Source organism: Chroicocephalus ridibundus, chromosome 2 (genome assembly GCF_963924245.1).
Source record: "Chroicocephalus ridibundus chromosome 2, bChrRid1.1, whole genome shotgun sequence".
Lineage (NCBI taxonomy): Eukaryota > Metazoa > Chordata > Aves > Charadriiformes > Laridae > Chroicocephalus > Chroicocephalus ridibundus.
The window spans coordinates 106,618,405-106,690,493 of NC_086285.1; positions in this window are offsets into that span (position 1 = coordinate 106,618,405).

A 72,089-nucleotide genomic window follows, 5' to 3' on the forward strand; every position below is an offset into this window, starting at 1 on the left:
AGCTGATTAGGTGAATCTACCAGCCTGATAAATTCACTTATGAGATTTGGCTTATAGAAAATATATGAGTGCTAATGATAGGGAAGGTATCTTCCTAGCTTTGGCTACAAACAATTGATAGAAAAATTTTTCATGCTTTCTTAGAAGTCTGTTACCTGAATTTTGGCAAATAGCTTCCATCCTCTCTGTCTCTTCTTGCCAGCCGTTTTGCTGGCTCATGTGGTCAAACCTATCAGCTCAGGCAGGGGATGCTCTCTCTCCCTTTTAATCGTTCTGCTTTGAAACTCTCTGTCTAAAGAATTATTGTTATGCTTGTTCTTGTGCCATGAGGAAAATAAGTGTGAAGCTGTGAACGTGCTGTCCTTGGATGTTGTCCAATAACTTCCTTAAAATAGGTCTAGCCCTTGCAAAATGGATTTTTTTCACCTTGTCACACATGCTTTTGCTGTTGTGTTACTTAGGCTAAACAGATGCTATGTCTACATGGCTTTGGCGTGCAGCTTTCAGACTTGCTTGTTGTTTTTTGAATCGCTAAATGAATATCGATCCTATTCAGCTTTTCAATGTTTATCACTCTACAAAAGGCAGTTTTTTCTAGCTAGTGATAATTAGATACCTGGTTAATGTGCTCTGTGTATTTGCGCATTATTAGGATTTAATCCCAAAGCAACAATACTGTCTCCGCTGATAAACAGGATGAAATCCCCATACATATTCTACTCCATTAGCTTTCCTAATCATTTTAAGCCAATTGCTCTGAAGACATCTGGGTGTAATTCCCATAAAATGCACTATTCCCTGCCCTCTTCCCCACTTTGAAATGTGTGGCCGTTTTCTTTCTTTTGCAATCTTGGGCATTGCTGACTTGTCCACTCTGTATCTAGCTTCCACTGTGGGAGGCTAGCTGGAAAGTTTCCAGTTTCCTTGGTCAACCACAGGGGATACGCATGCCAGAGTAAAGAGAGTGAACATGCTGCTGGTCCCCAGAGACAGTGTAGCACCATCTGTGAAGAAATGTTATGGAAGAGGCTAGAGTTTGCATTTTCAAGTTCTGCTTTGGTTGGATGGATATGAGGAAAAAACCCTGTCAATATCTATAAAGCTAGAGAAGACCAAAGACAATCATCAGGCCTCTGGAAATACTTTAGAAGCAAAGGTAAGAGTCTGGGTTAGTTTCAGGTCAGAGAAAGTACCCAAAGAATTCTGGAAATAATTTGTTAATGTATACGTGGCTTCACCATTGACTAGCATGTGAATACAACATGATCAGGAGACGCTTTTATTCACATCTTTAGTTATCACTTTTAAATATCTATCTGTGTGCTAGTAAATGGTGTGCCAAGACACTGATGTTTTGAATTGGCTCGGTATTTGTAGAGAGTTCAAAAAAGGACTTAGAGACATTTCAGTGGGAAACTAGAATATTTCTGAGTAAGCTTCGGAGAAGATGACACATTAGTCATATAGACATTGTCCAAATTGCTTTGATGTCCTTGTAAGGTTTACACTTTAAATACTTACAAAATGCACGCTCTTGGGATGCTAATATGCTTGTTCCTTTCAAAACTTTATTCCACTTTATTTCTAGCCACATGCAGTTGTTGGTTTCACCTCTAAATGGTGGATTTTTACTAAATGGATTTTTACTAAATGGATTTTTACTAAAAAGTTTAAAGTTAAGTTTGAAGTAAATTAAATTGAAATTAAATAAAACGTATTAAAAGTAAAATAAAAAAGTTAAAGCTGCAATCTGCCAACTGGCAAATCTATTTCAAATTTGCTACACAGATGTTTTCAGGCCTTAAAGAAGCAATAAGCACTTATTCATCAGAGTCCCTTATATGTGAAAGCTTTCACTCCATTCATTATTTTGCCTTCTGAATGAGGCCTGTTAGCCTTCTGTAAACACAGCCTTGTGATGAGATGTTTGCCCTCTATTGTTAGCATCTCATATCCTGAATTTGGTTCAGTTTTGTGATAAAAAGTAATAACATGAAGTGACAATTTTTGGGACAAAGCCAGTCTGGAAATGAGTGCTTAGTTTAGAAATACCTCTAACTTCATAAAATGCTGTGAGATGTATTTTATATTCTGCATTGCTTATGCTCAAGAGCCTTTTGTAAAAAGGGTTTATCAGAAAATTGTTGCTCCATAGAGGAAGTACGCTGTGTGAATGCATTTTTACTATGAAGTTTACGAAAGTCCCATTAGGTGCCGTAAATGTAGCTTTTTTTTCTTTTTTTATGATTCATGACAAATATACCAAGCATTTTAGTGTGAAAAATTCTGTGGTATTTCTAGTGAAAGTGAGGCATTTTTTACCCAAAGCACCTCAACATTAACTAACTGATGTACGTCATTAACATGGTGGTGGTTGTATGTAAGAGCTTTTTCTTCCTCTTTTTTAGCTTTGATTGAGTACCCTGAGGGAGACATACAAGCAGAATTGTCTCATTAAAATATGAATTTTGCAGTTATGAAGAGTGTAATAATTTTTAAACCTTTTATCACAAATGTTAAAATAGTGCAAAGGCTTGTACTCACGGGCAGAATATTAGCCATCTGGAAAGAACATTTGATGTAGAGAAATTTACAATTACAAAGTATCAAGGTTTAAGAAACTTTAACAGACATTTTCTCTAAATGTTTTTAAGCTCTTAAACAAGGTTCATCACAGCAAAAACTTGTTAGAAAGGAAAAACTGAAAATTTGAGAGAGTCACCAGTAAAAAATGACTTTTTTAGTTAATGTATTGATTTAAGTAAAAAGGTATAATAGTGCAGAGAAAGACTTTCCTTCATCCAAGAATCAAGTCTGATTCTGTCCCTAGTACTGTCAGAAAGAAAGATTTTTTTAATAGATTTTTTTCTATAGCAATGCTTTCTCTTGCCTTATTTTTTTTACAGTTAATGTTCGGCCAGTGCAGAATCCTCAGCACTTCTGAGAGGTAATTGCACAGGAAAGGGAGATGATAAAAGTAATCTGGGATAGTAAAGCCACACTCTCTCAGGAATTTTCCAATAGGTCTTCCTAGGCAAAATGGCTGTTTTCAAGTTGGCTCATTGAGCATTAGAGCCTTTAGACTTGAGTTTGTAGTGTATAAGCTAGGAAATTTACTGCTTAGTTTATTTGATATCAATTATTCCTCCGTCTAATGTAGATAAACACTTTTTGAATGAAAGAATGAACCAATAGAAGCGTATAATACAGAGAATGTAATTCACTGGGAAATTGTTCTTCCTGACAGAATGTTGTTTATGGCAGGTTTCTTCTGCCTGAAAGCTGGAGTTCTTCGGTTTGACCTGTTTTCTTCAAATGTTTGAAAAGCTAATGGCCAAGCCTATTTAAAACATTTTCTCATTATTGGCAGTAAACCAACACTGAACCAATGGTTGCAAGCTGGAATGCTCTTCTGTTTTACTTTGTGGTTTTAATTTTTTTTCTTTTTTAAATATTACAATTTAATTTTTTTTTTGTTTGCCAGGATAGCAGAAGAGGTAGCAAATATGTGAAATTCAGCCCCTAATTCACACTCTGAGGTTACTCAAAGAATGATAAACAACCATCTGCCTTCTTGTCTTGCAATGCAGTTCAAGTTCATGGTCAAGATGTGCTGATATTACACTTTCTAGGGAACTTTGAGAACTAGAAAGTCATGAGCAATTAATGACTTTGAGAAGATGGAAGAACTGCAGATATGGCTGGAAATTCTTCCAACAGAAGCTCTTACTAGGATATTTAGAGTGACATGTAATATATCATTTTTAGTAAAAGAACATTCTGGCCTGGCTGTTTGAGGAAGCCATGAGAAAGAAGTTCTGAAAAGAAACATGCTGATGAGACAGAAGTCAACCACTAATCTATGATCTGAGGATCTGCATAGTTTTCAACCCCAAAACATTTAGTTTGAGTCCCAAATAACAAATCTATCCCTCATCTCATTTCTAGTGTTTCTAAGGTTGCATAGAGTTTCATGTAGTTTCTCCAGATGAAAACGTCAAAGTAAAATTGTCCCTACAGATTAACTCTTTTGGTGATAGATGGTTCTGCAGAAGGTGACTATTGCCATGATTTTCAAATATTCTGTGTTAAATTACAGGAATGACAGATCAAATATCTTGCTCTATAAGAACCTTGTGCTACTGATAAAAAGCAATATTTTGGCAAGGTAGTTGAGCTTCCTGTGACATTGTTTTGGAGAAAGTGAAGGGTTTGTTGGTATGGGTGTTGTCACTATGTCTGGCTGAACTCTGACCATGGTCTTTTGTTGTCTATTCAGTCAGTAAAATGGTTTCTCTGCAATATTCGAGAACAGAGTATCTTCCAACTGTGCAGCAAAAATATACAATGCATAGTCTTGAAAAAAGTTATGGAAAATCTGATTTTTATTTTTTTTTTTAGATGGCTTCGTTGTTATGTATTTCCTGTTAAAAATTGGCTGGGTATCTTTAACTTGTGCAAAAAGCTTGCTTCTGTTCTTGGAGATTCACTGGTAGATTAATAGTGTTTATTTTCTTCTTTCATGACTTTCTCCAATTTACAACGAGTAAAGGAAAAAAGTGAAGAAGAGAGGAGAAGTTAAAAAGAGGCACTCAGCAGAAAGAAATAATTTCTTCCCTCAGACATTCACTTAATTGTTTGCTAAGCAACAATGAGCAAAGATTAATACTGTCAGTGTTTAGTTCCAAAATATTGACCATTTTGAAATAGGATATGTGCTGTCTCTCAGTGAAACTATGAACCTTTGGGCTGGTGGACAGCCAAAACCTCTATTTTCACTTCTACTTGTGGTTTGGATCCATTTGCGGGTTTTAAGCTCAGCAAAGCAGCATGTGCTTGTGTTCAATTTCCAGAAATAGTGTTGCGCTTCAGAGATCTTGCTGAACTGGGCCTGGGTTAGAGATGACGGTGCAAGTTCTAAGATGACTGTACAGGTAGTGAAATACAACGTGGAGCCTCGCAGGCTGTCATAAATTTATTGGTAAACTGAAGATGCTTCTTTCTTCTAAGACCTGTATTTAAATATAATACAGATAGGATATTTAAGGTGTAGTCTAAAAAGAGAGAGGGAGTTAAAAGTTCCTACTGCTTTAATACAGGAACAGGTAGGTTTCGATCAACATTGCCTATTGCAAGGCCAATGAATTTCAAGGGTAAGGCACTTTGAATTTCAGCAGTAATGCTTACCCTGACTCATATCCCATGAGAAGACACAAAACTTGTGACAAAAATATTCTACTGAGAACTAAGGTAAAAACTTTAAAATACTTTTTCTCAGTTTTGAAACCACAATAACTTTGATTCTAGTCAAATGATTTTTCTTTTTCAGTTATTTCCAAACATTTATTTTTCATTTCTTTACTTCTTTAACTTTACTTTTTTTACTTCTGCCCTTCTGCCAGTGCTCTGATATAATCATTAGAAATCAGACTTTTCAAGTAATTTGAAACATACCTTGTACACTATAGTTCTGTTACATTTCCTGTATGGTCAAGGAATAATTTTTTACTTTTTTTACTTCTTTAACTCCTTTCCTTTGAGTGTGGCAGAGCACTGGAACAGGCTGCCCAGAGAGGTAGTGGAGTCTCCAACTCTGGAGACATTCAAAACCCGCCTGGATGTGTTCCTGTGCAACCTGCTCTGGATGAACCTGCTCTGGCAGGGGAGTTGGACTAGGTGATCTCCAGAGGTCCCTTCCAACCCTATGATTCTGTGATTCTGTGATTTTGTCCTCTTTTAAGCCATTATATAACTGAAAACACCTGACAATGTTGCTTTTTAATATATCTAGCAGATTAAGTGATGTAGTTTTAGTTTTATCTTCCTCTTTATTCTCCAAGCCCAGTTCTAAAAAGACTTTCAAAGTCTCATGAAACTGAAAGTAACTGTTCTGTGGAGGAGTGACACTGAAGGAAGGAACGAACAAAGCAGGATTGCTAACTGCCACTTAAATTGTTTTTTGTTCTGTTTGTCTGTCTGTGGCTTTTCTGTTTAGACCTCAGATACTTTAGGAATTCAACTGTTTCCATTGTAGCACCCAACATTTCTTCCAAGCATCTGGAAATTGTGCTTTTCTGGTGTCTTGTGTTTTAAAAAGCATAAATTTCAGAAAATCAAGTCCATTTAAACCATTTCAAGTTTGAAAAGACTCAACTAAGGCTAGGTATTTTCTTCATATTATGCCTTTTTTGTTTACTAGCTACAGATTTAATAGATCAGGCAATGTAGGAAGCTCAGAAAAATGGTAAACGTTCATGCAGATGTTGCCTCTGTTAGAGAGCTGAAAATAAGAAATTACTGGAGGTAGGAAAACCTATCAAAAACACTACCTGCAACTGCTACAGCCAATGGCCTAATTGCAAACTGTTAATGAACCACTTTTTTTTTGTTGTTGTAATCTTCCTCTGCTTTTTTTGTTTTGTTTTCATTCACTTTTTGCATACACTTGTCTTCTGCTAAAATGTTCTTCATCCCTAAATCTTCTGGGGAAAATTTGGAATGCAAAGAAATCAATGGCACAGCCCCACCTGACCTTCTGTCCAGTCTTGCTTGCAATTTCCTAGTACTTTTTTTGATTCAGCCTATTTGTATCTATATCAAAAAAACTTTTTTCTCGTGCTGTCTATATCATGATGATCATCTTATGTTTGGGCTTGCATTCCAGTCTCGCGGTCACTTACCGTATAATGGAAACTGTTCCATCTTATTTAATAGCTCTTCAAAGTAACTGTGCATATTTATTTATCAACCACTGAGATACTTCCTGTAATTTTATGAAAAATCAGATGTATATAAATATTTATTTAAAGTGATTCTGAGATTTTATTGGTAGCATCCTTACACAAATCTGATACTGAGAACTTCAGGAAGATCATATGGGACATTGTTGGTTTTCCCTCCACATTGCAATGTTGCAATCCTTTTTCTGCACCAAAGCTCTGGTATTGGGGATTTACTGGGTGGAAGGGTAGTCGAGAGAGGCTGGTGTTTTCAAATATCACTTACCTGACTTTAGCTGAAAATAAAGGTCATAACTGAGAAATAGTTTTTCTGATGTTTGAGTGACCTGGCTATTGTCTAACTGTGCCTAGTGTCTTACGGGTCTAGAGAGAGGTGTATTTGCCCTTGAAAAAGTCTTTAATGTTGAAAGCCCTTCTGCCAGTGCTCTGATATAATCATTAGAAATTAGACTTTTCAAGTCATTTGAAACATACCTTGTACACTAGAGTTCTGTTACATTTCCTGTATGGTCAAGGAATCGTTTTTAGTAGTCAATGATACTACAGTGTTCGTAAGTGATCTGATAAACATATTTTGTGTAACAGGTTTACAAACTAATGGTGAGAATATACAGCAGCCAAAGGCAGGGGTACATAATCTTGCTTTTAAACTAGATAACCCAAGCCCAAGTGGGTGAGCATAGCTGCGCAGCTACCAAACTCAAGTGCTGAAATACTCTATCTCCTGGCCTAAGTGCATGAAACTTCATCAGACCATCAGACTATTTATATCAAAGCTTCACGTGCATATATAACATGGGCACACACCCTTTATTGGTCCCTTCTAATCCAGCTGCAGCATATTGTCATATTAAGTATGAGGTGGTGTAGGTCATATTACGTCCTGCAGAGGAAGGAGCAAAACCGATGACAGCAACAGCAGTGACTGACTGTCCTTCACATTTCTGTCACTCTGCAGAAGTGGACTGCTGACCACAGCAGCTGAGTCATGAGGACTCGCTGTATGCAGAGCACTGTGTCATGCTGGAGCTTGTAGCATCCCAATGCATGAGATGTCTCAGTGGGTATGAGGGTTGGAGATGTTCATCAGACCACGGGGTCGAAACTTCCCTCCTTTTCTGTTTGCATAGAAGATGATCTCTATATCCACTTTTCTCTGTTTAAAGCAGCCACCCAAGGTTTTACTCTACCCTGGGGCACTAGTAGGAAGAGAAAGGGGAAACTGATGCAGGAGAAGGTTATCTGTATAAAATATTTGGCTTCCAATCAGCTGTCACCTTTATACCTAGAATGTTGCTCATGACTCCTGACTATATTCAGGATCACAAAAATGAAAGCAAAGATGATTAGCCTTCTGGGCTTTTGTGCCCCCACGCTACTTACAAGCCAGTCACGATTTGGCCCATAAGTTGCTCAGTGCTTTGCACTTTTAGAGGAATGATTAAGGACACTCTGTCAACGAATAAGCTATTTGTACTCCACAGTCATCAGCAAAACATTGTTAATAGATGCTGTAGTGTTTGGCTTTGACTTGCCCTTTGCAAAGTTCATATAGACTGCCATCTGAATCATAGACAGCAGATGCACTGAGATCTGATCTCCCTGCTATTTGCCAAAACTGAAAAGATATTAAACATAGGGCGACAGCATAGACATACCTGACACTGCTGAGGGTGGGCCATGTCGTTTAGATTGGCCTCTCAAAGATTATCTTTTTGCACATGACATTGTGAGGGTGAGATATATATGACTATGTTTTTAAGAACAAAACATATCAAGCCATGAGTGTTCATGAGCTGCCTCTGCACACTCTATCAAATGCTTTTTGTCAAACTGATAAATATCAAATATTGATTTGTGTTGTTTCCTTGGCACTCCTCTTGAATTTGTCAAGTTTAATGGATCTTCCCCACGATGTTTCATTTATCATGGAATCCATAGTCATTTTCAAGTGAAATGACAGCTCTTATGATTGAATCGCAACTTCAGCATTAGTCTGGATAAAATTTGCCTGCTATTGATTAAAGTCAGGTGTCTCTATAATTATGGAAGAGTCATCTATCATCCTTCATTTTTAAATGATGTGTCAATAGTAATCTCAAAGAATAGTTTGTTCATCCTGTATATAAGAAAAGGCTTTATAACTAAGCACTGGGAATTGAATGTGCCCAGCTTGATATTGGTGTATGTAACCACTTACCTCTTGAATACTGGTACCTCTTGGCACAAGGTTAATAAATACTTTTAAGGAAATTATGTGAAAGGATTTTGTAGTTTCATTCAATGGAAGTCCTTAAGGAGAAAGACTGCGTCTGGCACTGCTTAACACCCAGATCACAGCCTTCACGGTTAGACTGAATGTGCAGGAGGAGCTCCTTGACATACTGAGAAGTCAACCCCAGTCACTGTCAGCTTATAATTTCTGGTATCAGGAGTGAAATATTTCTCTAAAGATTCACTTTTTTAAATGAAGGTCTGTTTTTCTGACAGTCTTCAGTGCAGTACACTTAATGAACTCCAACTTCAAGGCAAACACCTTAAGCGTACTTATCTAGTCGCATTCCAAAATGAAACAGAAATGTCAGAATAGTGATATTTTTTACCAGACTTGCAAGGAATGATCTGTTTCTTGTAAGGAAATGTTATGTATTTTAGGAGTGCGTGCTGGAAAATGCTTCCCCCTCCCCAGTGCCCCCACCACCCCCGGCTTTCTTTAATCGTCAGGAATATTTAGCATAACTTAGTGTGTTTGAATTCTGAGGGTCTGTATTTGTAGAGGTTTTCTTTTTAGAGTGAGCTCTATCGCTGTTCCTTACACTGAAATAGATACCTGAAGTAAACAATGGGGTTATATAAAATCTCAGTAATTTTTTATTTTGAGTATTTCATATACTTTGATAACTCTGAAAGAGCCAACATTAATGCAGCTCTGTTAAGGTAATGGAGTGTAATGATAAATGTGTTATGTAAATGCTTATGAGGAGCCGATTAACTTTCAGAATTGTTTATTATCTTTTTTATTCTAGTCATCACTACAATGCACTTACATTTCTTGTTTTGAGTCTTCAGCTGGTGATTTAGGGTTTTGTTTTCTTGGTTGTTTTGTTGGTTTGGATCAAAACAGGGAGGATGTTTATTGGTTTTAGAGTTTGTTTTTCAGGGGTTTAAAAACGCTGTGTTAGGATCTGCCCAAGGATACCCTGGCTTTGACGAGTTTTATCTTTGCTAAAATGTGGCTTCTCTCCTTTAGACTTACTCAAGTCCTGTCACGGAGGTGTGACAGTCATTTTATTGTCAGACAGAATATTACGGCAGAGTGGGTGGAACTAAAAGAGAACTGAATTCTGTGCTTTCATGTGAATAAAGTGTTTGCAGTTCAATCTTTCAAAGTTCTTACAAAGTTAACTTCTTTTCTCTCCCCTTATGTGTCTTTCCACCATGCTACTTCTCGCTTGCCTTCCTGACTGCCCTCTTCCCCTCCACCCTCTTGCTGCCCTCCCGTTCTATCCAAAGTGGCACAGGATTAATCTCTCTGTTAAACGGTGTGTCTCCTGGGAGGTTCCCACTTCAGGCTCCAGCAGCGGTCAAACTGATTACTACAGCACTTAGCCCTAAAAGTGTCTTTAACAGTGGTTTGTCCAAAAGCAAGCACCATAAAGTGGCAACCAACCACTTGATGCAAGGCTGCTGAGAGCAAGAAGTGGCTGTCACATTAAGCCCAACTGTTTATCTTTGTGATTCCGGTCTCTCTGTATGGATGGCTTTTAGTGGTACAGAAACCAATCTTTCTAAAAGAGGTGAGAATATTTAGATTCGCCTCTGCTGCATTTAAGTTTTAATTGAAGATGAAGTTAGTTCTGCCCTATGATTAAGTTATATGCTATAACCGTAAAACCAACCAATTTAGAATTTGACACATATGTTCCATTCATATAAAAACTTCTGAAAAATATCCATGATTGTAATGAAGAAAAAAACCAAAATGAATTATGTAACCATATGGACTTTCAGTCTTTTATTTCGCTGTCACTAAGATGACTGCTAGATGGGTTAAAATGGAAGCTTTCAGTTACTGCCAGAAACATACTAGTCAATTTAATAGAAAATGGTTTCACAGAGGAACTAAGGTCCTTGTGAAAAAGGCTGAAAACTAAATGCAGTCAGGCACCATCCTTCCAGATGCCACAGGTCTTCACAAGATACCCTCGGAAAAGCTTGCTCAGGTACATATTACCCTAAAATGACACACTTTTTTGATTGCTCCGTGGTTGAAAATGCCCTTTTAAAACATCCATGTTGTAGTTGTCTTGTGAGCACTCAGAACCATCACCTGATTCTTTGCGGCAGCCAGTGGAAAAGTAAATTTCCAGCAAAGCATTTTCAGTTAAAAGGTTCATTTCAGCGACTTGCACTGACTTCACAATAGCAATGACAATTGAGCACCAGAGACAGGAAGGTTTTTGATACACATTGACTAGTTCAGTGCTTTCTTCTTGCTATGTGAAATGCTGACAGCAGAATGATTTATGATCTCCGATAAATGAGAGTCAGTATTGCTATATTTCTTTTTTTTTTAAAATTTATTTTTATTTTTTAAATAAATAAATCTTGTGGGTAAGAAACCTGCCCTGTCTAGAAACATGAGAGAAGCACACAATTCAGGAACTACTGACATTTCATTTTACAGTCACGCTTCCTCTTTGGTCTTTGAATGCCTTTTGCATGCACTCAGACCATGACTGGGTACAGAGTTGTTAAAATGTGGGCTCATTAACGTTGGCTAATGTGCTGATAAATCTGGCTTAAGATTTGAGCTAGTAATGAAGCTTGAATTGAGGTATTGCTTGGTGCAGCAGTGAGAACCATGCCTTCCTGTTTCACATGGAGGTACAAGGTCAATAGAGGAATGAGAATGATATTAAGTAATCCTCTAGTGAGAGAGATGAAGGGAAAGAAAATGGGAATATGGAGAGAATAGCAGTGGGAATCCATGGAGGAAACCTTAACAGCTCATCCCCGTAAGTGTCTTTTCTAGTCTCTGAGGAAACCTATTGATTCCTGTCTTCTTGTTAAACTTTCCCAATATTTGAAGTGTTTTACTATAGGGTTGAGACTGCTTGCTAAATGTGTATTTAACTCTTTCACAGACTTTACCTGTGCTGCGCTCTCAGCTTACTTGTATGTTATAAATATGTTATAAAATAAAAATTGTTTTGGTTTCCTGCTCTCTCAGGTAGTCTAATATTCATTTCTGTTTTGGGGTTTATTTTTTTTTTTTTTGGTGGGGGGAAGAAAAAATGTGACTGTGTATCTGTGTATATCAATGTATACACAGTGATTTACAGAAACAATAGATTAGGTGTCCTCTACCTAGTTATGGATGTTCAGAGCAGGAAAAAAAATGAGTTATATGTGTGTGTTTTGGTTTTTTTTTTTGCCAGACGCATCATTCTTTATAGCTATATCTTGGGATCTCATAAACCTGTATATTATGCTGCAGCGATCTTACAGAGATTTCAGCCTAATTTTAAACCAGGGTTTACAGTTTCCTTTCCAGTGGACTTTTTGGAGTATAAAATATATTTCTGCATGACAAACTGTGGCTGCTTTCCCCTTGTAAGTTACAAGAAACACCTCAAAGTATCTTAAAAAATATTTTTCTAGGCTTTTTGTTTGGTGCTGAATATGCCCTAAAACCAAAATTGGTCAGTTGCAGCCTAAACATTAATGACTTCTTAAAAACAGTAGTGATGTCCTTACGCATATCAACAGCACAGAAACATTCAGACGCATACACATTTTCAGTGCCTTTTTGAGCCTTTCTAATAAGCCATGAATGCTGCAGGGGCCACAATGCCAGACTTGGTGGACAAGATTCAAAAGTTAATAACTAGAAGTACTGGAAAATAAGGAAACTCTTAAGGGATACCAAAGGATGCATATTTAGCTAAAAGATTAATCTTTTCTGAAGAGGGTAAAAGATTCTTTGAAAACTTTCATCTAGGTAATAAAGTAATAGAGGGTTTATCATACTGAGAGAGCAGTCTTAACTCCTTGTAAGTGGAAGAGTGGCACAGAAACAATTCTCCATCCAGTTCCACTCTTTATTCGAACAAGTGTGGGAAGAAACAGTTTAGGGACACAGACACTGATGAACGGCTTCACTATTAAACTTCTGGTAACTTTTGCCAGTATTTAGACACTGTCGAGCTTTATTTCTAGAAATGTCTTTTACACTAACATTTTAAAAACTTAAGTCAGAATGTTATTATAATATTTCATATTTCAATTAATATTCAGCATATTTACATTAATATTTCCTATTTCGTTTGAATGATATTCTATTTCAGCAGGAAGCGCAAAATGTTAAATGTATTTGTATCCATTAGAGATGATTTAACTGAGCAGTTTATCTTTCAAATATCTTCATTGGCACTTTGGGAGAGGAGGGCAGATTACTGAAAATCTCGTCTTGCTATCACTAAATGATTGTTCTGGGATAATTTAGGTTAATGGGGATGGGGACAGATCTTGAACACGGAATGAAGACATGAAGGAGGTAGAGTCACAAAAGGTAGGAATATACACTTTGGTATCTAAAAATTTCTGTCTAAAAGACAATCTAAGCAAGCTAGCTGAGAAGTCTCCAGGGAGACCTTATAGTGGTCTTCCAGTACCTAAAGGGGGCCTACAGAAAAGGCGAGGAGGGACTCTTTATCAGGGAGTGTAGAGATAGGATGAGGGATAGTGGTTTTAAACTGAAAGAGAGTAGATTTAGATTAGATATTAGGAAGAAACTCTTTACTGTGAGGGTGGTGAGGCACTGGAACAGGTTGCCCAGGGAAGTTGTGGATGCCCCATCCCTGGAAGGAAGTGTTCAAGGCCAGGCTGGATGGGGCTTTGAGCAGCCTGGTCTAGTGGGAGGTGTCCCTGCCCACGGCAGGGGGTTGGAACTAGAAGATCTGTATGGTCCCTTCCAACCCAAACCATTCTATGAATCTGTGAAAAGAAGGGCACTGCTGTGGGTTCTATCCATCATCTTTTAGACACAGAATTACCTCTGGAGATACCCGTCTCTCTCCACTGGGAAAGGGAACACAACCAACTAGCTTTGCCTAGATAGCTTAGCTTTTTCCTCCCAAGGGTGTTAAATAGACTTTCGTCATACACTTATGGCCAGTCTTTCCATTGTGAAAGTTTTTTTGATGTAGTATTATGCCAGGAAAGGATTTATAAAATACAACATGAGCTATTTGAAATGAGTAAAGTTTTTGCCCTATTCAGTTTTTCTCATGCCTTGGAATTTTGTGGAGAGAAAAGGATGGATGGGGAAAGGAGTATTTTGTGATGGATAGAGCAGTGTGTGAGACAAGTGGTTTCCTACAGAGAAGTACTGAAAAGTGACAGTGCCGCTGATAAAGACTTGATGAGCTTAAAGGCCTACTTTTTACCCTTTTTACCCTGTTGTTTTTAGTTGGTTAATGAATACATTGTGACAAATATTATCAAGGCACAGGGTAAGAATACTTGTTGATACACTGGATAAAACAAAAGTGTTATAAGTGTTTTGTTCTAGTGGTATTTTGAAAAATTTGTCATTTGTGAAAACTGTTGTGCTGCGTTCTGTACAAATCTAGGTTAAAAATAGATCATATACGAAAGTACAGTTTAAGACTAATAGAAGGGTGGGTGGTTTTGATCCTATGGGAGTATTATGCTTGGAAACCATGGCCCTAAGGCAGTATGGTACATGGTTATTGGTGTGGCTGATAGGTTATTGATATAGAAATAACAAGTAATATTGCATATTTTATTTAAGTAATTCACCAAACATGTTCCAAGCTAATAGTTATTTTATTATTATTTACTTAGGTTTGTTTAGTGTGCAAATGTCTCCCTTGCTTTTTCCTGTTATTAACATGTAATATACAAACTGGCCTATTCATGTTTAATACATTAAACTGCTGTTATATTTCTGGAACACATGCAAACTGCTCCAAAAGATACACAAACACATACGTTAGATTTGAATCAGAGTATTGTCCACAACTTCCTTGTGTCTTGGCAAATTTTGTATCAGGAACCTGGTGACAAAGTTGGTCCATGTTTTATCAAGTTTCATGGAACCATGCCATTTTCTGCCATTTGATGGTGTGAATTCAGCTGTGAATTTGTCGGAGAGAAATGAATTGCTTTCAGAACAGGAACAAAACAAAATGTATTTCCGTTGTTGCTTTGTGCCAGTGGGCAAAAATAAGTACTATTGCTACCGTGATTGTCTCTCTAGAATGCCAGGCAATTTATGAAGAGTGGATCACAGGTGAAGAAAACAAACAAACTGTATTACCACATTTCAAAGCTTGTTGTAGATTTTGTAACATCTAAGGCTTTTAACTGCAACTAAGGCTTTGAAGTACGTTTTTTCTTAGGGAAGTGTGCAGTCTGCTCAAAACTCAGAAAGTTTATTAATGTTGTTTGGTAGGTAGCCATTTTGCTAGTGAATATATACCCCCATTAAACTCTGACATGCCCAGCAGCAAAGGACAATACTGGAGGATGCCATGTAAGCAATTTGATGGATGAATGTTTTCATAAAGAGCAAACTAGGAAAAATATAAACCTTTGTGTTGACTTATATCCTGCCATCCAAAATCTGGTTTAAGAATAGCGTGGTCTGTGTGTGAGCATTCAAAGGCACCAAACATTTGTAGGTAAAAGGGGAATGATGACTGTTTTCTGCACAGAGGCTGGTAGTTTCATACGCACTGGTGGAAACGTTAAAAGGGCAGGGACACAGAGAATCACTGACCCCAATAGGGCCATTACCTAAGTCACTGTAGTATCCTGATCTAGAGCGTTGAAGTGATGTTTCAGAGGCAACTGAAAGCATATAGAGCTTGTCTTCATTTGGCTATTGAAGTAGCGTAAGCACCAACGTGTGCATTTCAGCTTCCTTGTACTTGCTGCCAAGCCTCAAAAAAGTTTCAAAAGACCTTGTGGGGAGTAGGAGAAAAAATTTAATGGAGGTTAACATGGAGGTTATCTGTGGTTCACCTATCTTGCTTCTTGCCCTTAGGTAGGAGGCATATCTAGGTAAGGCAGACAAAGAAAATAAGCAGGGTGGAAGATCAGGCAAGTAGCTTTCCATTAGAAATAACCACACAACCCCCCCAAATAAATACCTGTTCTTCTGTCATTCCTCACCATTCTACCTATTTAGCTTTGCAAATTGGCATCCAGAACTTGTAAGTGTCCTCTGCTGTCTTCTCCTTAAATCCTTAAGACCTACCTTATTTCTGAAGTGTTAGAACCTGATGATGCAGCAGCTGGTAATGCCAGCTGTTGGGTTTGCTCATTCAGTCTTGTTAGGAAGACTGATGATAATGAAAAAAAGATTCAATATGCTGTTATGTGTGGGTTTTAGGAGGTCTTTATGACATTTTCTCGTAGCAACATGCATCTATTCAGATGATGATCTGTTGAACTGCATTCCAACCAAACTTTAAGGATGAAACTTGAGTCAAATAATTTTATTTATTGATGAGCTTCCCTGCACTCATCTACCTGCAGGCGAGAGGGACAGGAGAATGGAAAGAAAGGAAACAATACAGCTTTTGGGCTGTATTATATTCTCTGGCCACTGGGTGCCTTTGAAAGAAGCTGGATGTAGTTGACTTTGTTCTAAACCTAGCAATAGAGGCCCATGCTTCTAACCACAGAAACAGAAAAAATGGAAGAGGCTGGATCATTTATAAAATACGCCAACTCATGCTCATCTCTGGATCAGTATGGTAGAACCACGTATCTCTTGTGGGAGAAAAGCTATGGAGAGCAATCAGTTTTCAGAATTTGAGACTTGGGCAAAGGCCAACAATTAGGATGTTAACTATTACCAGAATATAGAAACACAGAATAGTTTGGGTTGGAAGGGACTTTTAAAGGTCATCTAGTCCAATCCCCCTGCAATGATCAGGGACATCTTCAACTAGATCGGGTTGCTCAGAGCCCTGTCCGACCTGACCTTGAATGTTTCCAGGGATGGGGCATCTCCTACCTCTGTGGGCAACCTGTTCCAGTGTTTCACCTCCCTCACTGTAAAAAAATTTCCTCCTTATATCTAGTCTAAATCTACCCTCTTCTAGTTTAAAACAATTACCCCTGGTCTCATTGCAACAGGTCCTGCTAAAAAGTTTGTCCCAGTCTTTCTTATAAGCCCCCTTTAGGTATTGAAACTCCACTATAAGGTCTCCACAGAGCCTGCTCTTCTCCAGGATGAACAATAGCATCTCTCTCAGCCTGTTCTCATGGAAGAGGTGCTCCATCCCTCTGATCAATTTTGTTGCCCTTCTCTGGACTTGCTCCAACAGGTCCATGTCTTTCCTGTGCTGAGGGCTCCAGAGCTGGACACAGTACTCCAGGTGGGGTCTCACCAGAACAGAGCAGAGGGGCAGAATCACCTCCCTCGACCTGCTGGCCATGCTTCTTTTGATGCAGCCCAGGATATGGCTGGCCTTATGGGCTGCAATCGCACATTGCCAGCTCGTGCTCTTTTTTTCATCCGTCAGTACCCTCAAGTCATTCTCAGCAGGGCTGCTCTCAATCCCTTCATCCTCTAGCCTGTATTGATACCAGGGGTTGCCCCAGCCTGGGTTTGCTTATTCAATAATTTCCTTATTTTTTAGTAAATTTGAAAGAGTGCATTTATGTGTGCTCAATGTGTATGCAAGAGTACTACAGTAATGTCCGTTATGTGATCTTGTTATCCTTTTTTCTTCTTACTCTGAACAACCTGTCAGCAATTTGAATTTGTAGGATTCTACATTTCTACTATTTAAATTCACTTGAAAGTGGAGTGTTTTATTCTGGCAAGTCTCTTAATATACCTCTTACTATAAGGTGGAATTTATCTGAGGCTGAAAAAGCAGTCTGCACTTGAAGCATGCTTTGAATTTAGCAGAAAGTAGCAGGCAAAAGGTGCTTAAGCTTCTTGTTTTCTGTGAATCTTCTAATATTGCCCATTCAAGTCTTCCATGTCATGGGTGTTGAGGATGCTTGGTTCCAGGTTTACTCCAAAGCAGGTTGCAGAAATATGCACCCTAGAATCTAAAGAGTCACAAGTGCTATTGCCTCTTAAAGGGATACTTAACTTGAGTACAAGTTGTTATAAATGTCTCTCTCAATCACTAATATCACAGTGCTGTTGACTCTCCGCTAAGTCAGGGATCTCTGCACTATACTGGATCATGCAGTATAAATATGATGCCATAACGTAATATGAGCTAAGTTATTTTTCTTATGTTGAAATCCATTTTTAACTGTTTGATTGTATCAGTGAAAGTTGATGGTTGTCATAAATATCAGTCTATCAGATTAGTTCATGAATGTGTTCTTCCTTCATGTATTATGCACAACTCAAAGTCTGTGTATATGAATCTGAGGGAAACATTTACTTAAATAGACCTATTATTGTTCAAACGACTGTGAATGTTAATGTTCTCTACTTCTAAGACCTTAAAAAAGAAAAAGGGTTTGCCTTGGCCTTTGTTTCTGCTATATGCAACAAGTTTCAATAGCTTCATTAACCTATGGAAGATGTTTATAAATTCCCATGCAATTGCTTTGCTCCCTTGCCCTTCATTTGAGTGTACTCTTAATGAGGATTAGCTCACTACTTTGTGCTCTGAATGTCATCTGTTCTAAGTTCTGCTGCCCAGGACTGAAAATAAGAAAAGATTATTTACTTTTGATAGATAGTTCAAACAGTCCCCTACCCAACATTTACTCAATGCTGCTAAAGGTTCCTCTGAACTACTATTGAATATAATCCTGTTTGACCTTGCTGGGCTCTCAGGGATTTTTTCTTCTCCCCTCACCCCAGCTCTTAGAAAAAGGTAATCTATGCTATTCTTGTCCTGCGCAGTAGCTTTTTCCAAGTCCCAAGTGCTATATAGCCCAGTGAAGTTTTCGTCACACTTGGCTCTCTGTGGTGTTGTTGATGTATTTTCTTTTTTTTTTTTTTTTTTAAATATATATATATGTATATGTTCTGACTTTGATCTCCATTTAGTTTATGTCACTGCTTTCTTTTCTTATAGTAGTTTGGAAACTATGTCATGTCTGTCATGTCAGACAATTGTTACTCTTCCGTAATCATCTACCCGGTCTATCTGACACTGGCCATACAGTGGCTTTTTCATTGACTAATTTATGGTCTTTTAGTAGCCTATATCTAATCTTGATGGTTTAGTTGTTTTTATCCTAGACCCCAATAACAGTCATATCTTGCTAAGGTTGTGATTATTTCCTTTTTCCCCTTCGAAATTGGGGGACCGGGTCATCAACCTTGCATTGATCATGGATTTATTTTTTTTATTCTGTGATCTTGTGTTTCGTATGCTTTACTGAAAAAACATAGGATCTATTTGTTACATTTTATGTAAAATTCAGCACTCCTCCAATTATTGAGATAAAATAGGTTCAGAGACAGCTTCTTGTTCTGAATATACCAGGAACTGCTAAGAAGACACAAAGTACAAAAGAAATAACTATCCCATTCTGCAAGCCCTCTCTATTTCTAGTGCCATATGCAAGTGTAGTTTAAGCCTCTGAAGTTATCCCTTACTATATTTGGCAATTTTGACTCTGATAGGGCTTTTCTTAACTTCTTGCTTTCGCTTGGGCTACTTCCTTGACTGTGGATGCAACAGCTATTACAGTTGATCAGAACTGAGGATTTTGACAGAAGTATGATTATTCAGTTACCATTTACTTCCCTATATCTGCTTGACTCTGAGTAATAATCTCTGATATTAGCAAATCTGCACATATTATATATATAAGGCAGCCCAATTTCAGGTTCTGATCTACTAAATCTATTGACATGGTTGTTTTCTGTCTGAATCAACCACCTTTCATTTTTTGTGGTCAGACTGACAAGGCAGTGGAAAATCCATCCTAGGTATTTAGCAGGTGATTTATAAGCACTCAGTAAATGATGTAGGGCCTGGCTCTGAAGTATATGTGTTTGCCAAACCTGTTGTTCACAAAGAAATTTAAAAGTTTACAGAAAAGAGGAGGCACACAGAAAACTAGGAAGCTTCAAGAAAGTAAGTATCGTTGGATGGGAAAAAAACAGGCATATGTTGCTTGACTTGGCATTACATTAATTTTTAAATGATTATGGAGAACCCTCTGTTCAGTGTTCTCAGCCTGTTTTATTATCTATTAGTAAAACATCAATTTGCGTTCTCCATAGCTTAACCAGGTTCACAAAAAGGTAGAAGTCCTCAGAGACTTTGTAGTGTTCTTTCCTTTAACATTTACACTAACTCCTGGAAAGTGCCCTTGTGAATTACTCTGTAATTATAGTTTGAAGGAGCCGAAATATCAGACTGAGGTTACTTTTGTTAAGCTGTTAGCTGCATATAAGAACTAGGAATCTAAATGTTGTGGGTTTGGGGTTTTTCTTTTGGTGGTTTTTTTTTTGTTTGTTTGTTTAAAGTTCTCCATTTCAGTGCTTAATGAAGAAAACAGCTAAAACCATCTCAACAAGGTGACAAGAATTGAAGATGAACTTGAGGAGTCACCAAAATGCTGTTGCTGATTAATTAGATTTGCCATAAAAGCATCCTGATATTATTCTCTGCCCTAGCTAAAAGCACTAATAAAATATGAAGACTGACAATTTCCAAGATAATATGTTTGAAATGCAATCACAAGGCCTTCATTCTCTGATCTGTTCATGTACAGAATTTCTCTCTGCTGACATGTCTGTTTAATCCTTTATTCACATAGCTTTGACCCTACTAATCTCTGGGATCCAATTAACATCTTGTAGTAGGTGTTTGCTATGTGTCGGGGATACCTTGAAGAGATAGCTCATTAAAGTTGCTTTAAGATGTTACTGCATAGAGAGAACAGGGAGGACCAGCCATCAGCCCATGGGCTATTTCTATCCCAAAATGTTTGACTCTGCTTGCTTCTGCTGCTTTTCCATGTTCCTTCAGATAAGCCTCCGGAGCAGGCTGTCAAGATAGCTACCAACTTCCCCAGTGTACCTGTGGTTGCTCTTGATGATAAGATGCATGCATTTATTGCCTTGGGACTAGGGGTTTTGCCCTGCCAATGGTGCCGTACAGAGGTGAGTTGTCATTGCCGGCACTGTTCACCAGGATGCATCCTAACCTTTTCCTGTGTCATCTGGGCTCTCAGACAAGCGGACAACTGGGAGGTGACTGTTGTCATGTCCTGACAGCAGAGAAGATCTGCTGTCTGCGAGAAAAAGCTTCAGATGCAAGCATGGTGCAGTTGGATCCTCACACATGCAGTTTGGTGATATACTGAATTTACACTGTATGGAGATTGAATTGTCCTATTGTCGTGGTTTAGGCTGGGCTGGCCACTTATTTATGCACTTAAATGTCTCTTTGTGGCAGAAACCTTGGCTTCGTAGCCACTGTATCAGAGGCTGGGGCCCAGTGGTGCATTCTAACAGTGAGGGTACTGTAACGGAGTTCTTGGCGTCTCTGTTACAGGGTGACACTTGCTGATGTGGAGTCTAGGGTGATTACCGTGAAATGTAGAATAGGAAAAAGGACACAGGCTGAAGGTGTATCATCTTTGTACCCTGAAGGGTGGCACAGCCTCTTTGGTTGTGGTAACAAACACTGCAGTAAACTGCAGGCTGTCCTAGTTAGACTTGATGCATAGGTATGGCTTCACAGCATGTGCTCTTTGCATGAATCTCTGTTCATGTTCCCTGCGTGGATAACCTTCTTCCTGTTCTTTTCTCTTGCTCAACCAGTTGCCATTATTGATACCTCCAGCTCAGCATTTCACTTCAGATGTCAGTGCTGCTTACCCGCAGGGAGTCTTTATCCTCTAGGATTACACAGATTTCTACTTAATCAGGTGTTGTTTTATGTCAAGTCTTCAATTGAATTTATTCTTTTGCAGTGAAATGATTATCCCAGTTATGTATGAGCTTTGAGGAGGGCACCCATAGAGCCGGTACTTTGTAGAGGGTTAATTTCATCATAATTTAGAGGACTTTCATGTAGATGTCTGCACTAAAACAAGTTTAGATTTCTTTTATAGTGAGTGGGGGGAAATGAGCGCTTCAAAATTCATTTGCTATTTTAGATGAACATTCTTGAGAATGTTCTATTTCTTGTCTATTTGGTATAAAAAAAATCTGGTAGGAGTTGGATAGTGAAGTACATAAATGTCTGCAATATATCTGATTATATATGTCACTTCTGCCCTTGGCTGCTCTCTGTTATCTTACATTTTAAATTTATGAGAGTCATCACACTGAAGAAAAACCTACCTTTGAATTTTCTAGTTTACGTTGGTATTCCCAATTAAATTGTCAATTAAACATTGTATGTTCACATGTTTATTAAGTGTGTTGCTGCATACTTTTATGTAAACAGTAGTAGTTATCCAACTTAGTTTGCTTTATCTGCTTGTGTTTGCATCCTATATCTGTATTTTATTAAAAATACTTAATCTAACCAGTTTAAATTTCTTATTGGGCATGAGTAAATCATTAACATGGTTTTCCAGTCTTTAACTGTAAGTTGTAGCTAGTGAGAGAACTGTTTGCTTAAGATATGTGAAGTCAAGTGCCATGTCACTGTTTCCCCCTGTGCCAGCGTCCCCCTCCCCCCCCCCCCCCCCCATTATTTCAGCCAAAGTTTTCTTTCCGGCATTATTTATACTTAAACCTGGAGTAATGAACTAAATCAACGTAATTACTTATGGAGTAAAGTACTATCAACATGAGTAAAGATGGACAAATCCATCTATTCTGGAACTGCAAGTTTCTCCACTTGATGTATTCAATGGCTCATCAAGATCTTGCCCTGCTTTTCCAGCTTTTTCAAATACACGATGTCACTGATTATGCATGAGAAGAACAAGAAGTTCACCTATTTGTCATATGTCTCTTTCTGAGAAATTTAAATAGCTATCCAAAGAACAGAAGTTCATGATAATGGTAGACTTCAGTTGTTGAGGAATAACAGCGTGACAGGTCATAGCAAGCCTGAATGGCATTGCAAAGCCACACTGACAGCTTTGCTTTTGTTTCAGAAGGTGGAGGAGGTACAGAATGTCACTATTTTAGGTTATATTCTCACTCCATAGGTAAAATGCATGGAGACGTTTAAGTGACCTATTAACGTGCTGGAAGTGTTTCTGAAACGATAGTGCTCACAAACCCACAGAAAGGAATAGAGTAGCAGAGTAAAGTTAATAAACTTTGGAAAAATCCATCTTTTCGAAATGACAGACAGAGTCTCTTGGGAAAATCATCTAAGTAATAGACCTCTCTCTTCATATCTTCCCTAAATATGTTATGAGAAAATGGAATATGTTAAAGAACCAGTAGCCAGCTATCCTAGTGCAGAAGAAGGGATATGAAGCATATGGAGAGAGGTTGGGTTTTTTTTTTTTTTGTTGTTTTGGGTTGGGTTTGTTTTTGTGTTTTTTTTTGGTTGGGTGGGTTTTTTTTGCGATTTGAGTTTTTTCAATATTTCCACAGTGCTGCCTGTGGAATAAATTTTGCCTCAATATATTTTGTGTGCTCTTTTTGAGTTCCTGGCAGTTCACCTTTCCTCCATCATTTCTCAAGTGTAATCACTAATGATTGAGAAGGTACTTCCATTACTTCTTATGTGCTTAAGAAAAATTTTTCTGCATCAAGAGTGTATTTGAGGGGCAGAAGAAGGGCTAAGGGCAACAATAAACGGATAGATGAACAAACAAACAAACAATATAGGAAGGCTAACTATCATGTAAAATGCCTAATTGGCAAGGAAGATGAAAAGATTCTAATACATTAATGGAAAACAGGGAGAAATAAAGGAAACTATCCATCACTTCAAACTGGAAGAGCAAATGATAGCAAACCTTTGGTTTGGCTTTCAGAATAAAGACACATTGTAATTAGATTTCTAAAGTTTTAATTTTTAATACAGGCAGAGAAAGAATACATTTAAGAAGCTTTAAAGAAAGAATAATTTTAAGAGTCTTTCATTAACTTGGATGTTTTTAATTGGCAAACTCTATAAAGTATTTTTTTTCTCAAGGGCTTGAAAAAGTGAGAGGCACTTTTTGAATCATTAATTACTTTTGAGAAATGATGGAGGACAGGTTAGATCCTAGGGGACTGAAGAACAAACAGTATATAGCAAATGTAGTTCAAGGGTGAGGAAAAAATGAGCACAATATGCAGTACTAGGGAAGAAAAAAACCTCCAAATGAATTATGAATCAATTTATTGTACCTAGAGGATAATTAAATAAAAAGAAATCAACCAGATGAATTTGACAAGAACAAATTGCGTCAAAGAAATCTGTTTACTTTCTTCAACAGAAAATCATCATCTAATGGATAAAGAAAGGAAGAGCAGTCTGTGATAGTTTACCCAGGTAAGAATTTTGATGTCATATTAGGTGACGTGAGCAAACAAACTAATGATATATTGACCAGGTGAAACTGTTATGCACTATATGTGCAACTGGCTGATCCCCTGCCCACCACCCCACTATCTGTGAGGTTTTTTTCAAACGGAAACGGCATTCAGTAGGATCCTGCAAAGCGTTCTTTGGTGCAGCTCTTGCTAACGTTTTCAAGTTCAGTTTTGTTGATAGAATAGAGCATATACTTAAAACGTCTCTGAATTTCACTGTGTTAAGAATATTTTAAATGTTATAGGAAAATACCAGAATAAGCTTTGAGAAATAATGAGCTGACAAATCACGGCTACTGCAGTGGAAGATCCCAGGACTTGCAGCAGATAGCTAGCCACATGTCTAGAACAACAAAAAAAGTCAAATAAACTTCTCTTGTTGTAGGAGGGAAATCACAGATCTTAAACTGAAATGAAGTAGCAGGAGTTTTGCTTGTAACACATGGGAATTATTATTCTCTGATGTGGGTGAAACCCTCAACTTGAATAGTATTTTAAGTTTTAAGCATCACCCTTGAAGGGCTGTATAGGCAAAGTGAAGGATGTCCAGAAGAAAAGAAATGCAGCAGGTTTGGAAAACATTGAAACCCTGAAGGAATTCAGCTCTGGTAAATTTAAAAAGAGGAGTATGATCTCTTTTGCAAGATACACAAACCCCTAATAAAAAGATGAGAATTACTTCCCCACACCCCAGTAGTACCAGAAGTAAACAGGAATAATTTGTAGGTGTTGTTAACAAATAAGGAAACCGCTTTTAAACGGTGAGGCTCATCAAACACTGGAATAGCCTACCAAGAAAGATTGTGGAACCTCCTTCAGTTCATGCTGGATGGAGTTAAATTTAATATTGGTCAGAGATGGTCTATGTGAGCTTCCTTTCCTGCTGGAGGGCAGACTCATGGATCTTGAGACTTCTTCTAGCCCTACCTTACTGTGTTCTTTCTTATTCATAGCTCTAAATGTGCGTCTTCCCTTTCAGGAAAAGCTCAGTTTAGTTGAAACTACTGACAGGACTTTTGTAATGAGAACAGTATGTTCAATAATTCAGAACACAGAATGAGATGTGTGGGATGACTGCAGGTACATTGCCATTGCAGTCAGCATTTATGCAGGAAAATAACTCATGTTATCAAAGACTCCATGGAGATTTAGTAAGAAGTTGATAACCAACTATGTAATTTTACCTAAATATTAAAGATAGGTAAATTTCAATGGAACAGACAATGGAAAAATATTTATTAGATTTGGATTTGACCTTTTCCCTCTGTTATTTTTTCCATGCAAAAGAATAGCATGAAAACTTGGTAAAATTTTTTAACCTATATTTTGCTATCTATTGCTGATATTGAATATTTCTACCTGAATTTAGGTCAGGTAAGTATACAGAAAGAAATAGAACTTAAGCTTATTAAACAATGTTACTAGTATGTTTTGCATAATTTGTTTTGGGTTTACATTTCAGCTATAGCAGTCTTTAATGAAAATGAAAATTTCAGGGATATCTTAATCTGTTATACTAGCCAGCTAGAAATAAATCCTGAAATATTGGTCTAAATGCATTAATCTTTCTTTTCCCCTTGATATTTCAATTGATTTGGAGTGTGTTGACTTCAAACAGAAAAAAACCAAACCAAAATAAAAAAGTGCCTTTGTGAAGATTCTAATGATATTTCTGACAGCTACTGGTTTTAAAAAAAAGCTAGGGAAATACCAGAGAACTACACAGAGGATAAAAAATGTACATAAGTACATATTAAAATTTCAAACACATCTACAATTCCTGAAATAAATTGAAGAAATGCCTTTTCTGTCAATCTGGTGGTTTTATACTGGAGATAATGTTCCAGGCACCTATTGGAAATGCTAATACTAAGTATTTCTCTTACAGGAAGAAACTATAAGGTACTGAGCAGTTTTCATACTAATGATACAGGCTCTGTCTGCTTACATATTTGGATTTTATATTACTTCACCATCTGGACTTGTAAATAATGTCTGTGTCTCTGCGGAAACAGAGAATAAGAAAACTCCCTTTGAAGGTGATTTCGTGTTAACCAATATTTTTCAAAACGCTCCTTCCAAATTAATTCAGTCAGTTCATACCACTTCACCCCAAGGCTGCGAAATCCACCTGGAGATATCCACATTTTAGGGTCAGTTGTGAGGTATAAATCAATAAGGACTCGGTCCAGTTCATTTATCTTCTACTTCCCTTTGACTCATCAGCTTCAGGAGGAAAAAGAAAAAAAAAAGAAAAAAATTCACTACTTCTATGCAATCTCCACAAGCAGTACCCTCTTCAAATTACCACAAGTGCCTAAAATTTGGCCCACCAGTCTATCGTTACTTCAACGATAAAATGTCTTTTGGGAACGCTTTATTGCAAATGGGATTAAGGACATTTTTCTCTTTAAAAATGTATACCTAGTGAGCCAGAGTATATATTTCAGTTTCAGAAAAGTCTGAAGAACCCATGTATGCAATTCCGTGGCTGCAACTTGCTCACCAGTAGATTGATGTAAGGAGATTAACGGTGTAACTATACTCCTGTGTAAAATAGCTAATGGAATCCCTTTTCCAATTGTGTTCTAAATGTTGTCTTCAGAAGTGCCAGGCTCTGTTATTATAGAAAGGGAGAGAACCCAATGGGATGTAACACTTACTAGTACTGAATGTTGGGAGGGAGTGGATCCCATTTAGCAACTTTTCTTTGTGCTATGCAGCACTCTCCTCTCCCAGCATCTCAACAGATTGTCAAGGTGCTGTCAAAAGTGCAGAGTAGCAGGCTTCTTACACTTGGACAATACATATGTAAGGAAATTTTCTCTACAGACTTGTTGCATTGGTACTAACACCACTGGAAACTGAGGATTGTGTGTGTAGGGTTTTTTTTTAATAGGTGTTTCTAAGTGACAAAAACTTCCGAAAAGGCAAATGAGTTTTAACCTGGAGAGACGCAAGGTGCACCGTCTTCTCAATCTTTCTATTTTGGGGGGAGTCGTATTGTTACTGTACATATATAAGTGGACTGCTTGACTGCTAGTCTGTTTCATCTCTTTCGTGATTTTTTTTTTAAACTTGTCTCAGAGAATAGTTTAAGAAGATTAATTCTTGTCTCCCAAATCCAATTATAAGACCACAATACTTTGAAATTTTCCTTCACTTTAGATAGTTCTGTTACTGTTGTCTGTATGTCCATTTCAGACTTAATTTCTCTATAACCGCATCTTTAGAGGATTGATAAATACTAAACTCTTTAAGATCTTCTTCATCTGTTACTGTTCTGCATATTGGGACCTACAGGAAAGATGGGGAGGGACTCTTGTATCAGGGAGTGTAGAGATAGGATAAGGGGTAACAGTTTTAAATTGAAAGAGGGTAGATTTAGATTAGATATTAGGAAGAAACTCTTTACTGTGAGGGTGGTGAGGCACTGGAACGGGTTGCCCGGAGAAGTTGTGGATGCCCCATCCCTGGAAGTGTTCAAGGCCAGGCTGGATGGGACTTGGAGCAGCCTGGTCTAGTGGGAGGTGTCCCTGCCCAGGGCAGGGGGGCTGGAACTAGAAGATCTGTATGGTCCCTTCCAACCTAAACCGTTCTATGATTTCACTACAATGCTATCTTTATATTTTATTTTATACTTTATACTTTTAATTTATTTTTGATTGGTTACAAGCTTCTGGTGTTAATTTTTGGTCTTGATTCTAATCCCGAAAGCAGCTAGTGACTCAGCTAATGTATATGAGAGAATTAATTTTGATTCTGTAGTTGCAGAATAGTTGGTCTTTTGGGGGATGTAAGCTTACAGGCATTTTTCAAGAGGCTACTCTGGTTCCCAGGCATTCTCACAGTACTTGTGAGACAATTTTCTTTTAGTCCCATCAACACTTTGCACTGTACTAGCAATTATGTGCCAACTGAGCAGTTTACATAATTGCATATTCAAAAAGACACCCACCCCCCTACTTCCCCACACCCCCCCCACCCCGTCTCTCCAACTTCACGTAGGAATTGGTGTTATTTGCAACCCAGTCCCATTCAGAACCCTGCCACCAGGCATCCACTTAACATCAGTTCATCACATAACAAACAGGTTTTTCCTAAAGTGAAATGAAGAGGAGTTAATTACTAAACAGATTTGACATTTGATAGGTTGACCATTAGTTTAAAACACTCGCTGTAAAGTTTTTAAAAATATTGCATTCAAGCCTTTTCTGGAGACACTTTGAACCTGTCTTTCAGTCTAATATAAATAGTTGAGATCAGCCACAGAGGCTAATTGGAAAAAAAGCTTCTGGAAAATCTTTGCATGGCGGGGTGATATCTACCATGTAAATAACTGTTTGAAAAAGTTTTTCATTGCAGGATAAGAGCTGTTCCAGAAGTTAGTGGCCAACCATATTTGTTTTGGCTGACATGGTGGCATATTGGTGTAAATGACTGCATGCTGACTTCTACGAAAACTCTATGCATGCATTACAGGAGTCTCTTCAAATTGTCTAAGATTTCATAATTGAGACTGTTTCTTTTAGTTATGTTCAGAGTTGGACTTAATTTCTCATTGTGCTCTTCCAATTAATGTTAAAACCTTATGATTTGAAACACACAGTTTTAGTTAATTTTCTTTTCAGATAGTGATATTCAAAAGAAGCATGGCCAGCTGGTCAAGGGAGGTGATTCTGCCCCTCTACCCTGCTCTGGTGAGACCCCACCTGGAGTACTGCATCCAGCTCTGGAGCCCTCAGCACAGGAAAGATGTGGACCTGTTGGAGCGGGTCCAGAGGAGGGTCACGAAGCTGATCAGAGGGATGGAACACATCTCCTATGAGGACAGTGTGAGTTGGGGTTGTTCAGCCTGGAGAGGAGAAGGCTCTGGGGAGACTTTATAGCAGCCTTCCAGTACTTAAAGGGGGCTTATAAGAAAGATGGGGACAAATTTTTTTAGCATGCCTGTTGTGATAAGACCAGGGGTAATGTTTTTAAATGAAATGAGGGTAGATTTAGACCAGGTACAAGGAAGACATTTTTTATGATGAAGGTGGTGAAACACAGGAACAGGTTGCCCAGAGAGGTGGTAGATGCCCCATCCCTGCAAACATTCAAGGTCAGGTTGGACGGGGCTCTGAACAACCTGATCTAGTTGAAGATGTCCCTGCTTATTGCAGAGGGGTTGGACTAGATGACCTTTAAAGGTTCCTTCCAACCCAAACCATTCTATGATTCTGTCTTTGGTATTTGCTACAAGGGGACTAAGATTTGGTAAGTAGCAGTTATAGATCTGGACATGCTTTGGTTTAAATTACTGTCTCTGGATTTGTGCCTTGATAGATTGTTTTCCTTAAAATACCTTTTTAATGTCTTTAAGATGGCTGAACACTGTGGACCATATAGTGTCTACAGAGGATGACTGCCCTCCTTGTATGTGAAGTGGGTTGGAGAAAGAGGAAGAGAGGAAGAAACATTTGCTTAGCATGGTTGGCAGTCATGGGCTGGTTTCTGGATGTCCATTGTGATCTGATGGTGGTTGTGTTCTTGTGCATCTCCATCCTGCTTAACCTCTGAGAGCCTTTATGCAGCACTGCTGACTTACTGCTTTTTCTTCCTGTGTTGGGATGACTGGGGGCTTCAGATCAGTTCTTTGTCTTCCTGCACTCATTACCAAATGGCTTTGGTCTGTCCTTTGTTTTAGACTGTCCTTTGTTTTCCTGCTCTGGGTGTTACTGAGAAACTATGTGTAGATATATGTGCTGGGATCTTTGTGATGGTCTGTGTAATCAAAACGTACCATCCTTTTATCCCTTTCTCGTTCCTTCCGGTGCTTCTACACTCATGCACTCTCCATTCCTAAAAACTTTAGCATTTCTGTTACAAATCTCTGCAGAGTCAGAAGAAATTGTCCATTTCCCATGTATTTGGCTTATTTTGCAGTGAAAACTTCGTATGAGTAGCTTAGCAAAAGTAAAATGGAAATTGCCAGGATAGATTAGTGTTCTTTGAATTTCTTAGTTCAACAGCCATAAAAGGAGCCGCAAACAGTCCTTTAGCTATTGGATATATAAGGCCCTAGGAGACAGCTTGCTTTGCTGTGCTTTTGGCAGTGTTCTTCCATCACCAGAGAGCGTGTGGAGAGTGATACATGCAACTAACACCCCATGGGAGCAGAGGACTGCCAAGAGCTGGTGCAAACACAGGAAGCAGCTGCTGGCAGCCGCCTATTTCTCTCTGTGAAAAAGAGATACCATGAGGTACCAGAAAATAGAAATCTTTGTCTTCTCAGCCTAAAAATACTTCAAATACTGGAAGGTGGCAGGTCTAGCATTAGGACTTCCTCTCTCCTGCTATTGCCTTAAGACTTACTTTCTAGGAAACCAGGAAGAAAGCTCCATAAATAGAAAATGAGAAAGAAAACTGTAGCTGTCAACTCATCTGTGTTGCAGTGGTTAATGGCACTATGGATCTCAAGTGCTGGCTTCCTCTTGAAAAACTGCTAATTTTGTGTGATCATGCTCCCGCACTCTGCCTCCCCCTCAGGAAGGCCAGAGTGTAGAGAAGCTTAAAAATAGTAATAATAAAATAATTAATTTAGAAAAAGCTGAAGGAAGAACAGAACAGTGAGATGTCAACAGAACAGAGATACCAAAACAAGAGAGGTACAAGCCATAAAAGAGAAGACAATATAACGGTGAACTCAGAAAAGATAGGAAGACTCATATTACAAAAAAGGTCAAAACAATTAAGCGGGAAAGGAATTAATCCATGGAAGCATTATAAATTATAATGCAAGGACATTTGTATGATGAAGAGTAACAGTCAGAACAGCTATACCTACGCAGCACAACACAGATACTTCTCAGGCTCTGAAAGCATTATAGCCACATCAGCATGTGCCTGTGTTCATTAATGCAAGTGTGGCATGGTGCTGAGGTGGCTGCCACGCTTCCAGGCCTGGAGCTGGCTAACTGGCAGGCAGCGCGTCTGCACGGCGCCTTGAGCTGCATCTGATGAGAGCAGAGGCCAAGGTTGCCTGACCCAATCTAATACAAATATAAACAAGAAGACTAGGAAATTACCTTTCTGCAGAGTTTCAGGGGATAAGGAAGAAGAAAGGAAGGAACAGAAAGAAAAGGAAGGGGGAGGAAGAGAACAGTGGAGATAGCTAGGGGGGGTTGGGTCCCTGGAGTAAAAAGCAACCAAAGCATGTGGTGCCTCCCACACATTAACCCCAAAAACTCACATCCTCCTGCCATTTCTTCCAGTTTACACTACTCTTTTGAAGCTGCCTACTTGTGAAGGGCTTTGCAGTAAATGTAAAAAGCAGTGCAAAGGGGATGGCAAATATTTATCCTGGAACAACTCACAGTGGCACCGCTCTTCCTTCTGTGCGATATAAAGAACTGTTGCTATTTTCAAGCCGAATCTCACTCTCATTGCTGTTAGAAAGAACTATGACTATGGTGTTTGATATTTTTAAAATCCTTATAATATTGAGTGTTACTATAGCACACTTATCCTGTCTTTTAGAGAGTGGAATCAAGACAAAGAGAAATAGACAGTTTGTTCAGAACAGCAGTCTGCCACAGAAAATATTTCATTCCACAACTCCATGGTCTTAGTCTGCTGTCTCCTCAGCAGACATCCATATGGGCAGTCCTCCTCTCATCAATCCCCCAACCTAGTAATAAAAAATCCCAGACAACTCCAGCTCTTGTGTCACAAACTCAATATCCCACCTAGCACGGGGATTCTGTGACTTTCTGCTGCACTTGGATGGGTGCTGTGGAGGAATGAAGTACGGCCCAAGCAAAATGCCACAGTGAATTGAAATTCACGTGGCAGAATGAACTAAGTTAGCAACATAGTTTGGTGCTGAATTAAAAATTAGGGTGAGTGAAACTGCTGCATACAGTTTGGACTGTCATGCATTTTAATATTTAATTCAGAAAGCCTTCTTTTTAAAGTTTCTTCAGTTAATCTTGGAGAAATAAAGGACAAAATCAAATGCTGGCCTGCTACAGAAATTTAGGTAATAGCTTGTTTCAGAGTTTCTTTCAGTTCTGTTGTGAAGAATTTGGCTTCTGAGCTGCAATTAAAAAAGACTTTTTTCCCCTGAGGCCTCAATCTGGGTGAACTGATAAAAAATAAGGGTTTTTCTTATTACTTTCTTATTTTTCACTTTTAATTCACAGTTAGCTTATTTTTCCAATGATAGCTATCTCCAGAAGTTTCTGTAAATCACTCCAAAGAGTCCTTTTTAAAAAATGAACAGAGAGTTCCAATATTGTATGTGAAATATGCAGTATTAGAATTGTAATAATTCAACGGCTGATGAAAAGTAAAAAGGATTTCATCTGTAAATGTGGAGAAAGTGAAGTAGAATTTTCATGAACAAAATGGAAAAATTCCATTTATTTCAAGATGAATATTTATCAGAAAATGAAAATTGCGATACCTGTGTACATACATAAGTCATTTGAAAGAATGCTGCTTTGGTTACAGAATCAAACAGACAAAGTTTAGACATACTAAATATACAACTGTAATCTTAGTGTTACTGTTTTTTAATCCATCCCCTGTATACTGAGTGAGGTGGGGACGCAGAGGAAATTGTATGTGATTTTGTATCTGAAGATCATGTGTCAGTGTGTCTGTGCAAGGGGTAAAACACCCAGGGAAGCGTGAGAAATTCTGAAAAAAAGAATAAGCTCAGTAAGCAGTATTTATCTGAAGTCTTAAGAGCCTATCATGAGACCAAAGCTAAAGTTTTCAACTAAAACTATTCTTTTTCTGGTTCTGAATTTTGTGAGACGGAATGGCAATCAATTACAGCCAAGAAAAATAATATAAAAAGCCTTTTCAGTGGGAGCTTTACTGTATTTTCTCAATCACTGTTCTTAGCATTAATCTGTCCCTGACTTCTAGTTCTGTCTCGTTGTTCCACTTTAGAGAATGGTGCCTTATCTATAAACTGCTTGTGGGAAACAACTGTCTACAGCAATGTGTGTATTGGATGCTGTTGTAATAGCTTTTACTTGATAGGGTTAGAAGTATTTCGATTAGCCACTGTCTTGGTGTATGAAATACATTTTTTCCTCTTAAGCTTTTATCGTATTTACAAAGCAAAATGTTAGAAGGAAAATAATTTGTATTAATGTCATCCTTATGCTTCTGGTTCCTGATCCCTTTATTCTCAGTATGAAAGGAGTATAGTCAGAGGATCGACGATTTGACAAATCTAATGTAATATAAAATCATGTATTGAAAGCTACACCCTGAATGGAATCCTTGTAACATTTTGCATGCACACCAATGCCACCTATATTTAATTCTTTTTTTATCGTATAATCACGCAGTCTAGCTTCATTTGAAACTGTATCCTTGAGCAAAAACATTGGTGATTACCCCAGCTTGGAATGTGTGAAGAGGTGAATCCCTATGTATCTGAAAAATCAAATTCAGCTTTCCTCTTTCAACCTTGAGAAACTACATTAAACACATTGGAGATGTAAAAAAATCTGCAACAAAGCAAATGAAGGTGAAGTTGGCCCACAGAAAACTGGACAGGAAGAAAGTAAACAGGACTTTTCAAGCAAGGCAAGAAGAATGGTGAATACTAGACTTAAAGGCAGTTTGTAGTGCCCTTAGGTTTGCAATACACAACAGGAAGTTATGAACTACAGAGGGCAATTCACATCTTTTTTGCTAATGAGCAGCAGTTGAAACTAAGGACTTCCACCTATATCAGGTAGAATTTAAGGACTTGAATCTTAAACTGTGCTCTGAAAGGCCCACTGCCCAATTGAGAGAGCACTTCAAACTCAGGGAATTTCTCCTGGAAAGTCCCTCTCTCTGATTCTGCTCTACATGTGCCAAAATGTCCTGGTTTCCGGTTTGCGGATCACCTAGGTTATGCCGGTCAAAATTGTCTAAGAGGTCTGGCCTGAGTAGAGGACTTAGCGCTGATATAATACACGAAGAAGTTGTAAGTTACTGTTTAAAAAAAAAAAACCACAAACAAACAAACAAAAACAAAACCCAAAAGACGTTGTTTGTGACACTTGATACCAACTGTCTTTTATGTAACGGTAGTTAAGTCTTTTGCCCAGCAAGTAAAAGCCCTAGGTTGAATGTCTTCCTCTGCTTATAGTTGTTTGGATCCATATTTTTAAAATCTCATTAAGCAGTCAGTGTCTTAACCATAAGGCCGTTGACTAATAGTCTCTTGTTCTACCTAGGTAGTAACTTCCAGTCCCCGCATTGAACATGAAGATGGGTTGTTGTGCAGGGGAGAGTGCTAAATTCTTGGGTTAAGAGGGACACTGAGCAAGAAGCAGATCAATCTTGAGTAAGCTGAGTGGTTAATGCAGTTACCTAGGAGATGGGCATGTTCCTGCTTGCTCTCCCACTTCTTGCTCTGTTGTCTGACAGAATGGAGGTAGATGCTGACAGACAATATTGGTCTGTGACTACAGACTTAAGTCAAGGTTCCTGGAAGAAAAGGGGTCTGGGTTTCTCATACACTAGTGCGTTAGCCCTTTCTTGCCATTGAGATACTGATAACAGTCTTTTTGAAGCAATCAGCTTCAGTACTATGAATTTTGTACTCCCAGGGATGAGCTTATTCCAGCTCTCCTATGCCTCAGGATGCTCAAATATACAAAAATCTGTAATTTTAAAGCCAATGTTGTTCCAAAGCTTAAGTTATCCAAACTGCCACTTCTGGACAAGACAGAGGTGTCTAAGAATTCTGGGGTTGCAGTCATCTGATTTGTAAACATCTTATTATTAAATCTAGTCTTGTTGACAGGAAAGACATTATTTATCTATATGGGTTTGATTAAACAGAAGATTGATTTTCAAGCAAGACATTGAGGAATCCTTTTAACTTTCCCATTTTTTGCAAAAGAACTTTCCTTCTGTGATTTGTTGTGTCTGTGTGTCTCATTAAGAAGAGAAATCCTTGTTTATCACTGTTTTTTCTCCATGTGCCCAGAGGGTTTGGGCTGAAAAATAAATTAAAAAATATGTTCTCTATATGTTTTACTTACAGGAGTGATGATGCATTGGTTCTTGAGCTACAGAAGAGATGAACAAAATATTTGTCTAATTTGTTTTCTTTTCAAATCTGCCTATATGACTCTACATAGTTTATAGTGTTCTTAAACTGTAGTCTATGGGGATGTGGAAAGTAATCTATGATTGAAATACATGTCTGTCCATCTGTCTATCTATCTATATGAAGTAGCAGTATCATGACAGTGTTTCCAATTAAATGGTAATGATACTCAGGAGTCTCAATCATTGTCTAGGGTCTTTAAAAACTTAGGAATATGTCTATAGTATTTCATAGATTAAAGAGTTTCAGGCATCCTCATGAAACTGATGGTTAAACCTATGGGAAATTAAGGTTGGCCATCCCATCAGAAAGAGAGGGAAAGGCGGCCCACTGGAACTGGTAATGAAGTGTTGTCCCCCTTGAGGGTCCGTCAGTCCATGTTCTTGCTCACATGCGGCCTTCCAGCTGTCTTCCAAATATGACGTATAACTGAAGTGCTCCACTGTTTGGAGTATTTTCCCAGTCTTCTCCAGGTAGCATCTCTAAGCCATTTATATTTTTTTTCCAGGACTCTCCTTTTCCAGCCATTTCCTACCTTTCATGCCCTCCTAAATGCTCTTCCTTCATGGACTGTTGACTAAGCTCCCCCACTAGTGCAACTAACTCATGACTAAAGTAAACGCTGCAACTTTCCTCCAATACCGCAGGTCTTAATCTGGCCTTTTTCTGCCAACCCCACCCTGCCTCAGGACACACATGGAAGTCAGAATTCCTTCCCTCTTCCAACAGGAACAACTTTGCTTCCTGCCACAAATGGTGGGAAAGGGAAATGATAAATGCATTACATGTACAGGTACTCAACTCAGAGCAAGGATCTACAGTAGAAAATCAATGGTTTGGCTACAGCAGCTATCGTAGATCTTGGTGATGTTCATCACATCAGATCGACATTTGTAACCAAGTATGGGTTTCGGCATTAATGGTGACTGACAGTCTGTTTATCTGCAGTTATAAATTTAAGGCTCAGTTTGTGAACTTTTTATGTGTCTGTTAAAAACTTGGTAATCTGATAGGATTCAATAAAAGATAAAGAGGTACAGTCATTTTCCTGGTTCATCCTGCCAGCCAGACTGATATAATCCCCTGGATCTACACCAGGAGTGTAAAAATGACTGAGTTTCTCTCTGGCAAAGAAGACTCCATATGCTTTACGGACAGTAAAGTTCAGGGAGAAGATTATGTCAAGATTTATGTCTGCTGTTATTTAAGTTAATGAGGGAAATCTGTCTGGGGGGAATGTATGCATGAGATCCAGTTGAATTAACTGTTTTAAGAGCAGGATGGAAGCCTACCAAGTTGCATATGTTACTAGACTTTTTCTTCTACTGCTTGCAGTGAAAAGCAAAGTGACATTTCCTTTTCATCTTCCTAATCATACTTCTACTGAAGAAAAGAGAATTTCGGAAGTTATAGGATTATGAAGAATTCCTTTTGCTTTAAGATTTTAAAAGTTAAGAGCCTAAAGAACCCACTCATTACAAATGGGAATGTAAAAGTCAGCTGAAGATGCCAATATGCTAGGAAAAATCAGATTAAAAAATGGAGCTACAAAGTCAGTGTACTTTTATAATGATGATGAATTAATTATATTAGTGCAGCCCATTAAACATTCCATTTATACATCAAAACCTTGGCAGGTGGAAGAGTTCTTAATCTGATGGTCTAATATATTTATTATTTATTTATTTATTGATATCAGTTTACATTCAACAGTGCATCTGTTCTGGGACTCTGTACAGATGCTTTCCTGCTGTCTCTTTGCCAAACTGGAAGTGGTCCCACCTCAACAGTGTGCGTACTGGAAGAGAAAACAATCAGGAAAAACTTCTGTTCTCCCAGTCCTGGGCAGGTACAAAGACAGTCACTAAGCTAGCCTGAGGTCTTGTCAAATGCAAAATAACATTTAATATCTTGGGAGGAAAGAGAAGAATTAAATTTTAATCATTTACTGTATTCAAGCAGTGCATGGTTTCTTATCTTCGATAATTCAATAATTAAATGTGTGTGACAATTTCAGAATAACTGAATCTACCAAAATGATAATATTGCAACAGCAGTACAGAGTTACATGCGGATATTGTGCCAGAAAGTCTCATGTTAGATTTTTTATGGTAACTGATTTTGTTAGTAGAGATACAGTGCTGGAAGCACCAACCAAGTTCAGGAATTCTCTGTATTGGGCACTGTTTGTTCCTTTTTTGAGATGTTGCACTTCTGGTTAACTGGTAACTGCTTATCAGTTATAATAATAGTGAGGTTAAGCGTGTATCTCTTTGCAAGGTTGGAGGCTTCTATAGTAAGGCATTTGTTATTCCAGAGTATTGCTAGCATAAATCGATGGGATGGACAAAAGAGGTTTTAATGTTCTGATTCAATGGGTAGAGTAGGAGGATATGCATATAGTCCAACTGTGGGCATCTAGGGGTAGTCTCCCTAGCCTACGTTTATTAGGCTCTCTACAGCAAACAGAGAAAGAAAGGGATATGTTCTCAATCATCATCTGAAACAGTCTATTTCTGTGCAAGTTCAGCAGACGGATTAAGTGGATTTCACAAGTCACGTGTTATGTCAGTCCCAGGGCTAATGACTAAAATTAGAGCTCTTGGATAAAAGTGGATACATTCTGTGTAATGACTTCCAACTGAGAAACAGAGGGGGTTTTACCCAGGAATTTGTTGCTTTTTCTAATGAATTTGTCAAAAAATAACCCAAAAGAAAACAAACCCCAAATAAGCCAGCATCATTGAAATGGTGTATATTTCTGAAAACATAGAGATGACAGCACTCCAATTTTGTCTGAATGTGTTGTATATTGTGAAAGGTTTGGGGTGAGGGCATAAAGATCACTAGATTGCTCTTTGATTTAAGATACTTATATTAAGGCAAAAAAAAAGAAAAAGGAAATGCTTCAGCATTTCCAACACATTTCCAAAAACATTTCAGCTGCCCCCAGAAACATGGTTTAGGTAAATTTTTATTTAAGCTGGATTTTAAAATTTTGGAATTTTACTGTGATGAGACTTAAAAAAATAATCTTTGTTTTATTGATTTTCTCTATTCTCATGTTCTAGTCCCACACTCAAAAATGACCCCACTCCCTTGAGCATCCCACATGAAAAAGCAAAAGCAAAAACCTCATGCCTTTCATTGTTTTTTCTTGAACTGAATCACACAGATATTTTGTCAGGCGTGGTCATCGTAGCTTAATTATTCTGCTGAGAAGTTAGCATAAAAAGCAATAATCACAACTCAGTGAACTGGGTTTTGTTTTCAGCGTGTTTCCATCTAATGTTATCTTCATTAGGTTTCCATTTAATTGGAAAAGTAAACTTCTCAATTGGTAATATGTCTGTGTTCTGAGCCCCTTTTAAATCTAATACTATATAAACCTCTGCTCCCTGTGGTCCAATAAGGGTCTGATTCTTGCTGTTGTCACAAATGTGTGTGCGCATTGCAAGGTAAGTTAATAATACTAGCTAGAAGCAGGATGTGTGAGACCTAGGAGCACTGGAATAAACATGGGAAGATGAAGAAAAGGAAGAGAAGAAGGAGGGGGCTGAGAGGAAGCAGAAGTAAAAGGAGCCAGAGGGAAAGAAAACATTGAAAAGTTGCTCAGAAAATTACTGTCTTGAGAGAAATTGAGAAATTGAAACTTGCAGGTGCTGAGGACAAGAAAGATGTAAGAAACTCTCAGAGTGACGTGCTTTCTTAGCAACTGTGGTACTACATTTACATTGATTTGCTGAAGGCTTTTCTAGTAGCAGTAAGATTAGGGAGCAAAGCTCATTTCCTTCAGCTCCTGGTTAAGGAAGAATGCATGTGGCAGGAGAAGGGCCAGGCTGATCACGCCTTCCCTTCTCAGCATCCCCGATGGTACTGGCAGGTAGCTGTGTTCCTTACTGTTCCTGCCATGATCCTGTTAAGTTGCTTACTATTTATTTTTCCTGGCTGTTTTCTATTTTATGTCACTTTATATTGTTTTTTTTTTAATTTTTTTTTTTACTTTTTGGTCATCTGACAAGTTTCCTTTCTTCTCTGCAGTTTGATTTCCCTTTTCTGTCTAACAGAAAACTGTGTTAATTGGGGTAGAGGCACCTATTGATCAATGTTTTCTTCTGTAGTTTGACTTACTATAGTAATGACAACAGGATAGGCCAGTACAAACGCTTCTGTGCAGAAGGGTGATCTCGTTTGGGACGGCAATAGTGCTTTATAGAGTAATACCTAATATGTGAGAGGAGGAGATGGCTCTGAGCTGGCTTCTCTCATTTTCCCTGAATATGCCAAGCCTCTGTGCTTTTTGCCACTTCAGCTGTATACTGTGTGTCCTTCAGGACTCCCACGTTGAACAACATTCGACGTTCCCCTACAATAGTCCTTGAAGGAACTAAATAATTTGCCTCTTAAAGCCGGTACATGAAGAGTGATCTACATATCCAGATGACCATTTATTCTGCAGATTTCTGAATACGAAAAACAAATTGGAAGCTGTAGGAATGAGGGGTAGCATTTGTTGTTGTTTCACATTTCTCGCTATGGTTCTTTTCAGATTTGTTTCCAGTTTACCTGATGAAAGAGAAAATCCTATGATAAACAGTGACTAGTCTGTTGTAGCTCATTATATACATACGTATATCTCCTCTCGTTGAAAAGGGTTACCCCGACAGTCAAGAAGACCAGCTGCTAGTGAAAAAATATTTACTTGCAGTTATTTTTCAGAAAGGGATTCTTTTTACACAGTGTAGAGAGGTTTTAGAGCTGTGAGTTGAAAACCTGCTTCTACTTTAAAAAAATTGGCATCTGTCATTTTAGGGGCTGTGAGTTGACAGCTTGTTGACTGCCACAAACCAGAACATTTAAGCTTTAAATTGTTTGGTCACAAATGAAGTACAGGACAAGAGAGAAAAAGAAAAACAAAACTAAATTGGGCAAAACCAAGGAGAATGAAGAACAGGCTAGCAGCAGGCTCATGGCCCTAGGCAATATGCGGCTGATGAATGGTGACAGATGAAGTTTTATTCCCATTCTGAATTCAATGTATGTGTTAAATAAATTAGTAATCTCATCAATATCCTCTTGACTTAATTTACTTTGTACAGCAGGAGCACTCATGATTCTTTCTCTTTTTAGCTCTGTTTGCACAGTGCTCTGATGGGGAACCTCTTGCTGGCAGAGTGGCAGAGAGGAGGCGTGCAGGGAAGCACCTCCAGGGACTTCAGAAAAATGTTGACCTCTGGACAACAATTAGAGGACATCCAACATACAGTGTTGCTGTTTTGGTGTTCCTGCTTCTTAAACTGAAAATTTGGTATGTAACAAACAGTAGTAAGTCGTTTCCCTCGGTCCTTGGCTGCTCCTTTTCTGCCTCATTGAGGTCTGGTAGTGAAATTTCTGATGCATTGTCTTCACGGCGCAATGGAAAAGGTGGGCACTAAGCTGGTTTGATTACTCATTCAAAACAGTTGGCAGAAGCAGTTTTAACTCAGTATCTGTGAGGGTGTAGCCACATTGGTTTGTGTTTTCATCCATCAGATAGAAAGAAAATAAATAAAAATAGCTTATTTTTGCAGGGATCTGAGCCCTGAGAATTCTCTAACAAATCTTTGTGAGGACCTGGGAGCTTAAAGAGTCAAGAATAGAAAATACGGCTTGCTCAGCTGCATTATAAGACAAATGGCATGTCTAGAGGGAGCTACAGTCCAATATGCTTTGGTGCTGTGGTATCCTTCTGTAGTCCTTTTTATAAAGAATCCTCAATATAATAAATAGAAGTTTGAGGATAAACAGTACTCCTTAAAACAAAACAAAACTTAATCAGATGTTATGGATGGCTAGAATAAACTGATAGAAACTTTGCAGTCAGGACGATGATTGCAAGAATTTTGGACTAACATTTGAATTTTCCTGAAAAAAACCTAGAATTTCTTTTCAGGAACTTTAATGGTAATGGTCCTTATTCACTAGAAAGATAATTGTTTAAGGAGACTCTAATGAAATAGCATGCTACCTTTTAAATGTGGATAGTCATAACTACCTTATTAAAAAAAAAATAAACAAAGCCCTCTGTAGAAGAAGGAGAAAAAAATTAGCCTAAGGAACCAAAAAAATAGTATCTCTAGTCTTAAATATGATTGTAGTAAAATAGCCCAGAGTCACTGAACAGAACAAGTAATTCCGAACCATTTTTGGCCCTGTTCAGATAACAGTAGGGAGCAGCTGGTCCGTTTAGCCAAAAAAGTAATCTTAATGTATTCATTGGTGACCACGAGAAAAATCTGTTGGAATGGAAAAGGGCAGAAACAGTTGGATGGACTTAGGACATGTGTATCTTGAAAAAGAGGTGTGGAAGGAGGAGGTAAAACAGTCCAGTGCGGGCACCAGTAAGTAGAAGAAACGTTCATTTTAACACACAGCTTTATATGACATCTGTGTGAAATTGGCAATATTTAATACAGAAAAGGCACAGATGGAGGGTGAAGTGTTCAGTAATAGGTCTGGTATAATAAGTCTTACTAAAATTAAAGTGACAGAATGATTTGTCAACTCTCCCCCCAACAAGCTTCTGTTTATAGCATGAATTACAACACCAATGGAACAGAAAAGTACCAAAGTTACTCTTTATCTTTCTAAAGACGTGTTCAGCAAGTAGCAGTTCCTTGGAACAAAAACTGGAAGTCTGACCTGAGCAAAAGTAACAGTAGTTCAGAGTAGCCAGTTGTACTAAAACAGAGACTACATCAGCTGGAGCAGCACCTTAAAAACCTAACCAATTTGCAGCTAACCCGGGTTTATGCAGAGTACATAGAAATAAAGGCATGAATTATCTGCCGTAAAGTTTGCAAGGCTGTATAGTCAACTGCGAGGATACTCCCCAGGAACCCAAAGACTCTGCAGTACTTACTTTGGTCTCTTCGCTTTGTGGCAGTACTAAAACCTTTCTTTAGGTTTCTTGTGAATTATGCCACACGCTGCCTCCACGTGTTCCTCCCTTCCTACCGAGTTGTCTGCTCCTGTTCCTGTAGAACTATTTTTTTCCTGGCTGTATGTTTTTGGACTCTAACTGCAGTCGCCTAAGGTGCTTTCATCTCCCAGATACCCATCTACCCCCGGTAAACACCCTTCTTGTTTTAGATGTGCTGGTACTGGCATTTCCATTCTGAGCATGAGTATAATCCTGACAGGATACTTTCGATTTTGTAGGATTCACCTCTTGTTAAGGAATTTAGCAAGGCATCTCTTACCCTATCCTCCATTTTGTATTACAGCTGCTTCCCACCTTGTATCAAATCCGTTAGTACCATCTGCTGCGGTTAAAATTGACAAACATGGACTTCAGTCCACTCTGCTGAGTGTTCCATTATTTGTCGTGTTGAACTCCACGGGATAAAGCCTGGTCCAACCCATCTCTTAGCCTTTAATTTCCAGCTTGATTGTTAGTCTGTCAGATGCTGCTTTTGCCGCTGAGGGGCTGAGTAGGCTGAGCAGCTGCAGTGTGTTTGCTTCTGCTGTGCAAGGGTAGTGGAAACATTAGGTCTGAGGACAGAAAGCTGAAAGCAGTAACATCGTACAATGCTGTAACAAAATCTCACCATCTGGTAGTGTCCTGGCATTAGATATTAATTGTGCTTTATGAAAGATAGATTATCAATTTATTCATTATTACATGAATGAAGAATAAAATGCTTTCAACTGCAGTGCATAACAAAAGTAGAATTTCGTGGTACAGGTACTGAACATTAGCTAGTAATGGGAGGTGTTAGTGTCAATACAGCAATGCAAACACCTGGCTTAGGGTGGCTTGTGGCAGCATTCGGTGTGCTGAGCCCAGCTCATGTATGTAAGCTGTTCAGCAGACTGCATTGTAAATGGATTTCATTACCAGTGAAACTCTTCAGCCATCTTTTTAATGAGTTGACTTAATGTGAATAACCACATTTACAGAAAGAAGTTTAATTCAATTTGCTAAGGAGTTGACATGAAGAACTCATTATTTGCTCAGAGAATTGCTTCTGTATAATAAAGTAACAAAATACCATAATGACTTTTTGAGGAAAAACATACTTCTCTTTTGTCTTTTCATGGCATCACAGAATTGTTTAGGTTGGAAAAGACCTTTAAGATCACCAAGTCCAACTGTTAACCTAGCGCGGCCAAGTCCACCACTAAATCATGTCCCTCAGCATCACATCTACATGTCTTTTAAACAGGCAGCCTGTTCCAGTGCTTGATAACCCTTTCAGTGAAGAATTTTTTCCTAATATCCAATCTAAACCTCCCCTGGCACAACTTTAGGCCGTTTCCTCTTGTTCTGTCACTTGTTGCTTAAGAAAAGAGACCAACACCCACCTCGCTACAACTTCCTTTTAGGTAGTTGTAGAGAGCTGAGATCCCCTCAGCTTCCTTTTCTCCAGGTTAAACAACCCCAGCTCCCACAGCTGCTCCTCATAAGGCTTGTGCTCTAGACCCCTCACCAGCTTCATTGCCCTTCTCTGGGTGCGCTCCAGCACCTCGATGTCTTTCTTGTAGTGAGGGACCCAAAACGGGACACAGTATTCAAGGTGGGGCCTCACCAGTGCCCAGTACAGGGTTGTATCACTTTCCTAGTCCTGTTGGCCACACTATTCCTCATACAGGCCAGGATGCTGTTGGCCTTCTTGGCCACCTGGGCACACTGCTGGCTCATATTCAGCCAACAGTTCACCAAAACACCCAGGTCCTTTTCTGCCAGGCAGCTCTCCCATACTGGTAGTGCTGCGTGGGGTTGTTGTGACCCAGGTGCAGGACTCAGCTCTTGGCCTTGTTGAACCTCATACCATTGCCCTCAGCCCATCAATCCAGCCTGTCCAGATCTCTCTGTAAAGCCTTCCTACCATCAAGCAGATCAACGCTCCCACCCAACTTGGTGTCATCTGCAGATTTACTGGAGGTGCACTAGATCCCCTCATCCAGACTGCTGATAAAGATATTAAACAGAACTGGCCCCAATACTGAGCCCTGGGGAAGATCGCTTGTGGCCGGGCGTTAACTGGATTTAACTCCATTCACCACCGCTCTTTGGGCCCAGCCATCCAGCCAGAATTTTACCTAGCGAACAGTACTCCTGTCTAAGCCATGAGCAGCCAGCTTCTCCAGGAGAATGCTATGGGAAGCAGTGTCAAAGGCTTTGCTAAAGTCTAGCTAGAAAACATCCACAGCCTTTTCATCATCCACTAAGTGGGTCACCTTGTCATAGAAAGAGATCAGGTTAGTCAAGTTCTTTCCTGGTGTTACTTCTTTCAGTGATGAAAATGATCTGTTAGATCCATAACAGATTCAGTGAGATGCTAGCCTCCTTCATGCTCGTCCTCAGCAGTTCTGGCTCTGCCGCTCCTGCTTTATCACAGAAACGAATGAAACATTAGAAACAACATTACAACCTGATGTCGTCTGCTAGGGTTCCCCTGCAGGCTTCCCTTTCCCATGGTTTATCACAGCAGCATCGTGATGCAAATGGTGCCTATCAGCCTTTCTCTGTCACTGGTTCCGGCTGCTGCCTAAACTGGTAGCTGTCTTCTTAGATCCCCTCCAGGCCTTTTACAGCTTCACCAGTTAACTTGAGGTTTGCATTTCTCTTTCTACTCCTGACATCATTGTGCTGTAGTACTTCAGTTTTTTGGTTCACATGTTCACTTTCCTCTAGATGATCTCCTGTGCCCTGGGGCTTTCATCTTCTGCCTTTTCTTCTTGGGATCATCCAGCTATATTTTGCCTATGTGTACTATTCTTTTGGCTGCTAATATCTAATGTCTTACTCGGCCTTCTCTCTCATCCAAATCCTACTCTGTTGTTCCTTGTCACATGTCTAAATACTATCTCTTTTGTGATGTTTCAGTGATTCCTGAAGTCTTTTCAGCCTACCCCCTTAACCTGCAGTAATTTTCAGGTAGCTGGAATTACAGAGGTGCAAGGGGCACTGATGACTTCAAAGAGATTTTCTAGTTTTACAGATTTGTCTCTATAAAGCTAACTGCAGGGTTAGCATCTTTAATTGCATGCTTCCAGGAACAGGGTCTATGTTCTTTTTGCCTCTGCTGTAGAAAATGCGTAGTATACCAAGGCTGTGCAACTGCTGCTACTTTTACTACCAGTAATAACCCAGAGCATGTGTGTTTCCTGCACGTACCTAGAAATACTGAATGAAAATCACAGGTTACATTAGTACACAAAAGGAAATGAGATAATTATTTCTCTGAGCCAGTTTTGTGAGACAAGTTCTGTCTTTCCTGTCCTCTGACACCTCTTGTGTAACAACAAGCTTTGTCTGCCTTAAGACACCACGTGGTGTCTGAGTGCAGCGTCAGGAGATACAAATCTGACATGGTTCACAACTCTGTCTTTCCTCCATGTCTGAGGCTGGATCTCTGTTGAAACAACACCAGATCTCTGCAGAAGGGGGAACGCGCTCTCTCCCCTGCATGCAGATTGGAAGCCCAGGCCAGACTCGGTGTGATTCATCACTGGCACTTGAAGTGAAAGCTTTTATATTGCTTCAAGCTTAGTAGCTCAGAATCAATCATGCACTATTCTGCCTGTGTTTTTACACAAGCAGCCCTTTCATTTTTTGTAACTCCACGGAACTGTCTTTGGTTTTTTTTTGCAATGCATCCTATCTCGGCTCCAGCGGCAAGGTCTGCATGTGAGGTTGCCAGTTAGTTCTATGTTCCACTGCTCAGTTATCAGAAAACCTGATTCCTCATTGACTTGCATCACAAGAAATTATTTATAGCACGTAGGTGTGAAAAATAACTAAGTCAGCACTGGCAGCCATAAGAGCATTTCCATTGCAAGTGTTTGAGGTGGTTGTGCTGCCGTTGGTGAACTGGCTTGCTTATTGACTGTAGGCTTTGCTAAACAAAAGAGGAGCAGCCATCAGGTTTGACTTACCCTTTTTTATAGTTTTTGATTACTCATTCAGCTACTTCTGTCATCTCTTGTCCTGGAGGAAAGTAGAGATTTATCCAATGAAAAAGAATGGATTATCTGTAACAGAAAAGATTCTACTTATCAATGTGTTTTTTGCCTCCCAGGCAGCTCTGTTTTTCCTGTGTTTGAACAACATGGATGTGGATGAACAGCAAATGATGGATTACATTCAAATTTTGTATATTTTTTGTCTGTGTGCACATGCCATTGGCTACTCTTTTTATTCTAAACATAAAGCATCAATAGTTTAACGAAATACAGGATATCAAACAAAATGTATAAAGCTAGAGTAATGTCTTCTAGGGCACTCATATTTAAACCTGGTTTATTTTGATTTAGTTCGTCCTCTCCAGTACAAAAGTAAAAGAAATTGCTGAATTCCTATCTAAAATGTAAATTACTTTAACACTTTATAAGTATATATGCATATGTATATCTATGTATATCTATACATATATTATATGCAGCTTCTTTCTTTTTCCTTGGTTAACCACTTGGTAAATAAGAAAAAAAAAAATAGCCCATAGCTAGCTAATGTGGTTTTATATACCCCCTGAGAGTAATTAAAAATCTTTCCTGCTTAACTCTACTTATGACAAGCATGGCCTTTCTCAGCATAGATATTATAACACCATATGTAGTTGTGGGATTTTGGATGGACTGCATGCCAAATTCTGAGAGGGTGCTGAACCTTGCTAATCTCAAGGCCTTAGACTCAAATTCATCTCTATTTTGTATGCTTCGTAAAAGAGTTTGTAATATTGGAAACTGTGTAATCATGTAATGTATTAAACCTTCACATGATAATTGAGTTTGATTAACAGAAAACTTGTGAAAAGACTGTGTTAATTGGGGAAGTTTGAGATTAAACTAGAAAAACGTGTGATTATTAGTAAAAACATGCTGTCAGATTGAGAGTACAATTTATCTTAACGTTCATGTTTCTCGTGATTTGCTGTACAATTGGTGATGTGATTGTGATGACAAATACCTAAAGGCCTGAATCCTGAATTTTTTTGCCACAAGATACATCTTGTTATTTTTGATTCTTACTAGTTTCTGTAATGGTAAGAGTAACATGTACATATGAGTATCCTTTCTGTCCCTTTGCCGAGAGGGTAGTCAAACACTGAAACAGGCTTCCTAGAGAGGTGGTCGATGCCCCAAGACTGTTAGTGTTTAAGAGTCATTTAGACAATCCCCTTAATAACATACATTAACTTGCTCAGCCCTGAAGTTGACTAGTTGAACTAGATGATCATTGTAGGTCCTTTCCAATTGAAATATATTCCATTGTGTTCTGTTCTATTCTATTCTATTCTGTTCCATTCCGTTCCGTTCTATTTATAAGCAGGCAAATACATCATTGTTCTGAAGTGACGTAGTAGGAGTAGTGAGGCTCAGAGACAGACTAATACTGAAGAGCATGTGGTAGGTGTTTGAGCAACCTAGCACTCTGTCTACTACTGAAATTCACTAGCTTTAGATATATTGGGATGATGTCTTAACTTCTCCATGTGCCTATAACTTATAGGAGTTTTAAACTACTTTCAATTTTCACCACTATCTTTATTTTAATAGTTTTTTGTAGGTAACATGGTTCAGGTTCATCTCTGGTATAAACACCAAAATTTCAGCAGGTATATGGCCAGCTCAGAGAAGAAGATCCTGTGAACAGTGGTTTCTGCTTGTGCTCTTCTCTATCCTTTTCTTCATGTTGTTGGTAATATCCACTTGGGCAGTTAAAAAGGACAATATTCAACATCTCTGCAGGATAATTTTTTTTTCCTTTCCTTTTTTATTAGAATCAACTTTGCTTTTTACTTTTCAATTCTGAGACGCAACAGTTTATAGTTGAATTATTCTCCCAACTTTTAATTCTGCATGTACTGAAGCTGCTTAGAAGCAAAAACAAATAGAGAAGATCAATTTTTATGGCACTGATGCAAAATGCACGTGTCGTGTTTGATAAATGTGTCACTCCACACAAGGAAACAAGATTCATTGAAAGTCTGCCAAATACATTATATGAAGTCTGGACCATCAGATCGTTTGAGATCTTTGCCAGGCTTTTCAATTAAGGTTTATGCGTCCAGTGCAAAATTCATTTTATATCAGTAAAGATACTTAAGCAGCGATAAAATAGTCCCATGAATGCTTTCCTAGGTAGTCAATTCGATTTTCCAAATGACAGATCACAGATATGATATGAAATAATATTTAAAGTAGATTACTCCAGATGTAACTAATTTCTTATACTTTTGTTAGGACTTCTGCAATTTATTATATCGTCCTGCAGTGAAATAATTTACACATTCACTTAAATGCTCAAATTCAAGGGTTTATTTCCTCCTCCTCCTATTAATTTTTCTCATGCGTATGGTATATGAAGGAAACGTGGCTGAACTGTAAACTCTTACAGATTGTCCATGCAAACTGGTCTGTATAAAGCCCTTTTAAAGCTGGAGATTCTTCTAGTATCCTGGGATTGGGGAACGGTTTCACTGTTTATGCCATGTAAAACATCCTTTGATATCTCTTTAGCCACGTTTAATAATAATGCAGCTTGTGATTTCATTGGCATTTTAGTGTGTAGAACTGATTACTTAAATCACTTAGGAATTATGTAAAACAATGAAAAATGGTATGTTGTATGAACATCTTAAAACGTTTTATAAGTAGCCTGAGCTTTCCCTTCTGACCTGATGTATTTGAGACTAGATACCTATTAAGTTTAATAAGATTGGTTATGACAGGCTGTTCTTTGCATTTTGATATGTGCAAAGGCTGTCTTATAAAAGTCTTGTACGTAAAATTATATTGGGTTTTGTGAAATCACAGACTCCAGTTTGGCAATTACAGGTAATTTTTGTCTCTGTAAGAAAATTCTGTGGATTTATGTCGAGTTCTGTTTTGTCTGAGGGTTGTTTCCTGAGTTTGTATCTATGAATTAGGTTTATATTGTGGATGCAACACCTTTGTTCTCGCAGTTTCAGGAAAAGCAGGGTTCTGGGAGCAGAATTTCACTATTACTGGGTAATCGAGACCTTAGCCTTTAGCTGCAATGTGGAAGTGGCATGGCTACTACTGCTATTTGTGCAAATCACCCTGCTTATCAATAGAGAAAGGAAGGGGACCGGAGTGGGTAATAAGCTCTGAGGCAGCACAAAACACTGAAGTCATATGCGTTACTGTACAAGTGCTACCATATTACTATAAAATAATTAGAATATTGCATTGTTGAGCTCTAACTAAGCTTCCTGGACATGTCATTCCCTTTGATCTTTCACCTGAATAATGGAAGAGGGGGGTGGGTTGTTTGGTGGAAGATTAGCTCTAGCACCAGCACCCATGCTTTTTTACAGTAAGTCTTATTTTGTTGGTTATTTATTTTCACTGACTGGAGTTTTTATCCCTTTTTTTTTCCTGCTATAATATTATTTTCCTTTAAGACTAAGAAATATTAAAATGAAACCCAGCCTTAATTATGTCCATGTTAATATTAAATATTGACATGTATTTTTTCAGCAATATAACTTGTATTGGCTTTCTCATGACAGTCTAGTAAGATTCAGTCTTTTATCTTTTATTTTTTGAACTACTTAAGTAGACCCAGAGAAATAAATTCCATTAGTTGCATGCTTAAAGCAAAGCTTAAAGTATGAGTACACTTGCAGAGACGGGATATAAATGGGGATACCAAATAGCATGCTGTGAGGAAAATTAATATTTTTTTAAAAAGGCCATGGATGATGGTGTTTAAAATGAAGCATATAAACAAGAACTTATTCCTTCTATCTTCTTCTCCATCCTCCAATAAAAATGAAGCGGATTCCTTGAAAATGAGGGTGTCACATACAAAGAGATGTATTTAATTCTTTAAATATAATTATCCGTATTTTTACTAACATTTTAATTTATTTTTGTTTGGTAGTCCTAGCAATGCAAATTTGGACCATAACTCTCTTTTTCTCGTGTTACTTGTATTTTAAGTTTTTCTGTAATGAGAGTAAAAATGACGTATAAGAACTAAAAACAAAGAAAAAAGGAGTAAGATTATCTGCAACGTATTGTACTTTGCAATGTACCTTGGGTAGATAAAGCATATATAATAGATCCATAACTGAGCACACCTGAGCCAGCAAATTATGAATGACACACACTGATAGCAACTGATTTTTTGGAATGAATCATAAACTTTTGTCTTATATTACTCTGTTTCTGCTTCATGGTTGCAAGTACCAGAAGTGTTGTATAAATCTATAAATCAAATCAATATGGACAGGTGGTGTTATATCAAGTTTCCCAAGCAGATATTTATGATATATGTAACAAATCATTTTCTTGCAATTAATAAGGATCTATTTGATAACAATTAGTGAATATTTTCACATCTCTGTGATCATGTAAATAGTATAAAATGCTCAGCATTGTTATGCAATAATTAGCTCATAAATATTTGCTAAATATATGCAAATTATAATGGAATGTGAATATGCATAATTCTAAACACATTCTTGAACAGTCATGTATATTTAATTTAAAATATATTTTCTTTGCAGTGAAGTTTTGGCATCCACATTGTAAAATGTACCTTCACACTTACCAGATGACATAAATATATATGCCCTTTAGGAAAGAGATGCCTACAACTGTATCTTGGAATTACAGCCTGATGAAGAAAGCTTATTCTTTAAGATCTTATTCTTTCGTGTTAGTAGAAAGCCTGTTCCATGTTATCCTGCCTTCCAGGCATTGTACGTTTCATGTCCACTAGCTAGCCATGTTCTCCCAAATATATTACCATGTGTATAATACATTATTCATGTCTTTCAAGTCAAACTTGTGCTATAGGATATAAATGACTAAAGTAAAACTTTTATTGGATGTAGATGTCTATGTCCAAAACCAGATTTCAGAGTTTTCTCATCTGGCATTTAATGCTGGATACAAGTAGTTTCCCAGATGCCAAGTGCTGTTTCTGTAAACATTTGCAGAACAACTCTAATCTTAGCAGCGATGCGTAGTTAAGTTGCTGGCTTATGCCTTAGTCTAACTGGGATCCAGAAACTGTGTTTTTTTCCTAAGTTCTTCATGGGATGCAAAACATGACCAACACACCATGAACAGCAGGACCAGATACAGTGATTGTAGTCGCTTGAGGGAGAAGAAGATGGCAATGTATTCCTATTGAGTAACAGTTTACTCCATAGAGTAGAAGCGAGATCGATCATGGCTTTTGTCTGAAAAGTTTCAGCTTTGCTACCTCGATATACAAACCAGCCTGGACATGGAGGAGGTGGAGGTCATTCAACTTTAATATATCTGGGGCTATTCAGGAGTCGCGTTTGGTCACTCTGTTGGTCTTGTATCTGAAATTAAGAGGGTATTTAGAGAGGATTTTCCAGTGAGGTGTAGAAGAGGTTTTGGTACTGGGTGACCAGTGTTACTTGGAACTTGTTTCAATTTTTTGGGAACACAGAGGGGTTGAACTTGGAGAAAGGTATGTGCATTTTGGTGGCTGAGACTGATCTTGCTAAGAGATATGAGCAGCAACTGTCTGTGTGTTAAAGAAGCACAAAAAGTATAAAGCTATGGCTAACTCCGAGTCCTCCAAGGCAGTTAGAGAGCATTATATGCTTTATAATGACAATTCAGGGCACTAATTTCTTAAAAAATTTCTTGAAAGAGACAGTAAATACAGTAAGGAAGATATGATATCAAATATCTATTATGAGGGGGGGAGTTTAATTAAAATAAAATATTTTCTAATATTAAGTAGATTATGCCCCAACAAACCTAACAAGATATTACATGTGTTCACAGAATAATTCAGAGGGTTAACATTTGGAACACTGCATTACGCAATGTCCCTTCAACATAGGGCCATTAAATTTAAGTTATTCAAAAAAAGGTCCAGGTTATTTTCTTACATTTAGTCATACTGGCTCCAAATTTCTACTTTTTTTTTCTGCATTTATGCTGTTGTATTATTTGTGGGAAAGATACTTATGAAGCATGAAAGCCTGGAAAAATCTTGTGACTGAAAGGACGATGGTGAGAACGGGCAAGTTTCAAGTCTTTAGAAGGGTATGGAAAGATGTCGTGGGTGACATGATGGCCAAGAAACACTTAACTCTTTGAGTAGGAATTATTTTTTCAGAATGTTACCAGGAGGCAGGATGGCTGTATTTCTTTTCCATTTTGTCAACAGCTTCTGGAAATAACTACTTTTTGTTTTCACCACAGATAGCTCTGTGCTGCAGTTGGCTGGGCAATTTAGATTGAGTTTTAATCCAGCTACTTTGCTTATAGTAGACAGGAAAGACATGGAACACAATTCAGCATAGCCTGCACGTCTGAATATAAATTGCGTGTTTCATTACTACTTTATTATACTGTTGACCTCCCAGGAATAGGGTCAACTTGGACAGTTATGTAATTACACCTCTGATTTCAGAGCAGGTATGCACTGTTGGCAAAAATCAGGAATAGGCATGTAAGGAAGGGTAGACAAGAAAACAACATCAGCAAAGTGCAGGAGTTCTGAAGGGTTAATCAGAGCAGAGAGCAAGATAAACCATGAGGTATTGATGTATGCTTTTGATGACAGTTTTAAAAGCTCTTCATGTTGGTCTAATGCTACTTCAACTGAAATTAACACTGGCAAAGTTGGAGCAACTTGCAAAATCCCAGCACTCCTCTGCAATGTGCAGCAGGATTCTGCAAGAATTGTTGTTCTAGAGCAAGGTACGTGACCTGTAATAATTTTATAGCAGGGCCCTTGACTTGGTCATTGACAAAAACAGAGAGGTGTCGCTCTTGGTTTTCTTTGGCAGTAATTTCAGAGACGGAATCCTCTTGGTAGGTGAGCTCTCTTGGTTCTTTCTCAATCACGTGACAGAAAGCATGATCTTTGTGCTGATGGCTTGAGAATTTAAATCTCTGGATTCTAGGCCTGTACTCCTCTTTTTTTTTTTTTTTCTTTTTTTAATTTCTAAATCTGTCTATTTTCATGCAGTATTTTATTACTGATCAGACTTCTACTCTTTCTATAGTGCCTTTAACTGATTTTTAGCCCATTAGCTGATCCGCAGGATATAATCCTGCTTTCATATTGTTGCAAGATAAACAAATAAAGGCAATTATAGATCTCAATTATTGTCTTTGATCAGGATTATTTGAAGTCATCGCTGTGTTCTACATTTTGTGGGAAACATGACACATCCAGTGCTCTTTTGCACTTTATGTTATTTCAGCAGTCCCCATGTCTGAATGGACAGAAGCATTATGAATCTTTCTGTGAACAGCCCTTCTACTAGTGTGGGTTTATTCCTGTGTGGATAATACTGTTTTTCAGAGCTCTCTGTCCCTGATGCAGTGACTCTGAAAGCTTTGTATTAGGTAAATTTGCATGAACTTCCTTTTTCCTTCTTTCAACCCTCTCTCTTTCCTTCAATTTTTCCTTCCATATTAACAAGTAATTTGACTGGAAGGAGTATATTAGAAACCTCTAGTCTTTGGCCTGTATCTATGGGCTGTGACAGATATTTTCTATCCTTAGAAGTGAGATTCCACCTCAAATGCCACTACTAACTAACTGGTGATTTGCCTTGCAACCAAAATAATTTGTCAAATGCAGTGAAATATTCATGTTGTAATTCACTCCTCCCTGTTGTAGCAGTAATGTTGTAGATTAGAAATGAGGACAGATGACTGGGAGGAGAGGGAAGAGAGGACCAGCTATGAGCAAAATAAAAGCAACTTTTTTTTTCCCCAAAATCAAATTAATCCTTTCCTTCTAGGAGTCCAACTACCTATAGTCTTCATTGTTTTTGCCCTACTCTTAGTATTTATAGTTGTGGCTAGGTCTGAAGTCAGAAGGAGAAAAATAACGTGTAAATTCATGCTTCTTGTTCTAACAAACCAGACAGAACCACAGGTTGCAGAGGTAGCTATGGAAATACAGTGATCATAGTGACTAGATGAAAGGCAAATTCTACAAAAAGTCATATTGGTTAGAACCTGTGGGTTTCTGCTAATGCAGAGCCCTGTGTCATGGTGCCTGTGGATTTATTTTAGATTTTTTTTGGCATTTCAGTAATCTTAAAAGAAGGCATGTTCATTTGAACAACAGACCTGCTCGTTTTTCTTAAAGGGAAAAAGATATTACAGTAAAGCGGTGATTTTCTGCTATCATTTCTTGCAAGTAGCATATATCAAAATCATATTACTAAGGCCTACAGTTTGATTTGATCTTCAAGGAAGGGACATGAGGAAAGCTTTGTAGCAGCTTTCCATCTGTATAATGTCATTATCTTTTGAAGTCAAAAAGACGGCAAAAGCATAGATGTAAGGTATTAGAGTCAATGGCACTACAAAGAACCTGATCAACAAGGTTTGGTTTCCCACCTTTGAACAGCCAGCAAAGAGAAAATCAGAGAATTATCAAAGGTATCAAAGGAGATACTCACTCATCTCAGACAGGTACTATATGTACTCAGAATGAGAAGCCACTATTTGGCTACTGTGACTGCCACGTGTTGCAATTAACTTTTAGGGGTAGAGACTTAAATTCACCTTGTGTTAGGCTAAGCCTTCCTGGAGGTTAAGGATAAATAGTGGAAAGAAATGACAAAAAGGTACGATCCAAAATTAGGCTTTGAGGAAGTAAAAGTTGAGCTTTGTGACGGGATCGATTGTGAGGGTGACATCATGCATCAGAGGAAGGATCTGTAATTGGTCATAAAAAAGATCTAGATAAGAACACCCAGCATAGTGAAACACAAACAGTGGACTACAACAGGTTGTGTAAACAACTATAAAATGTCCTGAATATAAAATCAAGCTCTAGGAAGTTTGCACGATAAATAAAGAGTACAATTTTGCTGCTGAGTAGGAACTATGTATTTCAGCTGTTATTTTCTCTTGCTCAATAAAAATATTGTTCTGCATATGTTTATACTATCAGAACAATAGTATTTCTGCTCTCAGTTGTTTTTACTCTCTTATTCTACTCTTTTCTCTCTTTTGCGTATCCTTTTCCATACTCTTCTCTATTTTCTCTATTACAGCAGTTTATTTCCAGCTGCCACAGGCTTCACACTATACTCTTGTTTATCCCACTAAAATAATAAGAACCAAAATATCTGTGCTAAAGTAGACGCTGTTTGAATGCCATTATTAGATTTGAGAAAGTATGCCCAAAATTAGCTGAATGGTCCATACCTTTAATTTTCAATGAGACTTGTTAAGCACTAGAACAATTTCTGTAGAAAGGTTGTAGCATCTCTATGTTTAGAGATCTTCAAGATTTGACAGGACAAGGCTTCGAGCAACCTGATCCAACTTTGAAGTTAGGCTGACTTTGAGCAGGAAATTGAACATCCAGGTATCTCTCCAACTTAAAATATCGTATGAGTCCAGTGTCTTGATGTTCTAGTTTGGCTAAAAAATCAGAAAGATAACAGTTGTATTGTCTGCAATCAGATGGAAATGGAAAGGTTTGCTTTACCAGAGTATATGTAAATGGAAGCTAATAGACTGAAGAACTTGGAGGAATTGTGTGGCTTTTTTGATATATCTAACACATCAGCCATTCATCATCATGCTTTAGCTTACCTTTTCTTCTTGTTTTACATCTCTGAAAGTGGAGAACGGCCTCATATTCTAAAAGGTATTTGCCATACTTTCAATTAATTTAAAGGAGGTGTTTATTCCATTGGTATTATTTTAATTGACTGAACTATTATTAGTTTGTTTTTAAAACAATAATATAGCAAAAGAGAGGGTGGGGGAGGGGAGAGAGTGGGTGAGACATCCAGAACAACTTTTCCTTGGAGATGAATATGCATGGGAAAAAAACCTACCAAATTATGTTAGTGAATCAGAGCAAAGATCAATAGCAAAATAGAAGGGCGTTCTGTTTGTCCTTACATGTCACGCGGGCATAATAAGCAAGGTTATCCTAGCAAAGCAGTTGTCCATGAAGAATTTTCCTGTCCAGAATAAAGGATGTTGTGAGAAATCTTACCTAGAGGAATAAATTTATGGTAGCTTTCTGAAGCCAATTAAAGCTTTTTGATGATGTTCAAGGGGAGACAGTTATTCCCCTACAGAAGGCATATGGAACTGGAAGATTCATTAAAAGAGCTTATGCTAATGGATACAACTTGGACACATTCTGGATTACTAGTGAAGAAGGCACTATGACAAGCTTTTTTATAATACTACAGCCTCTGTTGTGGTAATGAACAATTCACAATAAAACAACATAAAGTGATTAAGGGCCTAAATAGTTCAGATATTTAAATTGCTTTAACTTTCCATCTGTTCACTCAGGTTTTTTTGCAGCAAATAGCAAATAGCTTGAGTAAGATTTTAGGTTTGGGCATAAGTATGTTACTGAGAGAGAGTTTTGTCACCACTGTATGATACAATGCTAACTCATTCTCTCTCTCAGATGTGTCTTTGGATAAATAAGTAAAATGTGATCTTTTCTTTTTTTAGTCACCGTGGTGAAGTTTTGCTATGAATAGACTTTGTGTCCGGGTTTCAAAACAAGGCTACAAACGGCGTTATCTCTTAGCAAGAAACTTGCTGACAGCTCCTTGGTGCCAGGCCCAGATGTGCCTGGCCCCATCATCACAGATGTGATGATGAAGAGGATGTGCATATAGAAGAGAGAGGGACCTGACAGAAGGGGAGTGCAGGGGAAAAAGTGCTGACCTGCAATGCTCTGTGCTTTCTTATTTGCATGTGGAAACAGGGGCATGGGGAGTATGTGACAAAATAGTGAGGCTTTATTGAATAACAAGAACACATGCCCACATCAGAGGGGAGACAGGAGTGACAGCTTGAATGAAAAGTACTGAAAGGTTGATCATGACACTTTTCCTTGATTTCTTCTAGATGGTGTTCTACGTTCTGCTCTTCTCTCGCTTAATGAAAGTAAAGAAGATTTAATTGAAATTACTCTGTATTTGTCTATAGAGTCCTTTATTTTTAACATGCCTATAAAAATGCAGTTGATATTCTTCAGATTTAAGATGACTCATTTTTACTGGGTTGATGCCAGTAACTGAGGTTATTAGTGGCATAGGCTGGAAAAAAATCAGTAGTTTGGATAAATTGTTCTTGGGATACAGTTGTCTCCATCACCCATAGATATGCAGCAAACTCACTTTCTGCTAGTCTATCACAGAGGTTGCAAAAGTGGTAGGAAATATCTTTTAAAAACAATGACCTAATAAAAGTATTAGCTGTGTATCTTGCAACTTGTCTTTATACTAATTAATTGATAGCCAGATAGTACACTGCAGTTTTTAAAATGTTCCCATTATTTTACAACATTAAACTGGTGATTAGTCATTCAAATAAATTGTAATTAAATGGGAACATTATGATTATGTTATGCTAATGATAGAAGTGTGTATTAAATGTTTGCAAGTTATTCAAGAGAATGTATTAGGCAATTAGAAAAAAAAAATAGTGTTTGTTCACTCTGAAGCTATCAAATGATTTGATTTGCATTAACAATTTTAAAGCTCTGTAGTCTCATTCATAATAAATTGCTGCTAAGTAGGAGATATTCCACCAAATGGAGGTACAGGAAAGAAGAAGGAAAGGGCAGAATATCACTGTTTTAAGATTAAGCATAACATAATTACTACAGCAGGCTTTAGAAACTGAGGGATTTTGATTTTTATGGTACGTTATTCATTAATGATACAACATCATTTCATAGCTGTCATGCAGTTCTGTATGATCTCCTGTGAGAGCTGCTGGAGGGCCATAATAAACATGAACTATTAATGTTTTCCGGTTTGAAATGTATGGGAAATTTTATGTGGAAATGGCTCAGTTCTGATTCTTGTGGATGTATTACAAAGAACAGATTTTAAAATACAAGACAGTGGTATATATAAAAAAAGTATAAAAATATCAATGGTTGATTTTTAATATGAAAGACAAATGACCATAAAGTAGTGAAATTCTGTATAAAGGTTTTGAAACAAGAAAAATAGTAGAAGAGAAAAGGAATAAAATGCATAGTGAAAACAAATTTTTAATCTTTTGGAGTAAACAGCAGTAAAGAGCAAAGCAAGCGATACCAATATAGATGTGTTTTGAATGTTATTCAAAGTGAGAATCTGACTGTCAAACGTGCATGGGAGTTCTTTAGTTAGAACAAAATTTGATTTTAAGCCCTCTGTGTTTATTTCTGAACAATTCTTTCTAATACATGATATTCTGTATATATTCTGAAATTCCCATGGGGTACACCTGATGTAATTATTGGTGTCTCTGCAGAAATTATTTTGAAGTTGGCTACTTAATGAATTACCTATTATTAATGTTACACAGATATGAAGAAATAGAAATCACTTTTGATTTTCGGGTGTAATATGCAGTACACATAGAGTAGGAGGGTTCCTTCCAGACTTTCCTCAGTCCATGAACTTCTATGTCAGTCTAAAATACAGTTCATTATTTGCATACATCCCTTACTTTCATGTGTGCAAAAGCTCTGATGAGTGATAGCACCTGAGAGAAAAGTGCTAAACTGCTGGCATGCATGTGAAAAGAGTGAGCCTAAATTTGCAGAATTACCTAAGAGAACTGAATTTTCATGTGATATGGAAACTTTACTTCCCCTTCCCCCCAACCCGCCCTTTCTAAAACTCTACAAACTATATTTCAGAATTTTTTGCTCTCTTCTTCCTTCTTTCCTAGTTTTCACTCTCTGGGAATTTTATGTTGCTAAGAGTTAGTGGAAATAATGGTATATCATATTCTAGATTAAATCCTGCAAGAAATGTATAGGATAATGTCTGAGGAAGTGAAATGGCAGTGTTAAACATTGTTTTTTAAAAGTTTAAAAACTTATTAATGGAATTCTACTGAAGTACGTCATTGATCACAATGGTTTTAGGAATATGGGATTAAACACAAAGTTAGTGTTACTATCAAATGCAAGAACTTTGTGGTTGCCCGCCTGAAAACCATTCAAGTCAACAGAAATTTGGTTATTCTACTTAAGAAGCCTTGAATGTACTCTCTTGCAGACCAGAAAATAATATAGGATTAAGTCCATAGTATCGTAGTGCTATGGTTTTCTGTGGTAACTTTATTTGAGTGGATTGAATTCTTTATTGTGTTGGCTTTGAACTAATGTGAAACTGATATATTTAATGAGCCAAATTAGGCCTAACTGTTTGCTTGGGAATAATAATTAAAATTGTTAACACGTTAATTTATGTCTTGAGGTATTTTTGTTCTACAAATAGAGCTAAGTAGGAAACACTTTGTGTTAATCATATTGAGGGGAAATAAAGTAATTTCAAAATCTTTATCGAATGTGGGAGACCCAGACTGAATTCCCTGTACTACCTAAATAAGATCATGTGTTATGATGAGTTCAGTTACTCTCCCATTAACTGTTGTGCTAACCAGCTATGAGATTCCTGTTGGACTTGGACACTGTGTATATTAATCTGAGCAATGTCTTATATCTGAATCTTTTCTATCTATCTCATGTGGGTCGCCATGCCACTAGCCTAGTATGTCAAACTTTCTTCACATAACCTAGATATTTAAATACTTATTAAAAAGAAAAGATTTAAATATAAGAAACTAATCAACAGTGTAAAATACTCTGTGATAAATATCTCAATCTACTCTCAGTTAAACCAGGACAGATACCTGTTTTGCTGATTTCACTTAGAAGCTTTATTGTAGATCTGGAAACTTTGTGATACAAGTTGACTGGAAACTAGAGTGCTTTGCAGCCTACCCATGATCCAGCATGTGATTATTTCCAATTACATATTTATTCAATGATGTAACCTACAGCTTGAAAGAGACCAAAAAATAGTGAAACTGGGTGAAATATCAGAGTTCAGATCCTAATGTGTAGAACTGACTAACAACAAAGTTGTCTCACATTAAACATTTACAGTGAGGTGTTAATTCATGAAAGACTATGTATCTGTAGCCATATTCTCAAAAAAATGTAATTGGTCTATATCAACAATTCCAGACTACAAAAACTACTAATAAAAATTGTAAAAAGCTTTGTGAAGGAGCCGATTTAATGCTGAAAAGTTAATTTTCTCATTTACAGAATAAAGTACATTACTCTCAGGGGTGATGCAAACTCCTTGTCTGGGTTCTACATTTGATTGCTGTATTTTTCTCTTATACTCCATGCTATACACTGATGGACTGGTAGAAACAGGGAGTACTTAGACTAAAGTTTCATGCAATGGGACATATTTGAAAAAGGACAACAGTCTAATTTTAATCTTGTTATCATGTGTATAAATACATAAACAACTTCTAAGCAATGCTGCAGGCAGATGCTGTACGCAGATTCCTCAGGCTTCTCTTGCACCGACAGCTGTGATTCACTTCTGTGATTGCAGAGCAGCTGACATAATGGCAAGAGAAACTATAAACTGAAGAACCATAGAATCTAGGCTGATTGTATATCTTTCTGTAGCATTCTTTGGTCATGAACACAACCAGTATTTATTAGATGTGAGGCTTTATCTTTCATGGTAGGCAGATTTTAGTAACTTCTAAATTCATTCGCAATGTTAATGACCCAGGGCATTTGACCGAAGCTGTAAGAGATGGCTGTTCAGTTGCATTGTATTTTGTGACATACATGATTTATTAAGGCCAGTATTATAAATAATGTAGTATCTGAAAATGAAATACACCATGCAGTTACAAGGGTAAAGTGACTTGGTTTTTTTGTAAACCTTTCAGTGTCCCAAAAAGACATGTCCAGAATAAGTCAATAGAATATCTATGAGCTAGACACCCCACAGTGCAGTGGGTTGTCAGTGAAAGGGACTGACTTTCAATGACATTTATGTTTCTGAGCCCTTCATGATGTCTTGAAAATTTTTAATTTGAGACCCACTTCTAGCCTTGCTACTGATATTGTCCCCATTATATCTCTGTTCAGTGTTTATAAAATAATGATTAAAATGCCCGAAGAATTTGAGGAGGTAACTGTGAAGATTAATTAGTTCATGGTGTGTGGTGGTCTGAAAATGCAAAATGATGCAATAAAAAGCTGTATGGATCTTATTCAATGTTTAATACAGCTGCTTCTCCCCAGATAACTGTTTTTTTTTTTTTCCCCCCAGGTAAAGAGTCCGTCACCTCTTTCTCCACCTGTTCTTTGTTAATGGAAAACATAGGTGGAAAAACATTCCGTGGAAAACATAGGTCATTAAATTGCAAATTCTTGGTTTTGTTTGTGCTATAACTAGCCTACCACATATTACTTGAGATTTATCATTCAGAACAAAGAATACCGAAGTATCTTGTAGTTTGCCAAACAACCTCAGAGACTGTATACCTATTACTGTGTTTGCTATCATTATTCAAGCATGGCAGGTTTTTGGTTGAGTGGCTTAGAGGCTTTTTAATGCTTGAAGAATTCTAATAGCACATTTGAGAGAGTTTCTCTGTTAACTTCCGCAGAATTTGTCTGATTGACATCTCTACAGAGCTCCCATACAATTATGCTATGGCTTTATGGGCTATTTCATGGTTCATACACATATTCTCTACATCTGATATTTAATATTGTATCATCAAAATTTAGAATGCATTTGAGGTTTTAGATTTTTCTGTTTTTATATTAGAATGTTAATTTTGTAGGGGGAAAAATTTATTCTATATATATATTAAAAATTAACTGTCTCTTGCTCTGAAAGAAGGTTTTAATTCCTTTTGTTGTTCCTAAATTGCTCTTCTGGGACAGTTATGAATTGTCATTGCATATTTATTTATTTTGGGTTTAGAGGTTTTAAATTCTCTGGACTGTATTATGTGCATCCTCCTGTGTAGATCTGATGAACTGCTTTCTCTTCTGTGGTGCTAAAATGAGATGTTCTCCAGGATAAGCTGTTACAGTATGCTGCTCTATGCCACTGGTGAAGGGTGGAAATTTCCATTGCAAGTGTTTGGTTAAATCTGATTTGGTTGTGAAAGAGAATCTGGGATAATTTATTTCTTAGGCGGTCTCTTACCTTGGTATGTTATATACGTCGGATTGATTTCAGGTACCAAGAATTAGTTTGGCTTATTACTGCTATCAGCTGTCCAGGAGCTGAAGACAGAGATCACCCTGTAGGATTTTGGGTCTTGCCATGCCTTTTACCACTGTGGCACCTTCTGCTTAGCTCATGTTGCCTCTATGTGCAGCACCTCCTGCAAAGCTGGACACGTGATTGCTATAGTGCATGCAAAATACACACCATTTAATATTGTTTGCAGACCACTAAAAAAAAATAAGATCACTTTCAAACATGATACTGCTCCTTCAGAATTTAGCCCTTTGAAACTAGGTACTCTTGTGTGTAAATTCAGGCACAGGCAAGTGAATAATTTTCTCTGAATACTACTTGGACTAAACTACCATGAACTGAAGACTATATGAATTGTAAACTTAAAAGAAAGGTCAGTTTTGCATTTTGATAAAGAGAGAAAAAACAGTAGTATTTTGGTGCATGACTGTGGACTCATGCTGAATGGCATTACCTACCGTAATGGCTGTATGTCCCAAAGTGACAGCTGTAGCACAGCCCCCATGATAGCTTTTGTAATGAAACAGCTGTGTTTTTCTTAATTTTTGAAGGAAGTTTGCTAAGCAAACTTTTTTGCCCATTTTATGCTTTGTCCTTTTTGCCTATTTTTATTGGTTAGCAGTCTTAAAGTAATTTTAATAAGATATTTTGCTTCAGGCAAAACTTGTGGCTGTATCATTTTTTTCACCAGAATCGTGTGAATTCACACCCCTGTTGCACTAGAGCAGAAGGGAAAAAATAGCATATGTGTGATCTAATTACAATAGCTGTGAGCTAAATGCTAGGTCCTGTGTATTCAAAATGCTTTGTTCCCTGCATGCACTATGCAACAAATCATTAACCTAACAATGGTATTCTGGAATCCAATTTGAATTTTGCTATCTATATCACAGTTACTAATTTTCTTCATTAGTCTTTTCCTGTGTTTTTCTGCTAAAAAGCTTTTGAAATCCTTGTAGATTTAACCATTCTACTCACTCCTCTGGTCCCCTGTTGTCATCTCCTTGAAGCTAATTAGATTTATCTTGTATTATATCCCCTTCTGAAATCCCTAATGAAAATTTGAGCATTTTGTGTATGTCTGAGTGTCCTTTTCTTGGAAGATTTTTAGATCTAATTCTGCACCCCCAGAAATCCTATTTCTTATTTCCTTTTCATATAATGGTGCTATGTTAAGTTCCTCTGGTTACGTTAGGGAAAAAACCCATACAAAAAACCCCCCAAACATTACGTAATTCCGTCATTATATGGAATTCACCACAAGAGTATTGTCAGGTGCTACTAAGTCAGTGCATATCACACAGTACCTTGGAGATCTTTCACTAAAGAAACCCAACACCTGTATTGTGTTGCTTGTTTGTTTTTGTAGTCACTGGTGGTTGGTTTTTGTTGCAGAGGGTAAGCAGCCTATCGCCAACCTGGGAAAAACTCCTGCTGTGTACGTGCATCTTCTAGTACCCAAGATGATGCATGAGACAGAGGAAAGAATAAGTCAGTAAGTACAGAGAAATCAGGACTGGGCGGGAATTAGTTTTCCTATTCTATAAACACCTACGTGTTTGTGGAAATACCAGCGTGAGATTCTAAGTGTATTATGTGTCTATATACTTAATATCATCCCTTATTCACTTGATGTGATCACTGCTCTTTGCGCTTGTTAAATACAACTTCTTAGAGAGTAAAGTTTTGGGACATCTACAGTTGACCTCAGGGGCAGATGAATTAACAGTATAGGAAGACTGAGCAAAGTTGTGCAGGCACAGAAGTGTGACATGCAGGCCCAGACACGTGAGCCACAGAAGTGTGAGAGCATTGGACATTGTCTACGTTGACTTCATCAGGGCTTTTGACGCTGTCTCCCATAACATCCTCATAGGTAAGCTTAGGAAATGTGGGTTAGACGAGTGGTCTTAGTGAGGTGGATTGAGAACTGGCTGAATGGCAGAGCTCAGAGGGTTGTGATCAGTGTCACAGAGTCCAGTTGGAGGCCTGTAACTAGTGGTGTTTCTCAGGGGTCAGTACCGGGCCCAGTCCTGTTCAATATATTCATCAATGACCTAGATGAGGGAACAGAGTGTACCCTCAGCAAGTTTGATGATATAAAACTGGGAGGAGTGGCTGACACACCAGAAGGCTGTGCTGCTGTACAGCGAGACCTGGACAGGCTGGAGCGTTGGGCAGAGAGAAACGTTATAAAGTTCAACAAGGGCAAGTGTAGGGTGCTGCACCTGGGGAGGAGTAACCCCGTGCACCAGTACAGGTTAGGAGCTGACCTGCTGGAGAGCAGATCTGCAGAGAGAGACCTGGGAGTCCTGTTGGACAACAAGATAACCATGAGGCAGCAGGATGCGCTTGTGGCCAAAAAGGCGATGGTCTCCTGGGGTGCATTAAAAAGAGTGTGTCAAGCAGGTCAATGGAGGTCATCCTCCCCCTCTACTCTACCCTCGTGAGGCCACATCTGGAGTACTGTGTCCAGTTCTGGGCCCCCCAGTTCAAGAAGGACACGGAACTACTGGAGGGAGTCCAGTGGAGGGCTACAAAGATGATCAAGGGAATGGAGCACCTCTCTTATGAGGAAAAGCTGAGAGACCTGGGTCTGTTTGGCCTGTGGAAGAGAAGACCAAGAGGGGATTTTATCAATGCTTATAAATACTTAAAGGGTGGGTGTCAAGACGATGGGGTCAGACTCTTCTCAGTGGTGCCTGGTGGCAGGACAAGGGGCAATGGACACAAGCTAGAACACAGGGAGTTCCATCTAAACTTGAGGGGGAACTTATTTCCTTTGAGGGTGACAGAGCGCTGGAACAGGCTGCCCAGAGAGGCTGTGGAGTCTTCTTCTCTGGAGATATTCAAAACCCGCCTGGATGTGTTCCTGTCCAGCCTGCTCTAGGTGAACCTTCTTTGGCAGGGGGGTTGGACTAGATGATCTCCGAAGGTCCCTTCCAGCCCCTACCATTCTGTGATTCTGTGTGCTGTTTAGATTAAAGAAGGATCTCGGTTTGCCCTAGAAAGCAGTGGGAGATATCTTGCGGGACACTTTTTTATTAGTTTGCTTGCAGACAGCCTCTTTCTATATGTGTGGCTATTCTGGGTCCTGTCTGTGAAAGGCGTTGAGGGAGCTGCTACCTTGCAATGAAAGAGCATTTGTGTAGCTACTCCTAAATGAGGCAGGTATTCAAATCAGGCCTTGGTTTCCTCTGTCCTCTCAGTGCTGAGGATTTAAAACCAATATTCAAATGAATTTTCTGCATATCTTCTCAGCCTCAGGTTCAGAGCTGAGCGATCACATCTCTTGAATTGCAAGATTCAATAATATACTTTTCCATTCAGTCCTTATTTTGTTACTGAATCAGACTTTTAATGACAGATACACTCCTTATTAAACAAATATTGATTTTTGTCCAAAACTAAAGCTCTTGTATCATGTTTTCCATGCAGCCTAATGGTATTTTTTTGCATTTAAATCCTGATTTTGGAAAAACTTAATTGATATCTGATATTATTGTCTGACTGTAAACAAATGGAAACTGTTGATCAGTGAAAAATTCACTTTATTTTCTGAAGTTCCTGCTTGTATTATTGCTAGGAAGAGGACTTCCTTTTGCAATGTAAAATCTATCATCTCTAACTGATGTATGATTCTTTTTCTATAAACATCTTCTTTTCTAAAATCTCTTCACTGCAGGCTTCCTGTAAATTTTGTGCAGTGATTTTAAAGTTCTTGTCCTTATTTTCAAGGCCCTGAGTGGCTGTGGTATTTGACTAATTTTCTCTTCTGCATTTTCTAAGCTGCTAATTACGGTCTGAATCATAAGGGTTTTTTTTTTCTATACTGTAATTTGGTGAGTTGTGAGTCACGAAGTTTTGGTAGCTCTACCCTTTTAAAGATATTGCAGAATCCTTCCCTGCTGCCCACTTGGTGTCCTTATTTAAAAATAAGATTGAATAAGGAAGTCATTGCTGCTACTTTTAAATCGGTAGTTAGTTGTACTTTTTCAGTGCTTCATAACCTTTTTTTTTTTGAAGGATGATGTGCTTTTTTATTTTTAGCAAGTAAGGTACTATATGAAATAGAAAATGTATAGAGTAATATCATGTATGCAGTGGTATGCAGTATGAACCACAGGCAAAGTGGTTCAGTAAAATATTTTTTTTTGTTTTCAGGTAGAATATTGTGCAGCAAAATAACAATTCCTTTATTTCCTGTCATTACCACAATTTTGCCAGTATGTTTCTACATAATTAACACAAAGAAAAAGGTGAGTGTATGTGAAAGACATGAGTTCCTCATAACCCGTGTAACTGTCTCTCTTAGACTGCAAGATCTGTTATGATTATCATGTTGAAGCTAAACAAATGCTTGTCTTCAAAAAAGTAGTATCTTTTATTGGCATATCCAAATATTTGAGGTCCTGTAATTACTTCTTACTCAGAAAAATATTGGGATGTATTTGCCATTGTAAGAGAGTCATTCAGATAAAAGTTTGACAGTTTTGAGAAGTAATTGCCATAGAAAGTTGAATTTCATATATTTGATTTTTTTCCCACTGAAAGAGGAAATAAGTTTAAATGTTGCTAGAGAATAGAGGGTCCAACTTATTTATGTGAAAGACTGTTGATTAATAATGCACATAAACCTAAAACCCAACAAAAAATAGCTTTCATAAATCATAATTCAAACTATTCTTCCATAATGCACATAAACCTAAAACCCAACAAAAAATAGCTTTCATAAATCATAATTCAAACTATTCTTCCCTTCCAAGATTGACTTAAAAATATTTTATTTTAAACATCCGGGAGAAGAGTTGAAGTTGTTTGCTGGTGTTTTCCACTTGTTATAAACTTAAAGTTGTTTTACTTCTCTTATGAGAATGTTCTCAAGCATTATCTTGGTTTTAGGAATGGGAGACTTCAAAATAATCATAATCGTGTGAGGCTTGCCAGAAATGTCGACACTACAACATAAAACAACAGGATGCATACATTTTTATCTTGCCATAATAGTCTCCTCTACTCTTTTCCCACTATTCTAAGCCTCCTAATAGCCATGTATTTAACTTGCCTAGCATTTTCTTCTATGAAAGATGTCTGTTCCTCTTGAGTAGCTTTGAGGTTTCCATTATTAGCTGCAGGCCTCTGTAACTTGGTAGCATGAGATGCTGAGGGCTAGAGGTGGACTGTACTCTCTTCCCAGGAAGTTCTGCTGGGCTTCATTGAGGGCTGGGGCATGTAAACAATTCATTACAGGTTAACAAGGTTACATGAGTCAGCTAACCCGCTTTAAGTGTACATGTGAAAGATCTTAGCCCAGGGTAAACATAAAATGTTATGAGCTTTCTTATGGAAAACCAACTTGATAAATTCTGGTGTGGATAAACCATATACTAGCCAACAGTTTCATATGGACTATTGTACATGGTTAACTCGTTTAGCTGTGCAAAGTCATTTGTCTGGGTTTGATTTTCAGTTTTGTATTCTTCTCCCAAAAGGACCAAATGTAGATAATCTCTGAGGATGGCTTTTTTTGGGTTTTGTTTTTGGTTTTTTTTTTTTTTTTGCACTGCGATTTAAATTGCAGCAGTATATGCAGTGTTAGGAATATTTGACGGCTGCTCTGTTGAAGAACAGTTCTGTTGCTGAAGCTCTGATGAAGTGGTCTGGCTACATCAGCGTCCCTCCAGACAGCCATGTCTCCTGGTGACTCTTGCAGTTCTCTGGCGGCCACTCAGTTCCAGTTAGAGGCTTCTTCTGCTGCCAGCTGATGCGAGTGGTCTCTTCTGTTTTGGTACTAAACATTTAGCACTCACATCCTGCAGATACACATGCTAGATTTTGTAGTTAAAATGTGGGGAGATGCTATTTTTCCATTTTAAGATAACCAGTATGAGAGATAAGAAGCAATGCAATCAATTTTTGGAGGGATTTTAAATACCAAAAGTAGATTCTCAATAAGTGCATTGATATTTGAATTTAAATAATGAGTCAAAGAGCAAAAAGTGAAAAAGAGTAAATATTTATCAAACAGAAAACTAGTATGGCATTCTGGTAGAGGGACAGATAAATAAATGCCCACAAACTTTTAGTCTGTGTAGCTGTATTATGGAAAAAAAACATAATGCAAGTAGTGTGGCTAGAGGAAGGCAAGCTCGTCCAGTAGCATGTTGCCTTATTCCACCTATAAGAGTTATGGTGCTGCTGGTGTGAAGCTTTGCTGTTTCAAATTCTAATCCAAGTCAGTGATTCATAAGACATGTTGCACATTTGATGACTATAAAATATTGAGAATGCCAAGTATTTTTTGACATCACTGAGAAATAAGACTTCCCTTCGTTCATCCCATGTAAGATAGAAGCAAAAGCATTAGAATTTACATACTTCCTTAAACAGGCCACCAAAAAAGAGGGAAAACTACTTCTTTAGCCAGGAGGCTAACCAGTGGAGGCTGATTTGTATTACACGGCACATGTAAGTACAGGTTGACATAAAGTCCAAATTTCCTTCATATAGTTAATGCCTGGGAATGAATAGCTGTGTGCAACCTTTTACCTAAGTCATCTCTGGAAGCTGTTGTCTAGAAGGCGGCAAATATAATGCTAATTTCGGAACACCAGGCCTGTAAACCTGTACTGGGCAAACTGTTAGAAGCTATAGTAAAAGACAATTAGTACACATCTTGGTAAACATAAGCTACTTGGAAAATGATTCTGAAAAGTGAAATCCTTCCTTACAGCCTTCGGTAATTTTCAACAAGCTTGTGGCTAGGGATGATCCAATTAATATAGTCTTGGCTTTCCAAAAAATTTTGATAAAATCCTCCACCCAAAAGCTTGTAAGGCAATTAAGTGGTCATGGTGTAAGAGGGAATGAATTATTTGGATAAGAAATAAATTGAAAAATGGGGAACAGAGATTATGAGCAAATAGTCATTTTTTTTGCATTGGAGAAAGGTCACTGGCAGTGGGAGGGCTCCGTGCTAGGATATGTGTGTTCACAGATTGCTTGTAAAAGTAGGTTAGCAGTGAGACAGCAAGATCTGATGATGGTAAAAAAAATTTCAGGGTAGATAGAATGAAGACTGAAACCAAAGCATTGCAGAGAACATTAGGAAATAGCATGAATAAGCAAAAAATGGCAGATTAAATTTAATGTAGATCTATATAAAGTAAGGCACACCCAGAGAAAGAACGCTGTCTTCAGAAAGACTCTGCTAGTCACTGTCATTACAGGGTGATATCCAAAATGTGTCGAGTGGCTCTTCCCACAATGATTGTTTACCTGTTCAACACCTTCCCAAAAGATGTAGGAGAGGTTTGAAACTTTATGTGGGCTCACAGGAGTGACTGTACAAACACTTGGAATGAGAGATCACTGTGGGTTACTCAATAGACAAACTACAGCATGCTCAGTAAATTTGAACCAAAACTGGTCAGGGAACAGGAAGAAATAACAGGGTAAAGCATTACATAGTTTTGCTCTGTTCTTTCCCTAGATACTATTGGAAGCAGAATAGGCTAGATAAATCCCTTGGTCTGATCCAGAAGGGCTGTTCTTTTGATATTATTTTGACTTTCGGGAGATACTTAGAATACTTCGGCAGAATAATTCAAGACAGCTCTCGTGCTGCTCTTTTGGCTCAGGAATATATGAACAGAATATAACATACTTCAGTGCCGTGCTCTCCCATGCCTACCGTAATAATAGATATTTGCACAGACATAGGTGGCTGGCACAGAATTTCCTCTGTCAGATCTATGCCGCTTGGGATGCCTCGGTCTTCAAAAATGCTTGTGGGCAGCTCTTTGTTCCAAACAGCACTGGCATTACATGAGGGAACAGATGTGTGGTCTTATTTATAAGCTTCTTATGTTAAAATTCCTTTTCTTTCCTCCTACCAACTTTCAGAAAAAAAAGTCTTGTTGGCAATAGCTGGAATATCTGAAAATTAGGAAAACCAAGAAATAGCAGTGGTTTGTTTTCTGTGGAAGTATGGGATTCCCTGTTAAGCCTTCTTTGTAACAGGAGCTGTTTCGTATCTTAATTCTGGAGTATCTATTACACTTTACAAAGTAGAAGCAAGTATATTATTTTTCATTGTGCTTACTTAAGCTTGAAAACTAGAATCTAGATTACCTTTTCTATACCACTTGAGCTAGAAAAGCACTCTGTAGTTGATTATTATTCAGGTCTAATGGGCATCTTTCAGATTAGTTGCACATTTTCGCTCTTTATAAATTATTTCACAAGGAGAATGAGATCAAGTTTGAAACAGAATTTCTTATAACCATATAATAATTTATCAATCTTATTGACATGCATTTTGCAAAACAATAGTGTTGTACGCAGCTTCTGTAGGAGCAAATAGAATTACTGCTAACATCTTTTTTTAAGGTTCTTGTCGCACACTCTCCCCTCAGTCAAACAATGTTAGCTCACTAATCAATCTACTTGTCAAAAATGCTCTTCTTTGGCAGAAGAGACTGAGAAGTTTGACAAAGCACATTAAGTTGGTGATGTTGATTAATGCTTTTCAGTTAGTAGCATTTTGTTGAACACTATAAATTAAGAATTTTGATGACAGTTGGCTTTTCATAAATTACGTACGTACGAGATGGGCTTATCATTGCAATGAAGCAATTTATTTTTCCTCTCTAAGATTTCTCATGACTCTCTGCTTCATGAGAGTTTCTCTCTCTCTTTTTTTTTTTTTTTTTTTTTTTTAAAGTGTAAATGGCAGAGTTTGAAGTTCGTAAATCTCTTTGGCCAAAAAGGAAATGAAAGAAAGAAAGAGGGCAAAGAAGCTTGATTTTCAAGGTTTCTGGGTATTCCTGAATTTCATCAATGTCAAAGAACTGTAGGGAGAAAACTGAAGTTCCAAAAGGTGTAGGCCTTTTTGCTATTTTTGCATATCCCAGATCTTTGTCACCTTCCCTGAGCTATTTGGAAATATGAAGAATTAACATACAGGCAATGATCCACAGGAGTTTCTGTAATGATTATTCCATTAAACTTAGGAGATTTTCTTGCCTCTGACTGCATTCCCTTCAGTGTGCTTTTCAGCATTCTTGATAGAAATGACATCCCCAGGGTTCATAAAAATAATTTGTCTCTAGAAATGCCTTACCTCCAAAAAGCACAAAACTTCCAGGATATTTTCAGTACACATTCACAAAGACCTTGTCTAGGATGTACTTTATAAAGCATTTAGGCATTGATAATCCTTGAGATAGTTCTTTTGCAGCAGGAGCAAAGAACAACGTATTTATGGTTATTCCTGACAAACATGATAGCTTAACATAAATGCTACCCAGAAATTGGGAAATCTTGAACACTGCTTCTCCTAATTTTTCCCGATAAGACTGTTTAGGGATGAAGAAAAATACTTAAATACTTAAAGGGTAGGTGTCAGGAGGATGGGTCCAGTCTTTTTTCGGTGGTGCCCAGTGACAGAACAAGGGGTAAAAGGCACAAACTTGAACATAGGAAGTTCCATCTCAACATGAAGAAGCACTTCTTTCCTTTGAGGGTGGCAGAGCACTGGAAGAGGCTGCCCAGAGAGGTGGTGGAGTCTCCAACTCTGGAGACATTCAAAACTCACCTGGATGCGTTCCCGTGCAACCTGCTCTAGGTGAATCTGGAGTCGCTGCCAGCAAGGGCTGTCTCTCCTGTGCCAGGAACCACCCCTTTTT